Here is a 72,089-nt window from a genome sequence, read left to right as displayed (position 1 = left end):
TCCTACTCCAGAAAAGCCCAAGTGAACCACGACAGTTTGGTCTGACTATTTTGGTAACCCTTATTTCTTTGGGCCCTAACCCCACACTAACCTTCTGTTTCTAACTTTCTATATTTCAAAGCTTGTTCTGCACATTTTTGTGTATATGACACTGAAAACAGGAACCTGTTCCTATTTATCTGCACGATTCCAATAAGCTTCCACTTTGAGCAATGACTGCTGATTTCTTTCATTCTTATTTAACTGTTGCTTAGAGGCATTTCTGTGTCTTTCTGCCCTGTCATCATTCATGACCTGGATTTGAACAACACCTCCTTTTTTAGCCTTAGTAAACTACTGCCTCAACCTAAAGTATTATTATTATTATTATTATTGTTATTGTTATTATTATTATTATTATTATTATTATTATTATTATTATTATTATTATTATTATTATTATTATTATTATCATATGGTGTCATTTTGTTCCCTCCAGCAGTCAAACCATAAAGACTGGGTAAGGTCGCCATCTACTGGGCAGCAGGGGTTGACATGCATGATTATTCAGTAATGTTATGCAAAAGGTAACAGACTGAACACAAGAAACTACACAGAAGAACCCCCACACCCACAATGCACTGCGCGCTCTAATTCAGAAGACTGGACTGATTGAAAACAGTGGCAAATAACTGTCATGTAGTGCAGGCCCGCTGAGATGAATAAAGCAGTAGTTAATGGTGGAGGTGTTAGCAGTAATGCATTTAGATGTCAGGTCTTTCTGTTGATGATGTTGCTGCCATCAGCAGCAGTTTCTCGCACAGACAGCAGCAGAGGACTCTGCGCTCTGTAGCTGTTTAACGCACTCCGCCGTTGGCTTCCTCCCATTTTGTGTGCAGATGCGTCGGGGCGGCAGACGGTTCCAGCCCGCGGTGCGCTGCGAACGGACGGCTCCCGACGCCGCAGCCTGACGACAGACTGCCCGGGCTGACACAGCGGGTCACCACGTCAGAAGCTGACATAGAGCAAAGTTCAAACAGGAAGCCTCCTCTGCACAACTTTCTCTTCCATGGTCTCCAACGCACGCCATAATGCAGCGGTGTTGTGGCAAAGTCCCGGGTCGGCTGTGGCTCTCGCCGATTGGCATCTTGTATATTTTGGCATTATGCGTCGCACCTGTAACGTTGCACCCGCAGTGCCTGGACTTCAAGCCGCCCTTCCGACCGCTGAGGGAGCTGGAATTTTGCGTGATGTACAAAGAGTTTGGCTGCTGTGATTATGAGAAAGACCAGGAGCTGATGACAAAGTACTACCAGGTCATGGATAATTTTGATTATTATGGGTATGCCAGCTGCGCCGGGTTCGTCCTGGAGTTGCTCTGCCAGGTAGGCTTGCATGGACAAAGGTCGCTTGGCTTAGTCCAGTAGCCTGACCACACAGCAAAACACTGACGCTTAAAGCAGAAGGAGGTGATCTGTCATGTGTAAGAACACTGTTTGAATATTAAAACACTCCAAGTGAATAATGTGATCTTATAGCAAAGTGACAAAATATAAAGGCCCCCTCTTTTCATGAAGTACACTGATGAGCTGAATTAAGGTAAAGGTCATTTCTCTTCACCCAGTATCACCCACTCTGTGTATTTAAGCCATCATTTGATTTGGGCTCCCCCCACTTTCTGCACTGGGATGTGGATTTCTCTTGACTTTGTTTAGAAAGAGAAAGATAACTGGAAACTGATCGTCACATCTCTTAGACTTTCTGTCTTGTTGATGAAGCTTGTTGTGTACACTTGGTTCTCCAGGAAAAAGCAGACGAATCAGCTAAACAAGCAATGCTTTATTATGAGCCTACTAAATCTTCCTGTCTTTAAGCTGATCAATATCTTAATAACTGATCAGATGATTTTGACTAATGTGAAAGGGGTTTGTCATTGCGATGAACACACAGATATTTATCACCTGACTCTGCAGCTCTCCTCAACTCATTTCAGCGTCTTTCAGCTCATTATTTTGCTTTTGTGGTTTCAGTGTTTTAGTTCACCATCACCGCTATCATCAACCCTGGAGTGACTAGCTGGTGAACGTGGTGTTAGTTAGTTGATAGAGGGGGGAAAAAAAGGAGTCGATTGAGTCCAAAGTGGCTTAAACCTATTTGTCTGGCCTTAAATTTATTAGGTTGACAGAAACATGACTTCAAATAAATGGAAGTGTTGCTCTGTATTCGCTGGATGTGGTAAAAGGCAATTGTTTGCTACCAAGTTCACAATATAAAGATAGAAGGTGTGTCAGTGGTGATATTGTGTCAGCTGCGTTGACCAGTTTGTTCATGCTGCCATCAGCTGGCCCAAAAATCAGTTAATGAAGGTTTAAAGACATGTCTACCTACTACACCGCTCTAAGTCTTCCTCTGTATCGTCTCTGCTCCCCTCCTCACCGCTCTTCTTCATCTGTCCAGGAATGCTCTCCCTACGCAGCTCACCTCTTTGATGCTGAGGACCCGAGCACCCCAGTCAGGACCATCCCCGGCCTCTGCCCAGACTACTGCTCCCAGTTTTGGAAGAAGTGTAGTTCCACCATCCCTTTCTTGTCTGACGACCCACACATAGCCAAAGTCAAAGACGATCAGACACAGCTCTGCCAGTACCTGGAGCTAGAGGACATGGACTACTGCTATCCACATCTCCTCAGCAACCAGCAACTCACAAAGAACCTGGGCAGGGTTCAGTCAGACTCAGAAGGCTGTCTGCAGCTGTGCCTGGAAGAGGTTGCAAACGGGCTGCGGAACCCGTTAGCCATGGTACACGCCAACGACGGCACACATCGGTTCTTTGTGGCAGAACAGGTGGGCTTGGTGTGGACTTACCTTCCTGACCGGTCCAAACTGGAGAGACCATTTTTGAACATTACCAAGGCGGTGTTAACGTCATCGTGGGAAGGTGACGAGAGAGGCTTTCTGGGGCTCACCTTTCACCCCAGACACAAGTACAACAGGAAGCTTTATGTGTATTACTCAGTGGAGGTGGGTTTTGATGAGAGGATCAGGATCAGTGAGTTCCATGTGTCAGCCAGTGACATGAACATGGTGGATCATGCCTCTGAACGGTAAGTATGGGCTGTACATCAAGGTTAGCAAACGGCAATGGGTTTTTATGCAGAGAAGTTATACCTCTGACTTTTCTTGTCTTATGTGTCATGTACACGTGTCTTCCAGGGTTATTCTGGAGATCGATGAACCGGCATCAAACCACAATGGAGGGCAACTTCTATTTGCAGATGATGGCTACTTGTACATTTTCACAGGAGATGGTGGAATGGCAGGAGACCCATTTGGGAAATATGGGAATGCCCAGAACAAGTAACAACACATCCACTAAAGATTTCTGAAACAAGACACCCTCAGATGATCTGAAGTAACAAAGGATGTACCTTGAAAATGTAGCAAAGCACCTCATATAGGGCTACTGTTAGATTTATATTTTGGTTTTAATTTATAAAATTAGTTTTGATCAGTGAAGAGTAATTCCATGTTTCTGTGCATTTCAGATACAGTAAAACATTACTTTTTCCATATCGCCACATCTACTTTAGGTCAGCTCTATTGGGGAAAGTTCTCCGCATTGATGTGGATGACAATGAGAGAGGCCCGTTGTACAGAATTCCTCCAGACAACCCCTTCATACATGAGCTGGGGGCACGACCTGAGATTTATGCTTATGGTGTCCGCAATATGTGGAGGTGTTCTGTGGACCAGGGCGACCCTCGAACCAAGGAGGGCAAAGGACGCATCTTCTGCGGGGATGTGGGCCAGAACAAGTTCGAAGAGATAGACATCATCGAGAAGGGTCGGAACTACGGCTGGAGAGCCAAAGAGGGGTTCTCCTGCTATGATAAGAAGCTGTGCGCCAACAGCTCGCTAGGTAGGCGTGCTCTGATGATTACAGTCATCCATGAGTGCCCTCCATCAGCTGCAGACAGCAGTGGACTCTAACTGTGTTTGTGTGATGAAAGGCCAAGACTCTGGAGTTTTTCATGACACGCAACCAGCCTGCATCAACGACCATCACTTTTAATTAACTTCTGTAATGTTTTGTTGGAAAGAAAAGCTGCAGGCTCTTGGTGCTTGGTAGAAATGATGACCATCCTTATGGCTGCTACATGAACTCCTAATTTCATCTAATCTAATCTAATCTAATCTAATCAATCTAATCTAATCTGCCACAGGGAATTTACATCTTCTTTTTAGCACAATGTGGAACATCCTGTTGTCACACAGTAGACAGAAAATCAGTGACCATAACCTAGAAACTAATCTACTTGCCTAACTGCAAATCTGTTAATGCATTACACTGTTCACAGTCTTCATAAAGTTGGACCACCAGCCACTTCAAATGTGACGTGTTAGTTGGAAGTGCTTTGTTCTCCCAAGGGCACTAAAGTTTAGTGTGATTGTTACATTACTTTCCAACAATATAGAAATATATACTGTATATAGATTAGATATACATCAGTGTGATTCAGGTTTCATTTGGGCATATAATCAATAGTCATAATCACATGGACTTTAAAAATTTCACTTATTCTTCAAAGTTCTATGTATATTAAGCTTTTAAATCTGTTTTCACTCATAAAAGCATTTAAACAAGTGGCCTAATTTTAAAGAAATGACTAACAAAGCTGAAGGAGAAACTCATTAATACCAACAATGATTTTTTTCACAGATGATGTCTTACCTATTTATGCATACCCTCACGAGATGGGCAAGTCAGTGACGGGTGGCTATGTGTACCGAGGCTGTGAATACCCCAACCTGAACGGCATGTACATATTTGGAGACTTCATGAGCGGGTAAGGTTTTATCTGGGAAATAGCAAATTTCTTAAATATAACACCAACCTCTGAAGCTCGTGTTTTGAAACTTTTTTGAGGAATGGCAACAATGTGATGCTGGAGGCTGCCTGTAATACCTGCATTTGACAATTTCAGAAATGACATGAAGTCTGTGAACTTGCACATGCAACCACAGTAGCACTGTGTGTGTGTGTGTGTGTGTGTGTTTATTTGTGTGTATGTGTGTGTGTAATTTCTGTTAGCCCAAGGTGAAATCTTCAATCCAAAGATTTAAATTCACAGTGACATACAACACCAAATCAACAGGTCCTCACTCTGGAGAAGCTGGAATCAGCATATTTGTTCCATAAATGATAATATGAATTCAAATGATTGTTTTCTGTTGAATGACTAATCAGGCCACTAATTGTTGCACTCCATTTTTTGTCATTTGAATAAGTAAGAATAATTAAGTACTGGACTTTACTTATTACCATTTTCGGCTACTTTATACTATTACATTTCAAAGAAATGTACATTTAGTGCACTATATTCATCTGTTTCTCTGTAAATGTACATTTTACATACCGCACACAGCAAAAAACTTCATCTTACCAAGCAATGGCTGTCCATTGATTAGTAAAATGGTGATATTTTGCAGTATTAAATATATGATCATCATATAAAGTAGTTAAAATCAGCTCCACCATGACTAGCTTAGATTAAAATGCTACTTAAACATGGGTAATAACTAGGTGATAGTGATCCATTATGTTATAATTATAATAATATATTTTAATATTAATCCAGGATGTTATTAAAACACTGAAAGGGGCCATTCTATAAATTCAGTACTAAATAAAAATACTTTTTGTTGATGATACGTCTGTACTTTTCCTTAAGTGATGTTTGAATGCAGGACTGTTATTTGTAATGAAGTATTACACCCTGTGCTCTGATACTTTTACCTAAGTAAGCTTAAGAGCTGAATACGTCTTCCACCACAGCTATGCAATACAACAACTTCAAGCATGCCAAGGCTGTGTAAAAGTACTTTTGTAAATGTAGGAAAATCATGAACCAGCACAGAAGTAGACAATACTGATTGGTACAGCGTAAAGGTTCACACAAGGCTCTGACATAAAATAACGGTGCACTGCACATAAGAGATTGTAGATTTGATTTCTTTTCCAGGCGTTTGATGAGTCTACAGGAGGACAAAAACACAGGCCAATGGAAATACAATGAGATCTGTATGGGGATGGGCCTGACCTGCGCCTTTCCTGGACTCATCAACAACTACCACCAGTACATCATCTCCTTCGCAGAGGATGAAGCTGGTAATGCATGGACACAAGTACAACACAGACTCAGATGTCATGTGGAAATATGTTTCCTGCTGTGTATGTTTGATGTCCTCTTGATGTAGTGTTTTGTTTTTCCTTCTATCAGGCGAGGTGTACTTCATGTCGACTGGAATACCGAGCGCTACGTCACCTTCCGGAGTTGTTTATAAAGTGGTGGATCCCTCAAGGTGAGTAATTTAAGCATTACTCTTTCTTACTTCATAACAAAGAAAACTTGTGTCATTTAACTGCTCACTGTGCAGAGAGTATGCACGGTTCTATTTCTGTGTCTTGGAAGACACATCTGTTTATAATAAAAAAAAAACACAGGCATGTCATTCTTCTCTGTGGGCCCAAGGGATGTGCAGTATCGTGATCATACTTGGCTTGGATGTGAGCTTAGGTCTGTGTTTTCTCAGCTGAATGTGGAGGTTATGCTGCCTGTCTCTGTTTTAGTAAAGCAGGGAAATGAAGCAGTGTTGGCAGTAGTGTGAAAGGCCTGCCATCCTAAATCTCCCTCCTCTGACATTGCTTCAGACAGCTCTTGGCTCTCTCAGCATTTCTCCCAGCAGTAGATGGTTGTGTCACCTAATTTGTTTCCCAGCCATTGAACTGTTCCTCACCACTATTGTGTCTCAAGCTACAAGTTCAATACATTTCAAAGGACTGAACATTTTATAAAAATGTGTTTTTGTGTCCATGTCTGTTGTGCTTATTGCTGTTTTCAGACGCGCTCCACCGAGGCAGTGTCACTACGATCCTCTTCCTGTCAGAGTGAAAAGTAACCTGATAAAGTTTGTTCCCCAGGAAAGTGAGTCCGCCTCCAAAACACCATCACCTCACTGCTGACTGGTGACAAGATTAATTAAATCTGTAGCATTAATTTGTTTGTATTCATATTTGGTCTCATGTGTTTTCATCATTCTGTCGTTAGCATTAATCACCTTGGAGACACCAAGTAAAACCAAGCCTCAGCCACAACCCACAGAGTCCTACGACTGGCTTCAAGAGCTCATTGAACGTCTAGGTGAAGTAGGACCGGACCCGATCCTGCCTTTGCCAACCACAACTACCACCAAACCACCCAGACATTCAAGACGGAAAGGCCGACGCAAGAAGGGCAAGTCCAGAACACAGAGTGCGCCCGAGCTCCGGAATGGAGCGGTGAGGCTGGTTGGGGACGAACAAGGCCGCAGTGACCATGGACGGGTAGAGATCTATGTTAATGGGGAGTGGGGCACCGTGTGTGACGACCTGTGGACCACCAAGAACGCTGCGGTGGTTTGCCAGCAGCTAGGCTTCCGGTACGCTCTGAAGGCAGCCAAGAACTCGGAGTTCGGGGAAGGGAAGGATCTACGAATACTTCTGGATGATGTTCAGTGTGAAGGGACCGAGGCCAGCCTGCTGGACTGCAAGCATGCTGGTGTGGGAACGCATAACTGTGCCCACTACGAAGACGCCGGGGTGATCTGTGGCAACTCGGACTACGTCGTAGAAGTCTAAATGTTTGACTACTATGAAGTCAGAGCTAATTATCATGAACTAAATCCACCCTAAATTTAACAGTTAAAAATTGGCCTTTCAGTATAGTCTTGGTTAAGTCTCTTATTCCCATAAGTGAGCACACCAAACGTAGACCACATGTATCTTGATGCCAGTCCATCACAATGAAAAGGAAAGAGAGAGATCTGTTGAAGAAAGTGTGACCATGTAAACAAAGTGAGGGAGCACCAGCAAAGACAGTCCTTTCATCAAAGCATTCCAGAGGTTATTTATGAGCTAATCTAACAGCTGGAATACACTGGTGATATGTAACACTGTAACCATATCCAGGGTTAGACTTTCCCTTCACTAATGTCTCCTGCTTTTTACTAGTGGTGATTTTTCTCAAAGGGAAATGTTTATCTAAGAGTTTGTCTTTAATTTTTCATTGCAGACTTGAATGTTTAATTTGAATGTATGTTTGGCACTGTTGCATTAAGCCTTCTTATCAGTGATTTGTTCCAGTAACAGATTTGAGTGTCTGATTGACACATTTCCCACCGTGTTGAATGAATGTTTGTCTGTCATGTTTTCATTGGTAAATGATTCTCAGCTGTCTCTCCACCACATTCACAGGTAAGTTAGACACAAGTCCACTGTTCTTTTGAAAGGTGTGTCCCATTTGTTGAAAAGAAGACAAGGTTTGTGAACGCTATACACATTTTTCACATTTGAAATATATTCCCAGTATTGCGTTGCCGAAATTGAACCCATGCGCGTGTTGGAGAGACTTGAGTTATCGCGTTTTTCTAATGCTAGCTAACGTTTATGTGGCATGTTTCTGCATGACAGCAAGCACCATTTCACTTAACTTAGCTTTGTGATCTTTTGTAACGTTACTGTCACATGTTTTGTAACGTTGATGTGTACAATACAATATAGCGGATATTCGCAAAGACCCAAACTTTGACTGCCTTCTTTTACGAATGTTGCTAGCCATTTTTCAATACTTCACGAGCGGGCCCTGAACATGTATATCAGAATGTTAACATATTGTCACCAATTATACAACGGCAAATCGCCGGCTCCATAGCTCAGTGGTTAGAGCACTGGTCTTGTAAACCAGGGGTCGCGAGTTCGATCCTCGCTGGGGCCTCATTTTTTTTTGTTCCTCCTTATGACACACTTAAAGCAGTTATTCATTGACACAGCGGGAGTTAGATATTCTGCAAAAGCTAAAAAGTCAACCTACAACATCCACATTTAATGTTAGTTCTGACTAAACAAAAACAGCTCCAGACTGGCACCATGTGGGCTTCAGCGGAACTGTTGAACACATATAGCGGCTACATTTAGAAAAGATAGTGATATAGAACGTGTTTCTGTTTCTTGACGTTGTTTAGATTTTGCATGATAAGTGAAGTCTCAATACATAAACAAAATATAAAATAAGACCAGCCCCAAATCCTCCATGACTGCAGTGTGTGGATTAAATACCAAAGTCTAAATGACTGCTCTTTTATTCTAACCAGTCAGCACTTGTTGAAGGGATCTTTCCTCTGTGTTTTGAAGGTCATTAATATGCTGAATGGTAGATCTCAGGACCTGGTGCCAGGATTGACCACCCTACAGCCTGCCAATGTGTGGCCCTTGGCTCTACTTCTCACCCTGGTTCTCAGGATCCAGTCTGATAGAAGCTCTGCATCTCATCAGTCTTTGTTGCACACATATATTAGACTTAAACTAAAGGTCATAATTAAACTACTTTAGTTGCTTGTCTAATTGTGGAATGATGAGTTGTGTACATTTCCTGCCACTTAGCTTCCGTTTAGTTTAGTTTATTTGACTTTACAAAACAGGAAAGAAGAAACACACACAGGGCAACAAAAACTTCAAGGATAGCACAGTAAAGACTTATTGCAGCTGTGGTCCTCGATGTAAAGACAACAAAGATGCAAGAGTCCAGGTGACTGGTGACATCATGCTTCCAACAAAACCAGTACAATTAAAGCCCATATCATCAGCAGTAAAATCACTCCAACTCATACATCCCTAAAATGACTAACGAGGATAGTAAGCATAACTTGCTGGCTTTACAGTGTTATCCCCACTGGCCACCACATGATTTTGGTCAAATGAAATCATAGAATGAGCTCTTTCTTAAGAAAAGGTGAAATCTCTGCAATTCCACAAAAACGACAGACCAGGCTTATAGAAAGTGAGCGACAGTCATAGGAAAGCACGTCCTTTACTACAGTGCTACACGCCACCAGGTGGCAGTGTTGTTTCATCCTAAACTTCAGCTAAACTTCATCCTAACTGCTTCAGCCCTGAGACTTCAGCCCACTCTGTCATCTGGGTAGCTCAGTTGACTGAAGGCAGGACAATTATATGTGTGTTTGTCTTCACTCCAACCAGAGGACAAAAAAAATAGTAGCAGATGCTTTTAGAGATTTTTTATGAATAATTTAAGCGTAGTCTGTGTGTCTGTCACCCAGATGGTCCACTATTCCTCACAAAAGGGAAAAGGGCATGAAAGCTTAATGAAATTGAATTAATTGTATGCTTAGTGTGAATTCAGTTCTGAAACACACGTCTGTTCATTGTTGCTTTCAAGTACGACCCTGGTATCTGCAGAATGTCAGCTCTCCGGGAGCTGAGAAAAACAGCCTTGTTTTCAGCAGGACTACCAGGCATTTCTCACTTCAGCCTGTACTGTTTGAAAGGGTTTAAGATTCTTTCAACCCACTGAAGACCCTCTAATCCTTTAATTGAAGTCAAAACACGAAGATCACCAAAAGTGGATTTAAGAGGTTTTCACTTCACAACATGTAATAAATCAAGTGGGGTCTGTGGCTTGTGGTTGAGAACCTCAGCACCACCGCTCGCTCGTGTTTCTGAGGCCCTCCTGTCAGCAGAACATGATCCTGATTCACTCCTGATATCAGTCAGGAGCTCGGGAGCAGATGACGGCCTCACGCTCTCTGGTTTTTCTTTTTGTCTTGTCACTTCTGATTGAAATCCATACACTTTTCATTATTAAATAATGAGTAGAACAAAACTAATTTCCACCACTCTTCCACTGTCTGGGCCTGAGCATTGAACTCGTTCAGCTGACTTTATGCTTCAGCTTAAATTAAAAGATGAATAAACTGAATTTGTCTGACTCTACAAATGTCTTGTATATTGCACATTGATTAAGAAGTCTTTTGAAAAGTAAGACAAATGAGCACAGATGCTGCTCTCAGTAATGTGAAGTTCACTCTGTGGGGGATCTCCATCCAAGCGTCCAAACCTCCTGCATGTCTGTCCTTCCCTCTCCTCCCAAATATTAGCTTTCACGCCCCACCCCACCGACTCGGCTGGAGTGGCTTCCCAGCTTCACAGGGAACGCCGTTAATTTTCACCTCCTCCTGTCAGGGATGATTTTCAGTTGAGCCTTTAGAATGTGTGTGTGTGTGTGTGTGTGTGTGTGTGTGTGTGCATGTCCGTGTGAGTGAGTGTGTGTGTGAGAGAGAGAGGGGGACTGTGTTTCAGCCTAACATATGCTCATTACAACACATACTGGAACATTTGTTGTTCTTAACATAGCCTCCTAAATGAAAATAATTGACCAGAATGATTTGTTGTTGAATGTATAGTGTGTATACTCTGTACTTGATATGAACATACCGTGTCTGTGTGTTTTTGCCTGATTATGCCACCTTTCACACAGACTTCACACAATGTTACAACTGACCTACAGAACGTGTTTTCTTTCTGCCCTATAGATGCCATTGACATCATATGTCACATATATGACATACAGTGTATGAACGTGCTAATAAACTATATAATGTATGACTGCATGAAAGTGTCCATTATTTGATGCATGACAAAATACAACAACATTTTTTGTTCACCTCACTGATGTGGCTAACGTGTTAGCAAACAGTTGCTTATTTCCACATCCAGCAGTTTTGGAGCAACGTGATCATACATTTGCAGTGCTGTTTGTGTCCACCTCGTGAATCCAGTCCTCTCTCTCTCTTTAGTGGCAGCTGTAGGTCAGGAGCTAGAGCAGTTTAAAGATACAAAGTTACTTCACAAAAGAATTTATTAATATACACACACACACGTATGTGTATTTGTGGCAGCAGGACGGTGCATGTGGGATTGAGTCACAATAAACTACAGTGTGTGTGTGTGTGTGTGTGTGTGCGTGTGCGTGTGCGTGTGTTCATGGTATGGAGCATGTCACCCAGTGCAACAGTGTGGCTAACTGATGTGTTGTTAATAGTGTTTGGACAACAGTGACGCTCTATGGCACAGAGGAATGAAATATGTCAGGCTCTGATACATACCCTGGCTGTCCCATCAGTGTGTGAATGGGTGAATATGGCATGTATTGTAAAGTGCTTTGAGTGGCCAGTAGACTAGAAAACGGCTGTATAAATGTGGTCCATTTACCATTACATTACTTCTGAAAATTTAATGACTATTTAATGAACCAGATTGCCACACCTGATAACACATTCAATAATTATTTACAACAAAAAATGCTAAGTGGGTATGAAAAAAATGGAGTCGAGACACTGGCTGAATGCAGCGAGAGCAGCCAATCAGACGGAGTTCAGGATAGCTGCAGTCTGCCTCCAATGCTGTATTAGCTTACCATTGGTCTCACAACCACACATTTTCACCGTGGTCTTTTCCATTCACAGGTCTGTATATAGACAGAAGCATCTATTACTGGGCGGAGAGGTGACATGGTGACACCGTCGGGCCATTGAGCAGAGATGGAGGCTCCGGCCGGGAGACACTTCATCTCCTGCATCTCGTCTTCCTTTCTATATGAACATCTCTGACTAAAGGTCTAATGTCTTTAACTTGATATCTTCAGTGCCATTTTGGCAACCCTTCAGACATGACCCCCTCCTTCAGAAGGGCTATCCTAAAATCCTAAAAATTTCCTGTGTGAAGGCCTCCAAGTGCAAAGGGAAACCACATAATGCTCAACACCAGCTATGGTTTCTCAAACCAGAATTATCCACCCCTGACTGGTGCAAACAGTACGGCATCATTTTAAACATCGATACGTAGGAAGGAAAAGCACATCACCACAGCCTGAAATCACCCTCCTCTCTCTTCAGAATGGAATCGCTAACCTTTGGCAGGATGTGGAAAAGTATTATGTAAAGTGAACCTTTCAATTGGTTTTCCAGTGCCATGATCAACAATGTGTAACTGTCAGTCCAAGTTTTTGCCCTCACATTCACTCCATGCATTTATTTTGGCGGGCCAGTGGTGCATGTTGTCATGCAAGTAACAAAATAAAGATGAAAGCCCCGTAGAGGACTCTGCTGATAGCTCCATTCTTCAGTCGTCTTTGATCAGCTTCCTTTACAAGCCTGGGTAAACTCAATCAACAGAGGCAACGACTGACCCCTCTCTGCACAAACTAACTCTTCTCCCTCGACGCATGTCCACCCTATGACACCTTAATAGACCACAGACACCAAGTGTTCGTTTCCCATTTCGATGGAACAACGTTTTTTCACTTACTATCCTTCAGCCTTATTTCTCAGTTCATATTTTCCAGGAAAACTAAAAAAAAAAACAAAGTTCTCAGCACTGCAAAGCCCCTATCCATCCAGGCATGTGGTACTCCACTGACCCTTGACTGCAGTAAAAGCTGGAAAAACACAGGAACTCAAAGCAAAGATAATGAGGACAAACAGCACATCGAGTGTGTGTGTGTGTGGGTGTGTGTGCGTGTGTGTGTGTGTGTGTGTGTGCGTGTGTGTGTGTGTGTGCTTATCTCTGAGACAAAGCGGTCAACATTTCAGCTGTTTTGGCTCATAGCTCCAAGACAAAAGACAGAGCCCCGAAGTAAAGGAAAAACCCCTGCAGTGTCACTTCGGCTGTCTCTCCACAGCCAGGTGAGTCTGTGGGCAGACACACTGAGCGACTGTGTGGCCTCACTGATAACCTCCTGGGAAAACAAGGTTTTATGAAGCAAATAGTCCTCTAGGCTAATAAGTTAACCTTCAGTGGACAAGGTCCAGCTGGAGCCTTCAGTTCTCAGCATGGGGAACACAGTGAAGGGTAAATACAAGTTGTCTGAGTGTGAAGGGAAGATTAGCATGTGTATATGTAGCAGACTCCATTGCCATAGATTTCCTTGGATTTTCTTGAGGACTGGAACTATGATGGCGGAAAGCAGATCAGAACCGGCTTCATCTGGCTGAAAAGGTGGTACAGACTCATGAGTGTAAGCCTCTCTGAATCCTGGGAGAAGTTTCCTCAGTGGAAGTGGAGAGCAGCAACATGATCAGCGAGTGTATTTTTACACTTTATTCAAACTTAGAGAACTACATGTGAGTTGCTTCCAACAAATATGTTTTGTGGATATCACAACATTTGCCCATTTGCCACAAGTGCATACATTTATTATGACCAAAATGGGTTTCTCTGGCAAACACTGTTTGTCATTTAGAGGGAACTTGGACTTACATTTATTCCCCGGAGATTTACCACGAACTGAATGATGTTCTTTACATGTCTAACTAACCCAAACCCTAATCCTAACCTTCACCAAAAAAGCTGAAAATGTCATGAGACCAGCTTTTTGTTGTGAGTCCCTATTACCGGACTGCTTGAACAGACTTTTGCACACATACGTAGCGTAATTAGGACAAACAATTTGTCTTTTGTATGACAGACAGCCTTCAAAAAAACATACATAACATACATTGAATGTCATTTCCTAGCATCCTAGCAGGTTTTAGTGTACAGTTTGTCTGTTGCTAGTGTTTGGTTAAGCGACTGTGATGTTTAATGCATTAATGAAAATTTGTATGACCCATATTCCAAAAAAGTTGGGACAATGTACACAACACAAATAGAACAGAATATGATGTTTTGCTGATTTGACATAAACTCAGCTGAAAACAGAACAAATACAACATATTTAAGGTTTGACCGCATCATCTTCATTGATTTTTGTAAATGATGGAGTGAGGTTCAACACTTTGTGAACACATGATTGGATGAAGGATGTTTCTACACGGGCTCTGGAACACTTTATAAATCCGTCGCTGGCAAACAGTTTGTTTGCAAGTGATTGTATTCTGATTTTATCTGTTTCCCATCAGCGTCCCATCAGAAATTGTCAAAGTCAAAGTCAAAGTCAAAGTCAGCTTTATTGTCAATTCTGCAGTATGTACAGGACAAACAGAGAATCGAAATTGCTTTACTCTTCAACCCTTTTGTGACAGGACATATATTAAAAAAAGAGATAAATAAAAACCGTACAATCTAAATAAAAACTGTACAAACTAAGTAAGTAAAAACTGTACAATCTAAATAAAAAAAACTGTACAAACTAAGTAAAAAAACTGTGCAATCTAAACAATGAAACATTGAGAATGTAATAGTGCAAATGTAAACGGTAGTGCAAAAAGAATTAGCTTAACGACTGGTGGTGAATAAAGTGACAGTGTGTTGTTTTCCTGAGGGGAGGAGTTCACATCAGTGTGAGTTTGTAGAGTCCAGGGTGTATACGTGTGTGTGTGTGTGTGTGTGGTGGGGGCATTTCAGAAGAGGATTGGGGTTGTATATGAACACTGTGTCTAATGCGAGGGCGTGGGTTTGGTCTGAACATAAATGAGGTAATCAGGTAAAGACAAAACAATTACAGATAATATCTGCAAAGTACAAAACATATTGATATAGACAAAATTCCAATATGTGTGCTATGTAGTGCAGACAATACCCTGCAAACATTTCATGGACCGAAATCCTCTCACATGAAACGGGTTGAACTGCCTTGCAGGACAAGCAGACTTTCAAATTTAGTATTACTGAGAATAACTTCATACCCTAACAGTGTTCAAGAGTACTTTCATATGCAACCTCGAAGTTATGTTGCATTATTTACACTCAAATGTTAATCTGAATAGATTCTTGAATACTGAGCAGTTGAGCTTAGCCCTGATGGTGAAATTCTTGCAAGTTGTTCACATAACATATCAGGATATAGAAATAAAACCATTTCTGAAAGTCGAGATGCTGAAGACGACATAGGTGATGAGCCTGACGTTGGCTCAGTTTTCATTTTTGGCAAAACATCTCAACCTGCAGTGGTCAGACACAATGAATGCTAATGTTGCTCTGTATCTGCTGGATGTGTAAAAGGGTAAGCATTCGCCCATTTAGCCATATTAACTTTTCTGTGCCCTAACATATCAAACTTATGTGTAATGCTTGACTTGTTGAGGAATTCTACCACTAAGTGAGCAAAACCGGGATTGATGCCATTTCAGTGTTCCTGTTGGGTTGTCTTGTAACTCAGGTCAAGTCTTGTCACTTGCCAATACTGTCCTGACCCCATGTGTTTAAATGCATTAAAGGCGTCTCATCATCTAGCAAATAGTATTTGCTCATGATGCCACTATCACAGTGCCTTCAGTCTCTTACCTGCTGCCATCCCATCTGTTCACCTGCCCAGCCGGAACTTTTCCACTCTCACTCCCCTTGCCAGCCACGCCCACCTGTCCACTCACCTGACCCTCGTTTCCAATCAGCCCAGTATTTAAGCTGCTGTCCCACACTCATTCAGTGTCAGCTTGTTCTTTGCCTTCACGTAAGACTCTCCAGCACTCTGCTGGACTGATCTCTCATTTCTGCACCTGTCTGCCTTTGACCACATTTCTTCTTCTTCAGTCTGTCTCTGCATTTCCTGCTTCATTAGTTTGCCTGTGATTGTTTGGTCTTTGATTCACCAAACATACATTTCAAGAGACTTTGAATCTGCCTAAAAAGACTGAATTGAGTGGTATTAGTTTGCTCATTGGAGTCTAATACACTGAGAGACTTTACAGTCAAACTAGACTTTGGACTAAGTTGTTGCTTGTCTTTATCTGCCAACCTTAAGATTAAAATCTGTAAAAGCAGTCTCCATGTGCTGGTGGTCCTGCATTTGGGTCCTTAAAACACACCCGTTACAGACACATTTATCTTTCAACTAAACTTTTGGGGCCGTATTCACAAACACTCAGTCCTATCACAGAGCTCCTAACGTAGCCTAAACATTTCTAGCAAGGAGTCTGAGTTTAGGAGTGATTCAGAAAACTCTCAGAGCAACTCTGAGCAAGGACGGGACTGAAACCTTTATCTTAGAGAGGAGGTGTGGTTGACCGCATTGCTACGAATGACACATAAGTGGTTGATAAAAAGACATGGTATTCTTAATGGACAGTGAAAATCAGCAGGCCTAATCAGAGAGTTTAGTTTCCATTAAGATATGGTGTAATTATGAATACTATGTGATGAACATCTCTGAACAAACTGTAAGCCAAACCACTACTACTAGCCTGCAGAATGTTTGAAAACACAGGCCTACTCACACAGTCACCTGTTCATATGCTGAAAGTTGTTGAATTTATTGACATACACTTCTTACCCTGCAGGTAATTGTAAGACATCACCGATTTGATAATCCTGTTAACGAGGAAAAATGGCTCAGCCTTCATCATCTGTTGGCCAGCCTGTATAAGTAGGTGCATAAATTGACATAGCTACCATCACCTGAGACAGACCCAAGTCATCACTGCTGCATTTTCCCAGTCAAATATCTTTGTTGGTGTTATAGTGTTGGGTGGGAGACGTGAGTGCATCTCAGATGAGCTCCACCACAAACATTATCTAATTTGTAGCGTTTCATTAACTCGCTGTCATTTAGAGAAAATATTTCTCCTTCCTCTGTCTCTTTCCACCTTTTTTCCTCTGCTTAAGAAACTCTTAAAAGTCATAAAGAGCAGCTCTTTGCTTGAGGAATCTTTATGAATACGAGCCCTGACATATTTTCTTAAGCATCTAAATTTGTTGTTCTAAGTACTGACATACAAACATATATGTACACCGTCACTGAAAGGGTTACGCTGTCTGCTAGGCATCCTGAAACACACACACACACATTCAAAGCCAAACACCTGAGATTCTGTGTGCTGGAGGCGATTAGCAGCGAGCAGGGGGTGGCTATGACATCAGCAGCATGGCCTCTCTTTTGCTGTGTTCTCTGTCCCTATCATCCCTTCTCTCACACTGGCTAATGCGAGGACAGGATTAGCTCTCAAAAACTTCTTCCCAGCAATCATCTGAAACAAATTTCCACAGCTGGGAATGAGGTTGAACTTGTAACCTGGTGACTTGGCTGAGATCTCATTCCTCAGTACTGGAGGCGACTGTGTTCCAAACAGCGTCAAAATCGCTTGATTGCTCATGTCTTTATTGATCAGATGTTAGTGATCATGTTCTTTTACACTGTGTTGTATAGATAAACCTCTTCTATAACAATTTGTGTTAAGACAACAACATACATCATTGATTACAGTCAAAGTGACATTTGAGTTCTCACTTTTTGTCACATGAGACTGGATCTATTGTCTGATGAGGATAAATGCAGTTTTAGATATATTTATGGATGCAGCATGTCAGCTTGAAGCCTCTGGGTAGCCTTGCCTGTGGTGGTGGCTGACATTGCTAATGCAGCAGATAAACTTGAGGTGTAAACTGGGAATACTTTGCTGATTCGAGTGACCCTTTCACTTTTAGTGTCAGGATTTGTTGTCACTGGATGCACTTAGTGTAGTTACATACCTAAACTAAGCAGTCGCATCTCAGTAAAGTTAATACATCAGCAACATTCAGCACTGATTCTGCCTCCAGTCTGTTGCCAGTTCAAGCTGTTACCTCAGTCCAGTACAAAACCAGCCTACATGAGCACTGCAAGGTTAATGGCTCAGGAGCCACATATTTGCGACAGAGTAAACACAACGGCTATTTCATAGCCTTTTATAAGCTTTTATTGAGGAAGTAACCAAATGTGTGGCACAGCATGACTGGCAACAGTGCTCGCTGTCACCAGTGAGAGCGCCAGTGCTAAAAGCTAATGATGCAGTCAGTGCTAACAGTGGTGTAGTCAGAGATTCAATTTTCATCTGAACACCTCTAATGTCATCAGCTTCCACGGTGCCACAATCTTTTTTTTTACCCACAGCCTATGTTTTGTGTTCTTGTTCATTTAAGACATAAACACTTGGGAGCTCCCATCATGCTGTGAGGTTTGTATTCCTCTCAGAAAATGCAGTTGGCACTGCTGGCGGTGACAGTAAAAGACCTGATTGTCAAAGAACTCACAGCAACAGTCAGTCCTGCAACCTCAGCCGTCCATACATCAGCACTCTGCACATCAGGGGCGTTTCCCGGAGCTGACATCTGCGGCTGAGGTTAGGGTGTGTATGCACATAGAACATGCATCAAAGCTTTTTGGGGTGGTCCTTCTGTTCTGCCTGGAACACTACTGCCTAAACTGTGTTTGATTATACTGCATTATACGACTGCTGCACACGTAATATCTCATTTCGAATGCAATTTTTAATTGTAATGTTAAGACAATTGCTTTGGACAAAACTGTAATGTGGATGGAGAATTCTCAGACCTATGCACTGCTGCAATGTTTGAATGAAGTCTCCGGTCATCCACCACAGTTGTTTTCCGTGGTCTTACAGGTCTTTTGGTGTTGCTGAGCTCACCACTTCATTCTTTTTAAGAATGTTCCAAACAGTTGATTTGGCCCCACCTAATGTTTTTGCTGTCTCTCTGATGGGTTTGTTTAGATTTTTCAGCCTAATGATGGCTTGCTTCGCTGATAGTGACAGCTCTTTGGATCTCATATTAAGAGTTGACAGCAACAGATTCCAAAAAAAACACACTTCAAATGAACTCTAGACCTTTTATCTGCTCCTTGTAAATGGGATAATGAGGGAATACCACACACCTGGCCATGGAACAGCTGAGCAGCCAGTTGTCCCTTTACTGTTGGACCCTTAAAAAGTGGCAGGCACATATACAAACTGTTCCTACACCGTTCACCTGATGTAATGTAATGTAAATACCCTCAAATTAAAGCTGAAAGAGTTCAGTTAAAGCACATCTTGTTCGTTTCATTTCAAATCCACAGTCACTCTCCTGTGAATCTATTATTGCTAAAATCTTATTTGTGTGTCAGCAAATTCCTGTATTATCCTGTATTGTATATACACTGCTCACAAAAATTAAAGGAGCACCTTAAAGAAACACATAAGATACATCAGATCAAAATATGAAGTTGGATATCTATACCAATAATGACAGGGCACTGTTTTAGGAACAAAAGGATGCCAAGTCTTTTAATGGAAATAAAAGTTTTCAGCTTACAGAGGGCGCAATTGTGTAGACACCGTAAAATCATAGTGAAATGAAGATGTTAAGGGCTAGTCCATTTTTTCCAAAACTTAATTTTTGCCACTCAAAATGCTTTTCAGTATCTTGTGTGGCCCCCACGAGCTTGTATGCATGCTAGACAACGTCGCGGCATGCTCCTAATGAGACGACGGATGGCGTCTTGTGGCATTTCCTCCCAGATCTGTGTGAGGGCATCCCTGAGCTGTTGTACAGTCTGAGGAGCAACCTGGCGGCGCCTAATGGACCGAAACATAATGTCCCAGAGATGTTCTATTGGGTTTAAGTCAGGGGATCGTGAAGGCCATTCAATTGTTTCAATTCCTTCATCCTCCAGGTACTGCCTGCATACTCTTGCCACGTGAGGCCGGGCATTGTCGTGCATTAGGAGGAAACCAGGACCTACTGCACCAGCGTAGGGTCTGACAATGGGTTCAAGGATTTCATCTCGATACCTTATGGCAGTCAGAGCACCATTTCCTAGGCAGTAGAGGTCTGTGCGTCCCTCCATGGATATGCCTCCCCAGACCATCACTGACCCACCACCAAACCTGTCATGTTGAACGACGTTGCAGTCAGCATAGCGTTCTCCTTGTCTTCTCCAGACTCTTTCACGTCTATCACAGGTGCTCAGGGTGAACCTGCTCTCGTCTGTGAAAAGTACAGGGCGCCAGTGGCGGACTTGCCAATTCTGGTGTTCTTGAGCAAATGCCAGTCGAGCTCCACGGTGCTGGGCAGTGAGCACAGGGCCCACTACAGGACGTCGGGCCCTCAGGCCACCTTCATGAAGTCTGCTCCTGATTGTTTGGGTAGAGACATTCACACCAGTGGCCCTCTGGAGGTCATTCTGTAGGGCACGAGCAGTGCTCAGCCTGTTCCGCCTTGCACAAAGGAGCAGGTATCGGTCCTGCTGAGGGGTTGAGGACCTTCTACGGCCCTGTCCAGCTCTCCGAGAATAACCACCAGTCTCCTGAAATCTCCTCCATGTTCTGGAGATTGTGCTGGGAGACACATTAAACCTTCTTGCTGCAGCACGGGTGGATGTGCCATCCTGGAGAAGTTGGACAACCTGTGCAACTTCTGTAGGGTTAAGGAATCGCCTCATACTGCCAGTAGGGATATTTACGCAAGCCAAAATCAGCACGAGTGGAAGACCAGCCGAAAAAGATGAAGAGGGAGAAACTTGAAATGACCTCCACATGTAAAACCAGTCCTGTTTTGAGGGTTTTCTAATTGTTGCCACTGAAGTGCACCTGTTGTTTATTCCATGAACACCAATACAGCTGAAATTGATTAACGAGGCCCTCAGCTGCTTAACCAACCAGAAAATTATCAGACAGGTTTAATTCAATTCATGCCAGGGCCAATGAAAAAGGTGTTCCTTTAATTTTTGTGAGTAGTGTATTTTCGACTGTTCAGAAACTTCCTGCGTCATCCTTGGTACAGTCTCATTTAAATGATGTATCTTCTGCTTGATACAGTGTACAGATAAACTGCTGGTGATGCAAAATAATATTATTTGGTATTAATTAAATGCATCCCCTCAAACTCAAGTTGGTAGTGCTTTATTGTGTTTCTAGCTGCCCTCTTACAAAATGTTCATGCCTCCAAGTGGCCAAAAAACAAATCAGCTTTAAAAATGAAAATCATAATGCAGAATATTTCTTGTATGTCAGGAAGTGGGGACTTAGGGAAACTATGGGTTTGAACCCAGATGCAGACACAGTGGGGACGTAGATTCCAAAATAAACGAATTTATTAAACACAAAGATAGTACAACCAAAACCAAAAACTCAGGGAACTAAGATCTTTGACACACTAGGGCAATGGGGTTCATACACAAAGAACAAAGACAACACCGGGGAACATAGACTAACATTAACACGCAACACAACTAAGTTAGAGACAAGACTATGACAACACCAGAAACTCACTAACACACTACACGGCAAGACTATAGACAAAGATAAGACTATGAGTGAAATATCAATGACTTAAAGTAAACAGAAAACGTAGGAGGAACAAACAAATGACTGAAGGACCTTGAACTTAACTGACAAAACTACAGAAACAAAATCACGCCTGAAAACTCAGGGGAAAATAAGCACTATGAAGAGTCACAAAAGAAACAGATTACTACAATAATAAACAGAAAATCGGCTATCAAGCGAAAACCTACGAAACAAAACTAGGCTATAGAAAATACAATAAACGGAAACTCACTCAGGACATGACACAGCCATGAACTCAGACAAACAAAGGGATAACACAGACTTGAACGGAGACACGAAAATGAACAGAGAAAACTCTACGATGAACACACACACGAAACACAACTCTGACATAACAAAGGAATCGCTACAACAAACACTCAACTAGGCTAGGACTATAACTGAAGCTGAAATCTTGGCAGTGGCTGTGGCTATAATTATGATTAAAACTAAATACGACAAGGTAACATAAAGGCAAGGTAACGCAGACAACACTAGAGAAACAAGCTTACTTAAACTGGTAACGACAAGAGACGATGACAAAACTAGAAACAAACTTACATGGAACACAACGTGGACATGACAAAGAAATCACACGACAAACACTTACTATGGCAATAACAATTACTGTGGCTGTGGCTGAGGCAGGCGGTAAGGGGACAAGACAATATGGTAGTACTGACAACGACCCGACAAGGACAAAGGGGAAGACACCGACTTAAATACACTAGGAAGGAACACTAATGACGCACAGGTGAAAACAATCAGACAATCACACATAACAACAACATAAAACATGGCATGACTGAGACAACACTAACTAACTGAGGCAATGATGAGGATCAAACAAGGAAAACTAAACAAAACCGGCGTGCATGGCACGGGTCATGACATTGTATATTTCTTCCAATCCAAGCTTAAACCCATATCCAGACTCTCGGGACTACTGTAGTGTGTGCTCATACATGAACACGTTCTTGTTTGCTTCACAGCAGACCTACATACAGCCCAGTTTGGACTGATACAATGGAAGCTCCCTGAGTCACAGATCTCCCCGTCTGGCAGCTGATATCCATGATCTGCACTCCGTGGACATCTGTCCTGTGCAGCCCTTCCTCCCCGCAAACATCATGTGGATCAAATGTGGTCTACATGTGTTTGGCCATATTTCCTCCTCCTTACTCCCATTCGGGCTGAGTCACTTATAAATTATTAATTGCTTCACCATGCCTGGCCATTAGGGTCTCGAGCTTTATATATCAAGAGCTGTCACGCAGAAAGCCAGATGGCCAGCGTCATGCTCAGTTATTTGTCAGACATTTAGATGACCCTCCAGGCTACATCAGCCATGATTTTGTGATGAAGTCATCTTGAGACGGGCTTAGGGTATATTTTACACCTCAAAATTAAGTAAGTAAAGCTTTATTTATACAGCGCATTGTAAAACACTCACAAAGTGCTTCACACACAAAAACAGATCAAAATGATAAAAGGTAAAATTACATTATATTTGTGAAATCCATAAAACAGCACAATGTAAGATAGACCAGACAAAAAAATTAAAAGCCATTTTGGTGTTTTGGTTTCAGTCCTTTGTTCACAACATGATATCTGGCTTCTGAAACACTTTTGAAAGTTTGCTGTTTAATGAAGTTTGTGGGTATTTGTTTTCAAAACAACCAGACAGACCATTCAGGCAGTGGATTGTTTGTGTGCAGCAAATACAAAGACTCACAAAATACTGAATCTTGTTGTGAAATTTATTTTCCATTTGTAATTTTAAAATTAATCAAGATGCAGAAACTCCATAGGGGAAATCATGCTTTAAGTATTTAAGGAAAACAAATTAGATTTGGTTGCAGAGTCAGATTCAACCCTTCTGCCAAACTTGCCTTTTTCCTTTTGAGGGTTGTGACATGTTTTACTGCTCTCTGCTCTTCATAGGCTCTAACCCTAACCCTAAAAATAACTAATTGCCACCTGAATTATCTTTTTTATCAACATAATGAGGAAATGTTTTTAATTCATGAACATCTGCAAAATCACAAAATGTTCATATTGAATGAATCTGCAATCAGTGACATCATATTTTATTTGTTTTCCCAACACTCTCTGCTTGTGGCAACTAAAGCATGATTAGCATTTTTAAGCACTTTGAGCACTTGGTTAAGTTCAGAGAAAGATCATGTTTTTGGTTAAATATTGAAAGAGTGACTTGAAGCGCAAGACAAGCCAGGCCATGATCTTTCCTTATCCTTACTTTGACCAAAGAGCTTTTTTTTATGCTCCAACCTAACAGTGGACTGTGGTACCACAGGTCAATGAGCCAATCATCAACAAGGAGCTGTGAGCTGTCAGAATAGTATCCAAGTATCCATGCACATACAGTTGTGTAATTGTTGGGTTTTGAAACAAAAACAAGAAAGAGCTATGCAGTGAATCTCACCCTTTGTTCATTCTGCAGCACTGATTTACATCAAATACTAAAGTTCAGTGGCAGTACAGGAAATGTGTTTTTGGCTTCAACAGTGGAGGTCAGATTTACGTCTCCCTCCAGGAGCCAGTGCCGCTTCTCTTCAACATCTGACCACAATGATGGCCTTACCTTAACTGAATGACTTGAGTTGCCCAAATATAAATGAATAACCCACATTTCGCATTACTGCACTCCTATAACCTCATCAATAATTATCAGGGAGTTTCTAAAGTTTTGAGTAAGCCTAAGCAGCATGGATTTAGTTTAAGTAATTTTTTCACACAAGATGAGCAAACCAATATTATGGAGTAAGATCAGGCCAAATAGCTGTCTAAGGAAGGGTGCTGAAGTTGTTAGGAATATTCATTCCTTCCTGAAAATGTAAGGAAAAGCTGATTTGAAGTTTGTGCAAAAAGCTGGCCTAGGGAAAAGTCATGAGAGGACATTCCCAAAGCTGAGATATGCAACCGAAATACTGAAAACATCTGTAAATTGACCTCAGGCTGGCCCTCTACTATTTCTACGACTATTAATGCACAGTTAATCCTCGGCTTCTTCTGTATCTCCAACAAAGATGGCAGATAGCTCGCTCTGTTCACATTACATTTGGCAGTCTCAGATTCCATTTAATCCCGGAATGAACCCAGCCTTGAATGGGTTTCTACAGGTCCTCTGACAGCTATCAGCTGACATTTATTAGCAACACGCAGCTATCGTACTGTGCCAGGATACCACTGGTACTGGAAACGGCAGCTGAAGTGACTGAGAGACGCTTCACTGCTTGAGCCGTGCAAACTCTCTCCCTCAGCCACCACACCTCTATTAAGACCCCTCGACTGCTTGAAATACTTTTAAAATATTTGCTTACAGAAGTCTTGACATCTGTCAAGGCGTTCAGGTTGGATCCAAAGACACAGACGCAGGTCTGTTCAAAGCTCTGGTTTCACACCCTGCCTTCATTCGCTTGAGTTTACTCTGGCCAAAACGTTTGGCAAGACGGATATTAAATTAGATAAGTTCTGGGAAGTGGCTCAGGAGTAAACACATCGCAGCGGCACTAATGGCATAGTTCACACACCGATCTGCACTTGAATGAGAGGGAGCTGTGTTATTGGCAGCTAACACATACATGCAAACACCCACCCACACACACACGCACACACATGCACACACACACACACAGTGGCTCGATCAAGAAGAGAAGATTAACTATCAAACCGATTCCTAAAAAACTGTTTGATGAAACCTGTGTGTGTGTGTGTGTGTGTGTGTGTGCTGTGAGATCAGACATCTGGTCTTATGGTCTCTATGCTCTCCATCCACACAGCACAACAAGCCACTATTTACTGCCCCTCCAACGGCCATAAAACACGCATGCCTGAGTGTATGTCTGTGTATGTGTGTGAGGATTTCTGCCTTCCTTTCTCTTTTTTTTCCGTCTCTACTTGCTTTTTTTTTTCTCCAGAGCCAAATTTCTAAAGTTTTTAGCCCTGGGGAAAATTAGAGAACTCCTGCTCTTTCTCTCTTTAATCTCTTCTCTTCGTCTTTCTCCGTCCTCTTGTTGGCTCTCTCAACATCAGTCTCCTGAGAATTCCATGGCAAAGATATGTCCAAGTGCCTTTCAAGTCCTGTGAAGACGACAACAGCGTTCAGAAACAGAGGTTTCAAAGGGAACCCAGCACGAATAAATCAATGAGGAATGGACTGGATAAGTGGTCTCTCAGTCCACTCACATGTGTTATCTTCCATGTACTGCAGCTGGTCTTCATGAGCTTGCAAAGGCAAAATGCTGGATGGGAAACAAGTCCAAGAGATGGAGCTGAGCGCTTCCTGATCCTGATGAAAATCTCCAACTGGCTGCGCAAAAGTCACTACTCACAATTAAATGTTGACCCTTTCATTATCATTTTTCATCATTAGTCCACAGTGTTTATCCACATGAACTAAAGTAGTAACAGATGCAACACGGACAGCTGCCACCTCCAGACGTTCTTAGATGAGCCATTGTTAGACGTGTATCACAGGGGAATGAACTGGAATACAGGGAAGTCATCACCAGCTATGTCGACTGGTGTGGACTGAACCACCTGCACATCAACACCAGCAAGACCGAGGAGATGGTGATTGATTTCTGCAGGAAGGTGTCACAGACCACACCGGTGAGCATCCAGGGTTTGGACATTGAGATCATGGAAGAGTACAAATAACTGGTGTCAGGCCGGGACTCGAATCAGGACTCAGATGCAGAGATTTCAAAGAACACAGGTTTATTTTCACAAAATCCAGACCTCTTTACTGAGTGACAAAGAAATGGGTACGGAATTATTCTGAGATTCTTCTATGATGGACAATGTAGCAGAATACACTTTCAATATAAGGCAATGAGCTAAGCAATATAACAAAAAACGCTCCTAATGGAGGCTACAAAATTAAACAAAAACCGCAGTCTTTAAAACGCAGTCTTGGCTTCTGATGACCAGGAAAACTGCATCTTAGAGGAGGTGAGTGCATGCAGGGGAGCCGCTATAGCGCTAGGGCCTCTGAAACCTTAGCAGATCCGAAGAACTGCTGAACCTTTTTGCCATTCGGCCACAGCGCGAAACTTTAGCCGTGTCCATCTGCACTCTTCCAGGGGCTAAGATTAAGCCCAGAAAAGAGATGGTTTTGGCATGAAACTCACTCTTTTCTGCTTTAACAAAAAGCTTGTGCCACTGTAGTAGAGCTGATACATGTCTTTTGTTTCTAGGTCTGGAGAGTAAATAAGGATGCCATCTAAATAGATGTAAACAAACTGGTCTAAAATTCTCTTAATACGTTGTTAATCATGGAATTAAGTCTATGGCGCAGTCATAAAGTCGATGTGGTGGTAGTGACATGGCCTTTGATTTGCTAAATACCTCTCGGAGGTGGTGGTAACAGGAAGGCACGGCGTTCAGGTTGGTCTCAGTGTCTGTGGTAACATGATTAATAGTTGGCATGTTATCCCCTGGAACAGAGTTGCACTCACAGTGATCATTACACTCATTTCCCCATCCCAAATTAGCCCCAGTTTTCCAGTCTATGTGGGGGTTATGTCTGCACAACCAGGGATAACCAAGAACCAGAGTCTGTGAAGGTGAATGAAACAAGAAAAAGTTTGTTACCGTAATTTCCGGACTATAAGCCGCGACTTTTGTCACAAGCTTTCAACCCTGCGGCTTATGCAATGATGCGGCTCTTACTGCTCGGCCGCCAGGGGCGCCCGAGCAGTAAGAGTAAGAGTGAGACAGGTGGAATATATGTGTCGAGGAAAACGCAAGTTTAATGTAACTTCGCGCTTTGTGCATGAATAAAATTAGCATGAACAGACCCTCATCATGGAAAATGCAAGAAGAAATGCATATGACGCAGCTTTCAAGTTAAAAGCAATCGAGCTGGCCGATAAAGAAGGAAACAGAGCTGCTGCACGTAAACTTGGCATAATAATTTAATGCATTTGTGCATTCTCCACAAATGCAAACTGACTGAAAATGATGGAAAAGTATCAGTGTTTGTACTTTTCACATGCAGTATACAACCCCCTGTATTGATTTGTTTTCCAATGGACACTTTATTCAAGCTTTTGACTTATTAGAAAAAAAAAACTTAATTGTTTCAAATGGAGTCAAATGTTTCTTGCAAGTGATGACTAAGTGAAGTAATCAGTCAGGAAATGGAAAGTGTATCATACTTGAACATTTATTCTGATACTGTCAGTAATTACTTCCACAGACGATGTTCGGCATGTCCATCTCCATATAATAACAGTGGGATTTCTGTTGCATCCACTCGATCAGCAGTCAAGCAGGCTCTGAGCTGTTACACTTCAGGTTTGATACCTTCCCTGACTGCAATCGGATTATCTCACCTAGTTTCAAGGCAAGCTGCAACTCCTCTCAAACAAGCTCAGTGTCTGTAGCTCAGGTAGCCAGATTAATTCGCAGATCATTCTGTGCACTGTAAACAGCAACACAGCAGTAATTCATCCATCTCAGAACACACGAACACAAAGCTGCTCCCTCATGTCTTTGTTTTACTGTTTTTATGAGTTGACCTCTTGTTACTTAACCCTGCTGACCGACTCACACCACTTTGTTTTTATTTTATCTCCCGGCAGGAAGTTAAGTAAATGCCTCCGGCCCAACCCCTGCTTGTGTTCCCACAATGCCTTGTTTTCAGTCCAAACAGATGCCCGTCAAGGTATCATTATCTTAAACCCACGTCCTCCCCTCTGCAGACTTCTAAGTCAACATCAGAGGTGTAAAACATTGACGCTGTGGTTATCCTCTTTTTGAACCCAGTTGTCACCTCTGTTGTGTGTGTGTGTGTGTGTTTGTGTGTGTGTGTGGGGGGGGGGGGTTGGGGGGGGGGGGGGGGGGGGGGGGGGGGGGGGGGGGTGCTCATGTTGCAATGGAGCAATGTTGTGCTTCACATAAAACTGACACAACACAGAAGAAGCTTTGCAAAGGATGCTTTCCTCACCCATAGAACTGCATGTGAGATATACAATTATTTAAAACTAATAATCAAGAGCATGGACCATTTACCACCCAAAACAAAATCTATAAAGTATCTATCTATCCATCTAATTACCAGACAAATACTGAACATTAAATAAAGCTACACAAAAAAGTGGAATGAAATCACCAGATTTATATCTATTCTATGTTCAAAGGGGTCTGACAAAACCAAAACAAAAGACAACTCATGGGGTCGGCTGAGAGAAAAGTAAAAACTGGCCCAACTTCTGCTCTCAACTCGCTGCAACACTAACGGACGATGCACAGCACTGGCCAGTCAAATATGCACAGGCTCACATACGGTACGTGATTGGACAGTAACTAACTGATGTATTACTAAAACGACTCCTTCTGTTTCTTCATGCCCACACCACCTCAGCCCCACGGAGTTAGAATTTTGCTCAATCAACAGCAACCTCTCAGGCTGGAGGTGCTTGATGTAACACATTCATAGTCTGGTCACTGGTAATGCGCTGAACTCAACTTCAAAAGGCCGAAACACATTTCACTCACAGTGGTGCTCAACACCACAGTGATGAAACACTGGGAAAGGGACTTAGGGACAGTCAGACCCGATCCTAAATAGATCCTAGAATATTAAGCTCTGACCCAAAATGCAGTGGACCTGAACAGACCCAAACAGAGAGAGTACATCAGCGTTGGTTGTGGTAGCACCATGTCATGAGCAGCTAAGAGAGAAGCAGCAGCTGTCAGACTCTCCACCATTCCACAAACATCTTTTTCTCTTGCTATGATTATGATGCATCATGTAATCCAGAGCTGATAGAGATCCACTCAGATCCACTCTGACCTGTGTCAAGGAGTAAATATTGGACAATCTCTCACATGTTACAGTTTTAATAGTGCATCTTTTGTCTTAAGCACCTTAAATCAAAATCTACTTCACATATTATGCCACAAATCAAGGCATTTGCTGTTTGGCAGCATTTTGTAATAAGGATACAAAATACATGCAAAGTAATGCATGCATGTGATGCAGGATGCATCATGAATTCCTGTTGCTCACCATTTGACAAATCCAAATATTCACTGACAATGGCTGGAACATATTCATCAACATATCATATTTTCTGTTTGTTTTTTTGTTTAATGTTTAGTGTTAAATTCACAAAAAACAACAAACATTTCTCAGAAAACGAAATCCTGTGATCCTGGGCTGTAAAGCTCGGAAGGTAAACATTCACATAGCTTGTTACTGAGAAACAGCACTGAGTTAACCCCAAGTCTAAATTGGCAGTGAATTACGGTGCCAGCAGTGTAATGGAGAACGCATTCTTGTGCAAACAAGTGAACTCTAAAACAGATGTTTTTTTAATGCACCTCGGTTATTAGAGAAACATTAACTTTTGTTTGTCTCATTTATATGCTATGCTCTTTTTTTATATGCTTTGCTCTGGTTTTATATCCCTCTCTGTGCACAGATTGGATTACTCACACTCACTGCTGGGCAAGTGAAAAGACACATTCCTAGCTGTAGCCCCTGAGCCCTCGCCTGCACCACCTCCCTCCACCACACAGGTGCTTTATCTTTTAGCAGCTCTGAATGAGGGGAGCCACATCCAACCGCTGCGTGACACACATTTCCTTATTTGGACATCATCCCTGAGGACAAACCTGAGCTACAGACATGCATGAATCACACTGAAGGGACTCTCCATAACCTTTTGTTCGCATTCCGCTTTCCCCAAAGTTAGGTTGTCAATAAAAAGGCAATAAATGAAAAGTGCAAAGAAATAATCGCCTCTGAAGTTCTTTTCTGCACCTAACAACAGGGCCAGAGAGCCGAGGCTGCCCGTGTGTCTGCATGCACAGTGCTAACTTCTGTCATTCTGTTGCATCTTGACTCGGTGCAAATTAACATTAATGTAGTTATTATTAATAAGTAACTAGCAAAGCGAAAAATTCAAACTATTAAAGCTAATGTGTAGAGCTGCAGGCTGAAGGTGGCTTGTGATCCCAGCTTTCTCTTTACAACACCACAGTATTATTCTATTTGTGAAACGAGGAAATGATAATTGTGCAGACCATATGACAAATGTGCGATTACAATAGTAAAACCTGGACTAGATTAGCAACAAGGGCTCAAGACTGTTTTAAACCACCGTTTGAGACTTGTGGAGCATTTAATTACCTCAAACGTTTTCACAAATCTCAAACAGGGTTTAAAAAAGTCTCTAGGCTGTGACGGTGGGTGCAGAGAGAGACCCAGGAGCGAAAACGGAGAAGGTGAACAAAGGGTTTATTTACAAAACACAATTCAAACAGTCGCTGGCAGCGTGAGGTCCAAACAAACACAAAGTCAGAGAAGTCCTGGCTTGTCCGGGTGAGCAGCATAAAAGCCCCGAAGGAGAGACTCATCCAAAATGAGCCCCCTGGAGACCCAGGAACGTTCCTCCGGACCGTAACCCTCCCAATCCACCAAGAACTGGAAACCATGGCCGCGCGGGTGGACATCCAAGATCCGCAACACCGTGTAGGCGGGATGACCGTCAATGAGGCGGGGGGGTGGCGGGGCGACGGCCGGAGGGCTGAGTTCGCTGGAAAGTACCGGCTTCAACAGGTAGATGTGGAAGGTGGGGTGGACCTTCATAGAGTCTGGTAGTTTGAGCTTGACAGCAGATGGGTTAACAACCTTCAAAACCTCGAATGGACCCACAAAACGGGGGGAGAGCTTACGTGACTCGACATCCAACGGAAGATCCCGTGAAGACAGCCACACCTGCTGACCAGGACGGTAATCGGGAGCGGAGACACGGTGAGCATCCGCCAGCCGTCTGTTCCTCTCAGTGGAGCGAGTGAGAGCAGCGCTGGCAGACTGCCATACCCCCTTAATCCTCCGGAGGTGCTCTTTAACAGAGGGAACAGCCACCGCAGTCTCCTGCTCAGGAAACAAAGGAGGTTGATAACCCAGACAGCACTGAAACGGTGACATACCTGTGGCCGAACAGGAGAGGGAGTTGTGGGCATATTCGATCCAAGGCAGATGAGAGCTCCAGGAGACGGTGTGATGAGCAGCCACGCAGCGAAGAGCGGACTCCAGATGTTGGTTTGCTCGCTCTGTCTGGCCGTTACTCTGAGGATGATAACCAGAGGACAGACTCGCCGTGGCCCCCACCGCCTTACAAAACTCCCTCCATACCTGGGATGCAAACTGTGGACCCCGGTCAGAGACAACGTCGAGGGGAATCCCATGAAGCTTGAACACATGAGTCACGAGTAGGCTGGCAGTCTCGAGGGCAGAAGGCAGTTTAGACAGGGGAACATAATGAACAGACTTAGAAAAACGATCGACAATAGTCAAAATAACAGTGTTACCTTCAGATGGGGGAAGACCAGTAACAAAGTCCACGGCGATGTGCGACCACGGGCGGCTCGGGATGGGCAAGGGGTGTAGCAACCCCGCAGGGGGTTGATGAGAAGCTTTACCCCGGGCACAGACAGAGCAAGCAGCTATGAACGCACGGGTGTCCCAGTACATCCCGGGCCACCAGAAACTCTGGCGGAGGAACTGGAGCGTGCGGTTGAAACCAGGATGACAGGTTAGTTTGGAGGAGTGGGCCCACTTGGGAACTTGTGAACGGATTGAATCCTTTGCACTTTTCATTTATTGCCTTTTTATTGACAACCTAACTTTGGGGAAAGCCGAATGCGAACAAAAGGTTAAGGAGAGTCCCTTCAGTGTGATTCATGCATGTCTGTAGCTCAGGTTTGTCCTCAGGGATGATGTCCAAATAAGGAAATGTGCGTCACGCAGCGGTTGGACGTGGCTCCCCTCATTCAGAGCTGCTAAAAGATAAAGCACCTGTGTGGTGGAGGGAGGTGGTGCAGGCGAGGGCTCAGGGGCTACAGCTAGGAATATGTCTTTTCACTTGCACCGGATCCCGGGTCCGGTTGTAGCTCCTGCGCCTTGAGCACAATGGACTCGATCTCCCACGTAGCCATCCCCACGATGCACGCCGGAGGGAGGATGAAATCCTGATGATCCAAGTCCGAGGGAGGGGCATACAGGCGGGACAGGGCGTCGGGCTTAGTGTTACGGGAACCAGGGCGATAGGAGAGGGTGAAATTGAACCGACTCAAAAACAGAGCCCATCTGGCCTGGCGGGGTTCAGCCTCTTAGCAGTGCGTAAGTAGGCGAGATTTTTATGATCAGTCCAAATTAAAAAAGGAACCGTCACACCCTCCAGCCAGTGCCTCCATTCTTGCAGAGCCCAAACCACAGCCAGCAGCTCTCTATTCCCGACATCGTAGTTCCGCTCAGCCTGGGATAACCGACGGGAGAAGAAGGCACAGGGATGCAATTTGTGCGTCTGAGGGTCTCTCTGGGACAAGATGGCACCAGCACCAGAGTCGGAAGCGTCCACTTCAACCACGAACTGAAGAGCGGGATCGGGGTGTTTGAGCACAGGGGCAGAAGTGAACAGAGCTTTTAACCGGAGGAAAGCCTGTTGGGACTCTGGGGACCACAGGAAAGGGGTTTTAACTGACGTGAGCCGGGTGAGGGGGAGAGCTACCTTACTGTAGTCACGGATGAATCTGCGGTAGAAGTTAGCGAAGCCGAGGAATCTCTGCAGCTCCTTCCGGGTGGTGAGAACGGGCCAATCCGTGACCGCTTGGATCTTAGCAGGGTCGGGTCTCAGCTGACCCTTGGCGATGATGTACCCCAGGAAACTGACGGAGTCAGAGTGAAACTCGCACTTCTCTGCCTTAACATACAGCTTGTTCTCTAGCAGTCTCTGAAGCACCAGTCTGACATGCTGCCTATGTTCTTCTAAATCCCGAGAGAAAATTAATATGTCATCTAAATACACGAATACAAATCTGTTTAACATGTCTCTGAGGACATCGTTAATGAGAGCCTGGAATACTGCGGGGGCGTTGGTAAGACCAAATGGCATAACTAGATATTCGAAGTGGCCTAGAGGTGTGTTGAAAGCTGTCTTCCACTCATCACCCTCCTTTATCCGGATGAGGTGATAAGCATTACGCAGATCCAGCTTAGAGAAGATGGTGGCGGAGCAGAGTGGCTCGAAGGAGGGATCGATGAGAGGGAGAGAGAGAGAGTATGTCGTTTAGGCCACGGAAGTCGATGCGGGGGCGAAGGGGGGCATCTTTCTTTTTCACGAAAAAGAAGCCTGCCCCTACCGGAGAGGATGAGGGACGGATGAGTCCAGAGGCTAGAGAATCCTGAATGTACGTCTCCATGGCTTCCTTCTCGGGGCGTGAAAGGTTATACAGACGACTAGAAGGGAGAGGGGCACCAGGGAGGAGGTCTATGGAACAATCGTAAGGGCGATGTGGAGGCAGAGTCAGGGCCAACTCCTTACTAAACACAGGAGCAAGGTCATGATACTCAGGGGGCACGGAGGTAAGGACAGGAGCCGTGGGAGGTGGTGGAGAAACACGTGAAGAAAAGGGGTTGGCCGAACGAAGACAGTGGGCATGACAGAAAGGGCTCCAGGTGGTGATACTGGCTGTTGTCCAGTCTATCTGGGGGTTGTGTTTAAGCAGCCAGGGAAGTCCCAAAACCAGGGGAATCAGAGGGGAAGGAATGACGACGAATTGGATATCTTCTCTATGATTACCCGAAATTATGAGTGTGACAGGGACAGTTCATTGAGTAACCTGAGCTATACGCTGGCCATCTAAGGCGGTGACATTTCTGGGAACAGGGAGGGATTCGAGGGGCAGGTTAAGCTGGGCAGCTAGTTCGTCGTGAATGAAACTCTCGTCTGCCCCAGAGTCGATCAGAATCCTCAGTGGTAGGGACTCACGACCCCAAAGCAGACAGGAGGGAACAGTAATGCGGGAGGGAGAGCTAGTAGTAGGGGATGTCTGACTCACCAGTGCGCTCTCCGTCACGGGTGAGCCTGCCCTTTTGGCGTCTGTGGGCAGTTAGCCAGATAATGACCTCCCTGGCCGCAGTAGATACAGAGCCTCTGGTTGAAACGTCGCTGCCACTTGCTGGGGTGGAGACGGGTCCGACCCAACTGCATGGATTCAGCAGGGGGAGAAGAGGACGTGAGGGGCGCAGCAGCGTGGCCAGAGGATCCGCCGCTGGGTGAAGGGAGTGTGAGGGAAACTGGCTCGTGAACACGAGAAGGGCAAATCTGAGATCTCTCTCTCTGTCTCTCCCTCAGGAGGTTATCTATGCGAATGGCGAGAGAAATTAGTGACTCTAAAGAATCAGGCTCATCTCTGGAAGCTAATTCATCCTTTAACTCACTCAAAAGACTCCGTAGAAATACTCCTCGTAACTCCAACTCCCCCCACCCACTCTCTGAGGCTGCGATACGGAAGTCGATAGAGTAATCTGCTACTGATCTCGCTCCTTGAGCTAGGGAAAATAGGCGTTTAGCTACTTCCTGCCCCTGTTGTGAATGGTCAAAGATACGACTAAGTTCTCTAGTGAAACTGTCAAAAGACGAGAGGATGGGGGAGTGCTGTTCCCACAAAGCTGTAGCCCACTGTGCTGCCCGACCCCGTAACAAATTAACAGTGTAGGCTATCTTAGCTCTATCTGAAGGGTAACTAAGGGGCTGTTGATCAAATACTAGTGAACAGCGTAAAATAAACCCCCCCGCATTTCCAATCTAACCTGAAAAGGGTTCGGGGGCCGGCACATGGGGTTCTCGCTGAGAGACAGACAGAGAGGCAGATTGGGCTGAAGCGGTAGCTGGTGGGGGTGGCGCTGGTGTGGGACTCGAGACAGAAGGCGAGCCGCGGGTGTCTGAGCGGCTGAGGTGAGTGGTGAGGTCGCGTACTTGGACGCTGAGATTTTGAACTGCTTCCATGACTCCTCGAAGCATATCCTCGTGCTGACCGAGACGAAGTCCTTGATGGGCGAGAGCAGCCCGAATGGGGTCCGTATCCGCTGGGTCCATGTCTTGGCCAGAGTATTCTGTGACGGTGGGTGCAGAGAGAGACCCAGGAGCGGAAACGGAGAAGGTGAACAAAGGGTTTATTTACAAAACACAATTCAAACAGTCGCTGGCAGCGTGAGGTCCAAACAAACACAAAGTCAAAGAAGTCCTGAGAGAGCGGGGCTGTGTGGGCATGGGAGGCACTGCAACAAAAAGAGAGGAGACAAACAATTACTCCAAAAACGATTTACTCGAGATCAAAAGTACTATACCACAAGAGACACGAGACCAACTGATACCACGGTACGAGGAAGTATACTCTGGCGTCGAGGAGCGTCTCCGCAGAGATTAAATGGGCGTCTTGATTTCAGGAAGTGAATTCAGGTGTGTCCAATCACTCCTCGACGCATCAGGGGGGAAGGGAGCCTCAGGAAAACAAACGTAAAGTTAACGCCAACACAAAAGAACACAGGAAGTGGACCTTCAAAATAAACGCACAGACAATACCAACCGCCACATAGGCTTTCATTATACCTGTTGAACAATTGAGTGTGGGCTAATAATAGAGGAAAATATTTTCATGCAAGTTTCCTTTGAACTCCTGTATCAGAAGCTCTGATTCTGACGCCAGTATGGGCATAGCTACGTAGCAAGTCAAGAAACTAATTTACACTGGGAGCTATCTCGGCTGTAGCAAATTGTAGAATTTGATAGCATACCAAGTTCGTACAAAAGACACTGGACGTGAATTGACACAAATTGACCTGGATTGGTGCAAACTGTTTCAAAGAGCCATCCACCCAAGTTGAGGATTTTGATTGTAGGGAAACAACAAGTTAGGTGAATAACATCAGGCCAGTTTTAACACATCTTCCTCCTTCCTTCTTCCTGTATTTCAATGAGGAACCGATGCAGCCAGGATGTTGCTGCAGAGGGCTCCAGTAAAAAAAAAATCTTGTCCTGGCTGAGCTTCTGCCACACTGCAGCCCAACGTCACCCATTAAATGTAAGCGTGCACGCATCCCTGGTACAATACTTTAGTCCATCCTGTGCAGCTTTGTGCTAATTTACTTTACCATGCAAGTGTCGAGGTGGATGAACAAATTGCACACAAACTGTTGTTCTGGCTTCTGATAATCTTTCAAACTGGACATCATCTTTCGTCTTCATATGCATTTGTGATTGGACCGTAACAGTTTGTTTTTTGTTTTTTTTTTGCATCGTAAATGGCACTATTGTAGCAACAAACAACTGACAACAGTAGAAGGAGACATATTGATCATTGTAATAAATTAAGTAATTCAAGACAGCTAAAATGAATGGAAACCAATGGCTGCCTGGAAGGACAAACCTGCACATTTATAATGAGGTAAGTTACTAGGAACTCCAGCTTATTCCTGGATTCACCTCAGCAGTCCACTTATGAACAAACATTTAGGTCATTCATTAGACTCCTTGTCCCACCCACTGTGTCAGCTCAGATCGGAGATGCTGCATGAAATCTGAGACTAAGTGGATTATCTGATGGGTCCTGGACTTGTTAATTCACAGAAATCCCAGGGTTTATTCAGCTGGACCAGCTGGAGGATGACCTGTACCAACACATGGATCCATTACTCCAATCCAACCTAATAACGTACAGACTGTTACCAGTCAGCTGGTCATTGCCGCTGGGGGCTCTCCTCTCGTCAAGGTGAAAAGGCTGAGTATTAATTAAAAGCTGTATATTTTGATGCTAGGCACAACACGATGGATTCCAGCAATTAGCTGGCCCCTGGCGACGTGCAGCTCTTCTATCCGTGGTACTTACACTGCCAAACAGCAAGGCACTGAACCAGAAACTGTTTGGTTTCATTTCTAATGAGTTTCATCCCTTTACTCTGGGTTACATTTCCCAATGTACATGCAGGGAGGTGAACACTTGTTTTCTGTCGTCCGGAAAATACAAATGTGAAAATGATAAACTTAGTTTGACCTGAAGTGGCGCCCTGGGCAGTAAACATAAATAAGAAGACATGGATATGATAAAGCAGTTTGTATGGCAGTGTGATTTTAAGAGGTTGATTTGTCCTGGAGATTTCCATTTGTTCCTGCTGGTGTCAGGTGATTGACAGGAGGCTCAGCACAGATTGCAGCACTAACATCACAACACTCAACTTGGTACACTGAAAAATGGATCAAACAGACACTATGACAAACACAAGTGAGCTTCATATATACTGCAACAGACTATTCAATCTCATTAAGTATGTTTTTCATGCTGTGCAAGAACAAATGGCCTCTTCTGAACGAAGGAAAACAATATTGTATAGAACTGTGTAGACAACGGATATAATGGAGAACAGAGGGACATCTAAGATTATAACATGAGTTTAACAATTACACGGTTATCTTAAAGTGCCAGTTCAATGTTTGGTATGACTGATGTCTTTGTTCCACTATGTTCGGAGCAAGCTAGCTGCTCAGAGCCATGAAACAACCTGAGAAGGCATCAGTTAAATAAAGAGAGTGGGTTGCACTGCTAACTATGTGACAAATCATGCTGGTACAAAAAGATCATAAATCTGTGTTGATTCCTATAGGCATCGCAGGAGCAATTTTAAGCCAAAACCTCAGGTAGACAGGCTGATAGGTAACAGGTGATAGTATCATGATTGGGTATGAAGGGGCGTCCTCCAAAGGCTCAGTCGTTCACAAGCGAGAATGGAGCGAGGTTCACCCCTTTGTGAACACATGATTGGATAAAGGATGTTACTTCATGGACTCAGGAACATTTTGTAGAACTGTTGTCAGTAAACACAGTTCATTCTGTTTTATTAATGTTTTACACTGCTGCTGAAACAATATGTTTGCAAGCACTGAGGTAGGTGTAAACCTGCAGATGGTCAGTGATCACAGTGCTCCTCTACCACTGACCTTGCTTTGGAAGCCTGGTTTATCGATATCAAGCATATTAGTGACAATATATATATATATATATATTTTTGTCTAACTGTAACCCAGTCCCTTAAATGCAAATTTCATTGACATGTCATGCTCAATGATAAAGAAATCTTGAATCTTGAATCTTAAATGCATCTAAATGCACTGAATGTCCAATCTAGCATTACAATTGTCTAAAGAAGGTGGGCTAAGGGGACAATAGCTGGTGTTATAAACGAAATAATCTAACAATATAGTAAGTTAATAGTTAATTCAATATTTCCAGGTCCCTCAGTGCCAAAACACAGCTGCTAGTCTGCATCTAATACTCTGGGTGCTGCTTGCTAACTGAGCACAGAAGCTAACAACCTGTAACTTTACTTCCTTCCATCATAGTAAATTGGCACCGATTTTAGAGAATGACCCACTAATTTGTGTGGACAAGTTCATGTCATCATGAAAGCAGTTCCCATATTTCTATCATGATCTGACATGTAAGCCCAGGCTCAACTGAGTCTCTGTGGATGTTATCAGGCTCATACGTCTTAAACTTAAACCTTAAAGGCTTAAATTTCGCAAACTTGAAAACCTCAAACCAAGCTCTTTTAACCTTCTTGCATTCAACATAACTAGAGCGTTGTCTTTGTTCTGTTTAAACAGGAATGTGCAGTTGTTTTCCAGCGTTGCTGAACCTTAAAGTGGTCGGCACCCTGATGAGCTGGATTCTCTGAAGTCACACTGTAAGCAGGTATGCCTGTGTGTATGTGTGTGCGTGTGTGTGTGTATGTGCCTCAGTGGACTTTATATGTGCATGTGAGAGATAGACATTATATATGTGTAAGTCAGTCAAGTCATTTAGTGTTTTTAGCTTTCAGAGTAATGTGTGATAATCAAAGACAAGCTACTGACAGCCAAGAGGGAATTCTTGTGTCCTCTTGTATACATGATGAGACAGCCTGACAGAGAGGAGTTGGGAGAAAACCAACACGAGAACAGGAAACAGCACCGTGTTCATTTGTCTTTAACACACCTCAATATCAATCAAATCCCATATCCCAATAACCTACAATGTTTGAGGTGTTTAAAACAACAACTGTCAGTGTCTTAACCCAGCATAGCTGAGAACAGGCCTCAGCTAGCAGGAGGGAAGGAGTGAGGAGGAAGACCTTTCAAAGGAGTCCCCCTGGGGGGGACCGTCAAGTAAAACAGTGAAAATAAGAGGAAAATGCTTTGATTTTTGTCAACTAAACATCATCTGTTATTCCAGTCTGAGACACACTATCTCTCTCTCTCTCTCTCTCTCTCTCTCTCTCTCACACACACACACACACACACACACACACACATCTCATTTTCCTCCATCAACAGTCTCACTTTTCACCCTTCCTTTCAAACCCATCTTTCAGAGCTTCTCTCCGAGCGCCAAAGAACACTCCAGGTGACAGAGTGTAAAGACCAAGGGGAAAGGAAAATATTTCAATACCAGTCAGTACAAATGTCTGTTAGGATTCTCAGTCATCCAGGTCATGGTTATCCAAGGAGGGCTGAATCAAGAGCAACTGGACTTGGTTGGAGAAACTTGAAAACATTTTGCCTCTCATCCAAGTGACCTCTTCAGTTCCAACTGGCTGGTGCAGGTACTTCAGGTGTTGAGCCATGCGTTTCTTCTTTTTTTTTTTTTTGTTTGGTGATTTTGTATGGTGTTTTTCTTCCTTTAATTACAATAAGCAGCAATATCTTTATTTATTCAGTATTTAAAATCTACAATCTATATAATTTGGTTTAAATTTTGTGTTGTGTGCCCATATGAAGTGTTTTTCTCAGACATCTGCAATACAGATATATAGCAGAATATCATCTGCGTACAACACTATTTTGTGTTTCCTGTTATTGATCGTGTCTCCTCTTATTGCTTATGCCAAAGGTTCTATGTCAAGTGAAAAAAGGGATGGTGATTTTTTTTCCGTTACCATTTTCTTTTCTCTTGTCCTAGTTTTTTTTTTTTTAATTAAACTGACAGTTTTAAATCTTTGCCACCATTGTGAAATGTTCGCGAAAAGACAGAAACCTTAGTAGAATATCTTGAGCCGAGTGCACACTACACATCGAGATGGTTGCGTGTAGGTAATAGTTTGGGGGATGTGTTTTTTAGAGTGGCTAATTCAGAGAAAGAAAAATCAACAAATGAACAAAATGTCCTATTCAGAGAGTACATGCAGTCATTGTTTACACTGGAAAGGATGTTTCCCAGTATTCCAGACATGGATGTCTTCCTGATTTTTCATCCCACCAAAATGCACCATAACTAATTTGAGGTGCTTGAATCGCCAAAGTACAGCAAAGGCAAATTAAAGTCACAATGGGACCAGTGATGGGTTTGGGTTTGATCTCAGGCCACAGTCTGCCCTAATGGTAGACGGACTGCATTTATACAGCGTTTTCATAGTCTACTGACCAGTCAGAGCACTTTTCAACACATGCTGCATTCACTCACAAACACACTGATGGGACAGTCATCTGGAGCAATCTGGGGTTCATTTTGGGCTTTCACGGCTCCTCCAGTCTACGATCGAACCACTGAACATCTGATTAGTGGACAACCTGCTCTACCTGAGCCACTGCTCAGGCTCCAGTGTTGATAATAACTTGCTGAGTTTACCGTAGACATAGCTTTTATTAAACACGGTCATTTTGATTGATTTAACACTTGATTGTCACTGGAGGGGGTCCTTAAGTCTTTTGCCAAAGGAAATGATGTATGATGTAAGACACGCATGTCATGTTAAGATGGGACTACTCATACCTGACAATTTTACAACTTTCATTTTATGTGAATAGTGACAAGACATCAAAATTAATCTGGATTTATTGCTTAAATTGATAACATTAGACCTCTAGACCAGACTGTGGACTCCAAATGAGGGACACAGACTCAGATGGTTTGAATAAAGAAAATGATTTGTTGTCACAAAAGGTAAATTGTTCACTGGAAGATGATCCGTGCAGATCCAGGAAGGTGAGGTGAGTCAGCAGGATTTCAGGTGGGGGAATGGAGCTGGGCGGACTTGGCAGGTAGATTCAGGGAGATGATCCTGAGACACAGAAAACACAGTTCGAGTCACTCGGAAAAGACACTAGGAGAGCAAAATGATTGAGACGTGTTATCAGGCTAGACAAGGAAAGACACAAGAAGAGGCCTTACTTCGTCAGCAGTCATACAAGTCCTGTCAGCATTTGACATGAATCATCATGTAGTTTGGCAGGCTAACATTGGCTAACACTATCCATCACTCTGCAGAACTGATTGGACATAGTCAACGGATAAAACATGAGAAAAAAAAAAAACTTACCGGTTGACCACTTTTGGCTTATGCTTGCTGTGTCCCCAGGATAAATGGATGGAGCAGGATTGGCTTCAGTAACTTTCATATATCCGTTTCGTGGCAAAGCGGTGGTCTGGAAAAATGGCTGCTGCAGGCTACAGCTCGGCTCTCAGATTTTCAGATCCTTGGCCATTGTATGAAGTCTCACCATTTCTCCTTTTGGAACTTTGCAACCAAAAACAAATAATTTTGAAAAAAGTCAAACGTCTGCTAACCACTGATCTGCATTTGGCTTCTCCAGTGATATACCTTGTTTCGCCATAGCCCCACCCAACAGGTTGACAGAATTGGTTGCTTATGTATATTAGCAATGAATCCCTGGCTGTCTGAATCTGTGTTTCCCATTGGTCCACTGCAGTTCCAAGGTGGAAGGACTCAGGCATGGCATTGACTGCTTATTGTGCACATGATTTCTGATGCCATGTACAACATATATGTCATGTTAAGATGGGGCTACTCGCATCTCAAATGCTTACTCTGCATTTTATGGAACAGAACAGAAGCTGTATGTTTTCCTGCTTGTCTAGCAAACCCTGACGGAAGAAAATTCCAGACATGCTCTGGCAATAATTCTGTCTGATTCTTTTGTAAATATGAACAACTTGACAATTTATATTCCAAAGGTCCATTTAATTGTATTTCCTCTTTAGCAGCTTGACAGGAATTCCTTTTTTGGGACACTATATTTGATTAAAATAGTTAAGGGGCCAATAAATAAGCTCATCCTCCGTACACAAACACACACTCGGACACCCATACAGTACACACACTCCACTGCCACCAGAGACATTCACCTCAGCTCAGCACATCCCAACAGAGTAGCAGCAACATACAGGTACAGGGATTAGTTGACAAGAAGAGAATACTTTCCAACACTTCAGCATTGACTTTCATTGTCCTTGCAATGGTTCTAACACCAGTGTTATTTCAGTTTTGTTGCTGTGAACAGTCCACATTTGAGTATAAAAACATTCCACCGGTATTAATTGTCCTTGTCCTCCATTCATATTCATTTAATTTGAAAAAAGTTTCCCTTTACTGAGTTGCTGAAATGTCAACTGATGGAGGAGGCCATAAGGTTACAATGACAAAACTTGGAACTGCACCAAAGCTGGCAGGAGTTCATGCACAGCGAGTGGACTACAGAAGCACTGCATTAATACTGTAGCTCAGTTTTCAGTCTTTGTGCGGGATGGAGCAATGGACAAGAGAAATGGTGATTTGAGCTACCAGCCACCGTGTACGTCTCCCTGTTGTCATCACTTCTTATGACTCTACAACTCCACAGTGTCAGTACTCCCTGGCCTCTTTAAGTTCCATCTGAAACACTTGTTCAGGGGGGTTATCTGCACAGTCCAGTCCATTATTGGGTGGCCTTACTGAGTGAAACTGACTCCAGTCCCCTTTGCACAAGATCCAAGGTAGTACGTCCACCTTGTAATGCAGCTCCGGTGAGAACTCTGTACTGATCAAATTTGGCGCTCCGGCTCCTTTCCCTCGTGTTATCAGTCTCATCTGATTATCGTAGCAGCAGTGCTGCGCTGCCAGAGTTGTGCTATCATATGACAGCATTGAGCGGATGCAGAATCTTGCTGAAGGTTTATAGATGTCCAGGCGTTCTTTGGGTCCGCTCGCATCTCTCCAGCGGTAGGTCTTGCGAAGTTTGGCGTCCTGGATGTTGACGACACTGTAAACGGCCTCAGACGGGTAGGAGCAGGGGCAGCTGGGGAGCCCTGTGAGCACTTGGTGCAGGTACTTCTGGAGGAAGTCATTTTTGCAGTTTAGCCACTTCTCACAGCTGTCTACATCTGGGGAGAAAAATTGGAAAAGTTAGAACTGATTACAGAAAGTACCATTACAAGTAATATTACCATTGTTCAGCTAGTTTTCTTGAGTCAACATATTCCCAACAGTTTCAGCTAGATGTGAAAGTACTGTAATTACTTCCTTTGTGAATTGTGATGATATGTGATGCCTGGCTTTGCAAACCAATGAATACTCGTATATTTTACCAGTAAGCCTGTTTTTGCTGTTGTTGTAAAATGAAAAATGTTGAATCATTGAAGTTGTGCACTCAGGCCTGGGAATAGATTAAATGCACTACAGGGACACCAGAAACTAAGACACAGAGACATTTATTTTGAAGAGTAGAAATATACTGTACATGTATGTGGTATCAGCATATCATTATCTTGGTCTTCATCCTGCACCTGAATATACTCAATCTTAAATTACAGACTTGGTATTTTGAGCTGCTTTCAATTTACTGATTTGAAGAAGAGAGAGGGGGAGAGCAAGCAAAATAGGCTGAAAACAATTGTCTTAATTTGTCAATGGTCACTCTCCTCAATGAGGCTGTAAAGACAGGGAAGGACCTGACTTACTAGCAAGGTTGTACTTGCATTAGCCGATTGGTAGCATCCAATCACATTCATGCAGGTACATTATGGCCACTATACACTTCTCACTATCTCATGCTGAGAGGTAATGGTTACAGTACAAAACGTGCAAGAGAAAGCCTATATTTTTGGCGTTTGTTTTTTTTTTTTTTTTAGCTTATTTGATTACCAAAATGAAGAGTACCTATCGTGTTCTCCTCTCCCGCTGTATCCTTTGTTATGTTTGCAGAGTGAGACAAACTATCATGTTCTCTGGCTGGTGCATCGCAGCAGGAGAGCAATAAAATGGAAACTAAAAAGCAATTCAAACATTTCTGGGAGGCGTGGTCGGTGCTTCATCAACACACTCAGCGGAGCAGCTCTCAGCACGCCAGGAAGGGAGATTTATAAATATCAAAACCAGGCACGCACAGTGTGACTGAGTTTGTAACCCACCACTGAACGGACCATAATGTTTCATGTACACGCCAACACCGGCTGAAAACATGGAGTGCAACCTGTTGCCTCTAGACTCTGGATGCATGAAACAACACATGCACTTGACCCACACACTCCATACATACTTGTGTCCAGGGAGTCTGTGCTGTTGGCCGTCTGGATGGGTGTCAGTTCAGTCACTGAAATCGCAGAATCTACAGGACAGAGGGGGAAAGAATGGAGCCATTTGTCTAAAAGTGGCTTTTTTACAATACATATTGATGAACATGAATACAAACACATACTGGCATTGTACATACACATTAATGAAAAAAATAGGAATAGTAAGCATGAACAGTGTTGGGCAGTGGCAGTGCTAAAAGTAGCGGCGTTACTACTACATTTCTCAGAATAGTGGTGGTAGCATCGCTGTTTTCAGAAACAAACAGCATTTTAGTAGCTTAGCTATTTTATAATAGCATTGTAGTAGTGAGGTAGCATCCACACAAGCTACATTTTTAGCTCTGCACAAAAAGATGCAGGCCCCTCAGCTCAGCTTTTGTTGCAACGCAGTCCGACACCATCCATCAAGGTGCTGCATTAGCCAACACTGTTTACCTCGCTATCATCAAAAAGTGCTCTTCGCCATCAACCAAATTTTCACCGTATTAAAATTTGAGAGTTGTCAAATCCTGTCTGTGAGTTTTAGAAACCTCTAAACAGTGTTTCAGCACCTGACGAACTTTCTCAATCTATTACTCAAGCTGAACTTCTTGGATTGAATTCCATCGAGACCTGAAGAAACGCGTCCCCACCCCACCAGGTGCTGCTTTAATGCAGGTCATTTTTTCAGTCTGAATGGCCACTTCACTGGCAGAGAGTGAGAGGATGCAACTGCACCTCAGCACGAAACCTTGGGGTGCTGGGGTGGGCCTCCATTAGCACAAAAATAAATATACAACAATGTAATGAAGTCAAGAATGACAATTCTCCTGTAAACAAAGCATAGTTGTGTTTACATTCAATATTTCTCACCAAATCCCACTGTATGTATCCTTGAGGTTGAACAAATGTTTTAAGTTTCTTTTTAAAACATTTGCAAAGCTGATGTTTGAATATTTTAAACCTACATTAGCACCGCTAGGCCTGGCTCTCACCTGACTCACCTAACTAAAGGTTTGTTCTGATGTGAAATATGGAGTACCCCAGGGCTCTGTTCATGGTCCTCTGCTTTTCTCTCTTTAATTTCCACCTCTTGGACAAATTATATGGACTTAATTTCCACTGCTACGCGGATGATACTCAGCTGTATATACCTGTAAAGGTGGATGATTATTCACAGTTCAAGTTTAGAATTATAGGCCTGCTTACATTTTGTTTTTGGTACCTTAAATTGAGCTCTTTATATCAACAGAGAGAGGAGGTATTCTTTCACAGAGGCCGCTGTGTTGCACTGCCATGTTTCTACAGCAGCACAGAATGGACAAATCAAACACTGCCTCTTGACAGAGCGTGTGCGTTTTCGAAGCCACCAAAGGGGAGGGTGAAGTTAGGGGTGATCAGTTGGTTGCAATTTGCATCCTCACCACTAGATGTCACAAAGTCCCCCACACTACACCTTTAAGGTATCCCTCTTCTTGTCAGATCGGATGGCTGATTTTCAGGTGATTGATGTCTGATGAGGAAAGTAATGATTTATGTTACATCTTTTATTAAAATCCCTTCATTTAAAATTGTTAAGAAGTAGACAAATTATTTTATCAATTCCCATGCCTTGCTCAAGGGCACCTCGGCAGTGGCCAGGAGGTGAACTGACACCTCTCCAGCTACATGTTCACAGTCTGCACTGTGGTCCATGCTGGACTTCAACACACATGTGAAACTTTACAATCTTGCCACATCAAAGTTTGTGCTTCTTACCGGCACAGCTCTCCAGGTCACATGTACGTGACTCGGTTGCGGTGCATGCGTAGCCGCAGGAACGGGTGCGTTTCTGGGTGCCATGTCCACAGGTGACGCTGCAGGGAGCCCAGTCGCTCCACTCCTCCTCATACTCTGACAAACACAGAGAGAAAGGATGGATGAAGGGGAGACAGCACAGCGGGGAGAAAAGAAAAACTATGGAGTAATATATGAAGAGCGGGCTTTGAAGTTAACCTTGTGAATTCCTTGCCCAGCTGGTGTATGTGTGTTATGCAATTAAAGAGCGGCTGAAAAGAGCCGGGTAACGACAGTGTGGGACCTCTGAGACATGCTCCTCTGTATTTAAACAACGCTTGCAGGAGGGAGGGGGAGAACTTCAAAAGACCGAGGAGGGTGGGGGGTGGGGGGGGGGGGGGGGGGGGGGGGGGGCAGGAGCCAGCAGGACTAAAAGTCTTCATGCAGTGAGAGTGATGACGGCTGTATGATAGCAAAACTCTTCACTCATCTTTAGGAACAGTACGAACTCAGTCAACTTCCAACATTTTATCAACAACTGCAGCTTAGTGCTGGAGTTAAATGCATACTTCTCTATAGGTTGAAGTATTTTAAAGGTGTTTCTGCAGTGTTAAGATAGCATTGATAGACTATGTGCCAATTTGAAAATGCAAGGTAGCAAAGCCCTGTAAAATGGTGTGATGAGTAAAACGAAACCTTCTGAAACTGGTCAGTGATACCAAGTTTTCCTACCTGCTCTGATCTTTGGGCTGCTGGCAAACATACCAGTAAGTTCAGGCCTGCCTCAAAGATCTGGAACTATTCCCCTCAGACCAGTTTCCACACAGAAGTTAATGATACACTGCAGCTAAATGAACATTGCATACTTTTGGGGAAAGTCATAATGGCTCTAATGATCAGGCAGGAAGTATGGCCAGCTGGCGTTTGTGTATGGGGGTGAAGAGTCAGTCGGAGTGTGTGCACATGAAAGTGTGTGTGTGTGTGTGTGTGTGTGTGTGTGTGTGTGTGTGTGTGTGTGTGCGTGTGTGTGTGTACAGTTGTAAGGTCAGACACTAGGAGTGCGGCAGTGTGCACCAGCACAAATAGTCTGAAGGACAGTGAAATGTCTGGCTGAACATCAGTGACTTTCTCCTAACTCCCCCCGTTGAACATATACAGTATTAGTCGGTAACTTTTTCGTTAACAAACAGCTTTCTTATTAGCTTAAACATCATAGGACAATTCTTACAACAGCTTGGTAAATATGAAAATGATCACGACTGATTTGTGGACAATAATTCCTCATTGCACTACACCACTATACACTATGTAGTGCAAGCCGAGGGTCGGTAAAGCTAGCACTGCAGCGAGCAAGCTTATCTGCTGGTCGGTTTTCTGCCAGCTGGCCACTATTTGATGAGCGAGCTATTCTACCAGAGTTATTTTATTGACAATACTGGCTGGAGGGTTGACAGTGTTGTTTTATGAGTTATGTTACCCTGAATGCATTTCAACAGTATCTAATAGTTGTTTTACTGCAGTGGCAGAGGTGCGTCAGCTGCCCTTCAGGTGGTGGTGACACGCTCATGTTTCCAATCCTTTCCAAGATGGACATGCAGATCCTTCAAAAAGGATTAAACTATGCAAGACACCTAACTGGACTTGATCCCGGGCCAAGGCGTGTGCACATCAGTTTATTCACTGACGCTTTCAACCTGTTACTGCTCCAGTGTGTTCTCAGCTCAACTCAACTTTATGTTTATAGCACCTTTTAAACAAGTCCTTCACAGAGCAAGATTAAAGCAGTGCAGAGAAAAAGGTTGAAACAAAAATAGAAAACCATAAATAGTATTTTTCAAGACTTAAAAATCACAACAAAACAGTCAAATAAGCAAATATATAAACACATGGGATAAAAAAGTATGAAAACCAATAATTGTGCATTCATAACGTTCCACTATGTCCAGATCCAGCTAGTCTCCGATCATGTGTGCTGTCTGCGGCTGAGCAGGTAGACGGCGGTTTGACAACAGAGAGCAGTAAGAGCCAATCAGAGGAGCTGCGGGCCCCAAAACCAAAACAATGAGCTGAAAGGTGCTAAAACGATCCAGAGAGCTGAAGGGAAACTGCAGACGTAGTGAGTTATCAGTGGGTTTGCCACGACAAGGGACCCCTTTCACATCACATGCACTCATTTGATTCATTCTTTGTATAACAAATAATTATTAGTGCAGCTTTAAAATCTTGGTTCATGTGTGTGTTCATGGCAGAAAAATCTGCAGCATGCGTGATGCGTGCATGTCATCTAATGCAAGTCGTGGATATTAATGTTCAGCTTTCTTGCCTGTTGTCATTTCTGTACAGCATTAGCAAGAGCAGCTTTAAACATGAACAGACCGACAACAGCAAACTGTTGCTGTTGTCGGTCTGTTCATGTTTAAAGCTGCTCTTGCTAATGCACGAGGAAGAATTTGATAGGAGCACAGGCGAGTTCACTAGCTTGGCTGCACTGCTGCAGAGTTAGCCATACAGGGCTGGTTGCTGGCATCAGAGGCTGAGGCCTGCAGAGGGGAGAGCAGAGGGAGAAGGAAAACATATAGAAGGAGAGCAGGTTCTACAGAGAAGAAAGACCACAAAAAAAGCTAGCAAAGGTGTTAATGACATGCAACACACGCTGGGGTTTGATACAGCAGGCCAATCCAGGCCCTCATTAATGCAAAGATCCTGGTAGATCCTGGCAAAGGTGGTATCCTGCATCAATACCAGTAACACCAGTCAATACCACCACACACCAAGTTATTCCCCACTGTTTGTCATCATGCCACTCATCAATACGAGCAGCATGGCATTGAACATGATTAGCCTGAAGCTGTGTGTGGGGCTTGTTCACACACGTGTTTTGTGCTATACGCTGTTGTTGTCATGGTTTTGGATTTGAGTTTAGTTATTTCCTGTTTCATGTTTAAAGAGCTCTCCTCATGTGTCATCTTTTTGCTTTACTTCCTGTCTTTGTGTGTTTTCCTGCTGTTGGGACTGTTGATTACTTTCACCTGTCCCTTATTAGCCTTCCTGTGTTTTCCCTCACTCAGTGCCAGTTTGTCTCAGCACCATGTATATCAAGCATTCCAGCCCCTCCCAGTGTTTCTGGATCTTTGCTTTGTTTTCCTGGACTTCTGCTATTATTGGATTTTTTGGATTCTCCTGTTTGGATCTGTCCACCTTCCAAATTTTCCCAGGATTCTCCTGTATTTTACTCCTCTCTCCAGCCTTTTAAATATTTTCCCATAAATCTACTGGATTTTTAACTTTTTTTAACTATTCACTTTCAAAGTCACCCTCTCTGACCAATAGTCTCTCTTGCCAGCAGCTTCTCTCAAAATCACAACTGAAGCCTAATGAGTTAGTGATGTGTTCATGTTCTTCAAGAAATACATAAATAAACTAAGTGCTGAATTTATATGTGCTTTAGTGTTTTCATTGATGTAATGCAGAGATGATCACAGCATTTCACTTTCAGTCAGGTATTTGATTCTGACCACCTGACTGTGGTCACTTAATGTAGGAACTAGTTAACTCAATCCTTGTTGCTCTGGTATTTTAAAGCAAGTGGTTCCCTGCTGGTGATTTCAGGATTCTCTGTGTGTTGCCTTGTCTAAATATAAGTGTGTGGACAGTGGTCAGTGTGGTGGGACGACCCAGGTCACTGTGACCACATACAACTCATTTTGGACATAACTCAAGAGTTCATACACTAATGATGACAAAATTTCACACAGATGTCTCAGTGGATAAAATGATGAATTGATGACATTTTAATGTCCAAAAAGTCAAAGGTCAACTTCACTGTGACTGCACTCATAACATCACTCTTTTCTGGCCATTATTCAGCACCATCACTCAGGAACAGAAGGCAGATTGTGACCATATTTCACATTTGCTCAGATACTGAATTGGTGACACTAATCTTGGGCGTCCACCTTGAATCTATGCTGACTGTGGAGATCTGTGCTGTCGAGCTGAAGATGTGTGTAAAGCGTCCACGTTTTAGAGTTTGTAGCTTCTTTGCAGCAGCATCCATATTTGTCGTCCACTACAAGCTCATTGGTTCTGCTGATACTGAGCTTCAGGTGATCGTTGTTGCTCCATGTGATGAAGCTCTGTATCAGTCCTCCGTGCTCCTCTGGAAAAATAGTCTCTAAGTGAAGACAACATGTTTCTCACTGGAAATTTTTCACTGGAATCATACATGTCGATATTGTGATGACTTCCATTTCACAAAAAAATAGCTTTAATTAAATTACTTTAAAGTCTATATCAGTATATGAGTTTATATCATATGAGTCCAGATACACATGGAAAGAAATAAAACTTGACTGGTTGATAGGCAGGAATTCACGTCATTGGCTCTGAATTGAACTGGATCCTTTGTGACTATGTGTGTGAGTGTGTGCTTGACGTTTTTTACGGAGTGGGCCTTGAAGGAGCAGACCCTATCATAAATCATGTCATGCTGGACAGACACTGTGTGTGTGTGTGTGTGTGTGTGTTAGGATGTTAGGAACTGGGTTCGTAGCCTCTCATCTGACAGTGAACTGAACAAAAACATGAGCCCGCAGCCAACATGCACCAGGCCTATTTGACCCCCACCCTTATGGCACACACACACACACACACACACACACACACACAGGAACACAACAGAGGTTGACTTATTAATCCAGACGGGTGCTTCTTCTAATCCTCCTTTTTTACACAAGCAGAAAGTTCTATAGTGCAGAAAACCATCACTCAGAAACCTTCTCTCTCTATTGTCTTAGGGTGGTGGGCGAGTGAGGGTGTGTCCATTCTCTTCTTCTGCTATAGAGGTTGTCAAGCAAACCTTCAATCATGTGAACTTCCTCCCAATCTACATGTTTTGAAATAAACAACATGTATTTATGTGTTTTGTAGTTTCTATGGTAGCTTTATCTAATTGTGGTGATGTGTAACAGGACACCACTGACACAAACCTCTTATGATCTGAAAAAACAGGTGACTGAATTAAAAACAGTACATAATGTTAGCACTTGTGAAGAAGTCTATGGGTATCTGGAGGATCAGAGGAACTACAAACTGCACTAACATGGAAACAATCCAAGGGAGGTGAAATAGACAGGTGCTTCCTGAAGCACGCCACGCCAGCTTGGGACGCCCTGAGAATAGGCCAAAGGTGCTGCAAGTTTTTTCACATGATCGTTAAATTATTGCACGTTTTTTACATTTCACAACATGAAAAAACATCAGCAACATTTACATGAACTATCTTTCGTGTCATATTTTCAAACATAAAGAAATAAGAAAAAAACTATAAATATGAAAATCATGAAAATAAAAATTCAATCTAAAATGCTGTTTAGTGTGATGTCTGGTGTATTTACTCGGTCAGAATATTTATGCTCCCTTCTGGCTGTCAAAGACTAAAACATCTGCATAGCTTTGATGATGGTTTGTTGTTGTAGCTTGCAGCTCATCTTCAGCTTGGTCCCAAGCCTAACCCGAAGCTGAGCCAACAAACTGCCAAGTCCAGAATCTTAACCGCTCATACTGTGATGAATGTTCTGATATGTTTTACAGTTTTTTGCATGCTGCTAACCTCAGTGTTTGCACTCACAGTCCCTTTTTTTTTTCACATTATCACACTCTGATTGTCACTGATGTTTGCAGCCTGGCTGTAAATAAGGAGAGCAGTGCTGCAGCACTAGCACACAGAGTTGGACAAAACAATAGAGCACAGTAAAGAGAGGGTTGGATTTTGATCAGCCTCAATCAATACCTTTATCAAGGTAATGTCACAATTATTGATGATATACTGTAGATTTAGGTTGGCTTTGAGAGAGCATTCTTACCGTAGTTATCCTTTGCATCCCAGTCTTTATTCCACTGACCGCCCCAGTCGCCGCCAACCCCACTCAGGACGGGCTCCTCTGGGTCGTAGTTGTAGTCCTCAGACTGTTCCTCCAAACTGGCTCTTCCCAGCTCGTTCTCCGCCTGCTCCGGGTACTCCCAGAACAGTGGCCAGAACAGTTTCTTGTGGCTGTTGGCCCACTCTGAGGACGACACCGACCAGTCATTACGCTGACCCTCCTTGGCCAGGTCCATCTCCACCTCCGTCTCAGTCTGTGTGTCGTCCACCACCTCGATGGTCACCTGAAGGAACACAAAGTACTTACTGTGGTGTTTATCCTGCAGAATGCAGTGACTGACAATAATGCAAAGGGATGATGAATTATCAAGTTATTCATTATTAATACAGTGTCATAAGGCCTATCATGCAGCTACACTCACACCCAGTCGTTCCATTTCCTTTGTGCTCTTGGTGTGTGCTGCTGGTGTTGTCCTGGTACGGCACAGGCAGCAATCAGGACTCGGTGAGTGTATGTGTCTGTTATATGCTGGAGTGCACGCGTGTGTGGGTGTGTGTGCGTGCACACACGTTGGCATGTGTCAGTTATATGCGAGGGGATGCCGACGTGAAACTGTAGTGGGGCAAACTGTGCGGCAAATGCTAATGTTTCAGCTCGATTGCAAGTATATTTAAAGCATCAGTAGGAGCTTCAGTCTAAAACTAGTGAGCTAACTGGTTAAAAGGTGTCACAACCAACAACCTAACATGCACCTAAGCGTTGGCCTACCTACTAACTAAGTGATGTATTTTGACATGTATTTAATGAACCAAACAAGGGACATTTGACCTGATAGTCAGTTAATTCCAAACACATATCTATACCATGAACTTCTGTTCAATACCTGTCTGCACACACCAAGCTGGGACAGGGGCAAAAACACTGGGTCGAACTGCTTGTGAACTTTGGTTCTGCTTTACATGCATCAGTCTACATTTCTTCTAGTTTATATGATAGACCGTGACCATTTATAACTAACAGTTGCACACTTGAACGCTGTAGACTGGCATGGGACCTGGTAAGAGCAGGTTAACATAAAAATGTATGGTGCATGCAGAACCATGAAGCGTTGCAAGAAATGTGACCTGCACTTAAACGGAAGAGCAAGGCCGCACTCAGTGTTATCAGAAATGGGAATATGGAAAGTCACAATGAAGAATTAGTTTAATTCTGTAGTGCTGTAAGGCCTGCAATCTGCTTGAAATCCAGCAGCACCAGAGGAAAATGAAACAGATCATGGAATACAAATGCTGTGTGATTGCCATTACATTGTAGTTGCCTTTGATAGCTCAACAGAGTGTACACTACAGCATTAGTGTGAACAGTGGTCAGAGCTCTGTGCAGACAGAGATGACTTCACTGAATGTCTGACAGGAGGATTAGCAGCAAAACGACCAAACAGAAGAACTTCTCAAACGTCTGTGTAATCCATCACAGTCTGCGTTAAATCCACAGTGGCAACAGTAAACGGCTCTACCCCGATCGACATGTAATGATATCATCTGACTGCTCGCTCTGATTATGACCCACAGGATTCCTGAGGATACTCTGCAGTGGTGGTGAGGGTTCCTGTTTGTCTTCAGCACTTATGGCTGTTTACCCACAGACATGAGGAAAGGACAGCAGAAAGAATGGAGATGCAATATGGATGACGTAACAAGAAAGAAGTCCTGTTTGTTCATAGATGCAGTAAAAGCTGCATTAAATAATGTTTCACTGATAGGGGACCACTCAAAAACACAGCTCTGACATACAGCTTATCAACCTGTTGCAGATCCTTCCATTCATCAGCTCATCATAGAATGAATCTGAAATATATATATGACAGTGCTGCAACAAAGGTGGCAAACTGATTTATGTTCATTAAAAATTGAAATTTCAAATAGATCAATAAAATGGTGTATTTTAAAAAACTCTTCATGCAATACATGACAGCTACACACGTTGATGCCAGCTCTCAGACATGATGAGGGGAGCGATGTCCCTGCTGTTTAGCTGAAGATCAGATTAAACGCGTACTCTTCATTTATGAAAGAAGGTTATTGTGCAGCGGGGGAAGGGACAGAGAAACAGATGAAAAATCTAGCGGGATGGAAAGATGAGCTGATAGCTGGTTCTGACTATCTTCCTGTTTCTCATACACATGCATGCACACATAAACACACACAGGTCTGGACAAACCCCAGGTTACTCATGTTTCCAGCAGCAAGTCTTTCTGAAGACGAAACAGCAGCTAAGAGCAGAGATTCCACCGTGATGCTGAGTGTCAGAGAACAGAGAGGATAAACTACTGTGCTCTGAAACTAATCCAGTTCAGTGATTAGGTGGAGGTTTTCCCTGTAGTCTGTGCATTCTTTTCTATCATATTAACACACTGAAGCAGCGGCAGTGGAAGCAGCATAGCTGAGGGCGTGTTGATCCTTTATGTATAGAATATCATTCAGGGTCTGTTCAGTATGAGGTTTGTGACTGAGGTCTGTGACTGTGGCAACGTCTGCATCATCTGCAGCAAGGTCATGGCATCAACAACACTCCACAGCATTGGGACCTAACCACGCATTTCTTGATGAATTAGTATTGATAGGACAATGTCGAATACATTTAGAACTATTTGCTTATCAGAATATGGCAACTGTCAAAATGCAGGAACACGCTGACTGAGTTGGACCCTGTGCATGTTCCTGCTCTTTACAAACACTGTAAGGAAGGTCGAGTCATAGAGCGACCTCGAGGCTTGACAGCAGCAGCAGCAGCAGATCTGACAAGACTCAAAACTGCATCGAGCTCCAGTGAAGTTTGGTGTGTGAAGTTGCGTTTAATGATGCCTTGCTCAAAGGTTTGGAACCATCTGTTATATGGAACATGGAAATGTTTGCTCTGATTAGGAATCGATGTACATTCTTATTGTCTTATGATTCCATACATTGTCTGTTGTGATGCTGACTTTTGGCTCACTGCGCTTCATGACATGTCGTTCTCTTTGTTTCTCATGTGGAACTGTTGAACTAGTTCTCAGCAGGAGTTAAATGTACAAGCCAGACCTGAAGATTTGGCCTGCAGGCTTCGGCCATCAGCAGAAAACAACTGAGAAAAACACTCCTTTAAGACACACAGACAGGAGATATGAGGGACGAAGACAAACTGTGTATTAATTAAAGGTCAAGTGTTCGTCTCTGAGGGCGATGGAATGTTCTGTGATGCATGAGACTACAAATATGATTGCTAAACCTCTTTTCTTCATCTCTCAGCCTGACAAGCTAGGTGCTGAATATTGCCAGAAACTCTGTCTTTGTGAAATTCATTTCTATTATGGAACATTTCCACAACAGCTCTAAAAGAAGAATGACTGAATCTTTCATTTGTTCGACATCCACACAGTGTTACAGCTGCGAATACTGTTGTAACCATATTTCCCCCCCAACGGCCTCCCCTCCTGAATTTGTTTTCCAGTCCAGAAAAGAATAAGTGACCCGAGATCAAGACTGAACCACAACAGTGCTTGCATTTCGGCTCTGAATATCCTGGGAACCTGTTTTTCTTTGGGCCCTCTTCAGTCTGCTCATTTGAAAAGGTTTTAACTGTGATTTGTCGGTCCATAGCATGCTCAGCTGATATCCTGTATCCAGTTCCAACAGTGCTAACCCGAGACTAGCCTTCTGTTTCAAGTTTCAAGAGTAGCCTTGCTGAAGTGACGCAGCTGTCAATCCCAGCTTGTTACAGACATTATTGTGCACACATCACTGAAACAGGAACCTGCTCCTATTTAAATCTGAACAGATTTAGATGCCAGGCTTCTAATTTCTTTGACCAGTGAAGCTCAGTCTGGCACTTTTCAGCAGAGGGAATACATTGTCTCTCCTGTAATTCACGTGATCACCTGTACACTTTGAAGCTGACTGTCCGGAGAAAAATCAGGTGAGGTGATGTATCACATGTTTCAGTTGTCCTACAGTTGAAGCGGACATTAAAGTGGACGAAGCTGCAAGATGAATCCGTCCCCATGCCCTGGCTTTACCCACAGCCCGAGAGTAGTTTTCATTCAGTGACAATCTAGTTCATAGTTAACTAAGAGGAAGCAGCGTTAAACTTTCTGCTCTCTTTGAGGATTTTCATACGGCTTCATGTTGGGGTGCTGCTTGTGAACTTGTCTGTGTGGTAACGTTGTTCACGTTACTCTGGATACTAAGACCTCAAAGTGGACTTCAAGACTTTAAAAATGTGGTCGCTGTAATAATTGAGTTAATGCTAAGCGTAGCCAGCATTACACTAACACTACACAAACACAGAGAGCAGAATTTCTGCAGAGCAGCAGTTATCCTCAACATAATGCATTAATGATACCATACCATAACTAACAACCTTATCATCTTTTTTTGAACATAAATAAGTGTGAGGTCATGCAAAAGCACTAATATTGATTCAAGATGTAGTAGACTGAGACAGGTTTCATCTTCTACATAAGTTGAGGATGCATTGAATTTTCTTTTGAGTGATTTTATTGAAGTTGTTGATGAACATGCCCCTTGGAAAACAATTCAATTAAAAGGTAAACATTTACCATGGATTAATTCCAATATGATAAATCTCTTCAAACTTGGAGATGAGGCCTGGGTGAAATATCAGACAACAAGGGGCCCAGCTGACTGACTAAATGTCCAGCTGTCTTTCTGCAGACATTCAGAACTCTAAACAGTTTTGGAACAGGGTGAAAAGGATCCGTAGTCCCAGTAAAGGCTCTGTTGTGCAGATGCGTGGTCCTGATTAAGTTGTCCATGACCCTGCCATTATCGTGAAAGGTTTCAGTCATCATCCCGCTCTCATCAGAGAAATGGCAACGGTGGTGGAGAGAAAACGCGGCAACAAACAGCCACAGATGTGCATTGGAGCGCTGCCTCACATGGAGGCATACGTTTTGCAGATGGGAATCTTGCACCTGGCATGGAGGATCTGGAATACTTCCAGGCTGTAGCTGACCCTCTAGATGCAGTTTGTTGCTTGGCAGTGTGGCACTCTGGGTCCAGGTCACGGAGAGGTCTCTGCTGGAGGCTTGAAAGCCAGGTGGCCCACACTTTTTCATACCGATGAGGTAGGTACATGCTTGTTTTTTTATCCACAGTGCTTCCTCTCATTATGCAATCTTGGTTTGTAAATGCTGAATTGGAAGTAGTGACAAGGTGACAACAAATTCAAAACAAGACAGAAATTGATCCCTTACTGCAGTGATACATTTTGCCCACTTGAGGGCAGAAGAAATCCACAGCTAATTGAGAACACAACATCCGACATAGAGCATAAAAATTCTGAAGTTGATATGGTGAATGGTTAGCAGCCACTTGCCTATTTAATGTCCGCTTCCTGCTGTTACAGAGAAACATGATCACTCATTGATGTCTGTATCCACCTAATGAATGTTTGTCCACTATTCACTCCTCTTTTATATCTGATTTGGTCTCCACCAACTCCTCAGAAGGATATGTGGCTCTGTTAGATGTTCTGCTTTCTTAACCAGCCAGTCTCTCACTGTGTCTGTCAGCTTTTTGGTGCTAGTCAGCTCATGTACAGTGACTTCATATGATGAAAACAGCTGCCTGCTGCAGCTTGAACTGGAACCTTAAAACAAAGTTTAACCAAGCCTGGAGGTCTAGTTTTGATGTCTTGCCATTGCCCTTAATTAATAGCCATACATTTGGATTGAACACATTATACACCAATACACATTATATCAGAGACAGTCTCAATTTTTAAAAACTTGCAGGAACTCATGAATGCACTGAGACATTAACGTGGGATATGTCAGCAAGTAGTGGACACCACAAATGCAACACTTTAAGTTTACATCTCGTAATCATCTGCATGCATACATTCAGCATTTGGTTTACACAATCCAGGGTCATGACTCAGTCGATGCTTAAAATTTGGTAATGACTGATGAAAGTTGATGTGGTTGATTACAACAAATCTACACGGCTAGACATTTCAAAATGTCAAAATTTTGACATTTTATCAACTTAACATGATAACAATCATGGTGTGCGTCTTCAGCTATTTATCTGTAAATGTGTAATTTGGGTGTATATTTTACTCTAAGATGCATTAATTGCCACAGACCTCTGTTGTATTAAACCTTGAGCTTGTGAAAACAAAAGACAGCATGCTCACCAGCAGAGCTGATAGTCCAGAGGTTGAGGTGCTGACTGTGAACCCCACAGTCCTGGTTTCTGTACTGGGGGTTCCCTCTACTGTACACTTGGAGTCAAAGACATAAGAGGCTGCTATAGTAACTCACCATTTTACAAAATCACTACGTCGTACTGATCAGCAGTAAGATGTTTCATCATGGTTCAGTGTTACAGCTCATTAAGTTATTCACTCTCACTGACTTCAGTGCAGTACATCACTAACTGTGTGCAGAACTAAGTGAATGTTTAGTGTCAGCTGCTGTCAGTGACAGCTGTGTGGTCCTGATAGTCTGGTGGTCTAAACACATCCCCTGGAACAAGTAGGTCATGGACAAGTAGGGCACCAAGATGTGTGCATCTTCCCGTCTCTGCCCATCTGTTGTCAACTCCTGTGGTTTTCAAGTCGACATGCCATGTCCTCTGCTACTTGTGCAGTTTCCAAACTCAAATTTCCAATTTGCTGTGACAAATATATTTTATTAACATTAGTTTTGTGCAGATGACACTTAGAGACAGATGTGTGTCTGTGAGTGTGAGTGTGTGTTTGTTGGTGTTATTATGTTATTTTTTTATTTTACTGTATTTTATTATATTTCATTTTATTGTCATTACTATTACCTATGTATTTATTTTTATTTAATTTCTTATTATTTCCATGTTTGTGCAGGGGGACCTTGGAAACGAGGTGGTGCATCTGAAAGGATTTACCCTCAAATCAAAATTTCAAAAAACGTGGAACCATAGTGCTACATCGACAGCATCAGCATAGCAGCATCAGCCAGCCCATGGTAAATGACTTGGACATGTTCAGATATGTTCTGTCTCTGTTGAACTCATAATGCTATGTGCATCTCTGCTGACCAGGCCGTGAATTTCAGACATTTCTGCTTGAATCCAGCCCACAAGTCAAAACACTCTTGACTCTTACATTCAGCTATCATATGTTTTAGATTTTCCCTTTTTTTCCTTTTTTTTCTTTTATTTCTCAAAACTCTGTAACTTAAGACACTGTCCTGACTCAAACCAGCTGTACAGCAAGACGGGATGTATGGAGCAAGAGAGAGATACATGGTGTAGAGGACAGAAAGTGAGGAGAGAGTGATGGAAGAGGAGTCTGACAAACTCCCCACCTAACTGGTTTAATCCAGAACACCTGCACTTCTCAAATGATATGAACCCTTCGCGATTTGAGAGGAGTGATCTAAACCTACTCCCTGTGATTTTATGAGTCAAATAGATATTGACTTCTCCCTACATGCATATTGCCTACCTGGATGTTGGGGTTCTGTGAGGTCATGTCTGCATTGGCCAGCTCTGGAAAGTTCCTCAGGTCGAGGATGAAAAGCTCATGGTCCTCCTCAGGTTCCGGCAGGGGCAGGACACCCGGGTGACGGTGCTGGGACCAGCGGTGTCTGGACCTGGGGGTAGACGGACCAGAGGGCAGAGTCTGCAGCAGGTTCTCCTGCTGGAGGTCCTGGAGAGTCTGATGGTCGTCGCCATGACTGTGCTCTGCTATCACCTGCAAGATAAGACAGTGAAAAGACAGTGATTCTGTTGACTACCACACAATGCATTGGGTGAAATATACCGTAAAATATGAAGAAATTGAGTAATTTCCAAATAGGGAAATGCGTTAATGTTTTTGACCACTGGTGATGCTGGTCAGGTCTACCAGCACACGTAAATAAGGCCACACATACAGGAGCATGAGGCACAAGGGAATATATATTGGGAATATACCAATAAAAGAGAACAAGGCACAAGACTGGAATGAACGATACAAGTATAGGTGTGTTAACTTACTGTCCCGTAAGCCATCACTACGTCACCCAGCTTCCAGCACCACCTGCTACCACCTAGGACTCATATATGAAGTTTACTGTGTCACCTTCTGCTGGAATCAGGTGTTTCCTCCACAAAATGGATCTATAGCTTCAGTACTGACAAAATGGCATGCAGTAAACCCAAGTCCAGACTTCAAAAATATATATCATGGAAATACCTTCATGATCTTATACAGCTTTAGTGGGTAAAACAGGAAAAATGGAAGAAAAAAATGGAAAAATAGGCTGAAGAATTATCAGAGGGAAGAGGATGTGGGATAAGAATAAAAGGAGGATATAGACCCAATTTAGACATCTCTATATTGATTGAGTGTATCCTACCTGCCTGTCCTGACTGTATTATACACATGCACAGAGTTGTGTTTCTGTCCTCACTGGTTACGTTTCAGCAGAGTAACAGTGTGAACAGGCTTTCAGACATACAATGATCACTGTGCATTGTGTTAGCTTTGGTTTAGAGTGGATCGCTGGTTGGGACAGCCATGATTCAATTAAATGGATATATTTGGTGATTTTGAGGACAGGGAGACGTCTGTCTGCCATCCGTCTGCCTGAGAGTTCATAACTCTGCCTATTCACTCTGTCGTTGGCCAGAATGTGAAATGCTTTGCCATGACTGATTTACCTGAAACCTAAGGAGTGAACATCAAGCTGGATATCATCACATTTGTCAGCAGGGTCACACTTTGTATGGAAACATGTAATAAGTCTTTTAAAGGGACCCTACAAAGCATATCAACTCAACAGTTCTGCATCAGGATTTACAGTATCTTGAGCAAATGGCTTATAATAAAATAAAGTATAATAGTTAGCAGCTTACATATGTTATTTATCATGATACATTTAATCAACTTTTTTCTTCTTATTTTTTTTCATTATATCTTTCAGGTTGTGAACAATAATTAGACTACCACTAAAAACTGCTTCTCAGCTTCCGAATCGTTTCTGTAGCTCTTTAGTTTTATTTGCATACAATTGTAGTGACCTGATCTAATCAGATTCAGTAAGAGATTCAAAAAGATTCCTATTCAATGAGCGGACATGAAAGTATATTTGGATTTGATCACTGTTGGAAATGCTATCAAACCCCAAGTGCCTGGTGCATGTGTTTTATTTGCTGATGTCTTTGTTGCTCCGGTCCCAACCTTTTGAGAAATGTTGCTGATATTTACAAAAATCAATAACGATGATGAGGTAACACATTAAATATGTTGTCTTTGAGCTGTTTTCAGTTGAATATACGACTAAAACAGATCAAGTTTGGAATATTCTGTTTTATTTACATTTTACTCAGTGTCCCAACTTAATTGGAATCAAGGTTGTATTATTGTGTGTATTAGCTCTTCCAGTGTGGTCAGACGTCAAGTTACTCACACAAGTTTGACCAAAGTATTATTTGTGTTTATTCATGTTACTCGCGGGAGTAATGCAAATAAACACAAATGATCATCCCTCATGTTTTATTACCCCAATCAGCCAACAATACCTGGAAGACAGCAACCATCAGGAGGTACGAACGTGCATGTGCATACGTATGTGTGTTTGTGATCAGTTCAGCCTCTGACTGAACTCAGCTCTCACCAGAAACACTGGTTCTTTCTGTTTCCCTCCAGTCCCTCCTCTTTTCCCCTCTCCTCGCTGTATGTTCACGAAGTGAAGTACATTCCCCCTCTGGTCAGCAGTCAACACTGACAGAGACTACAGCGGAGGTCAGCACCCTCACTGCTGCAGACAGGTTGAGAAACGAGACTGATAAATGGACTTTTTAATCCAAAATGTTAAAAGAAACAAAAGCTGAGATCTTCTCACAGTAGCAAACAGCTCCAGATCAGAGCAGAATCCGGTGTTTATTCTCCCAAAAGCTCCAACTCTCTCTCTTTATATCTACAGAGAGCCCGGGTTCGTTCACAGAGTCTGCCATGATGCACCGCCATGTTTCTACAGTAGCCCAGAATGGACAAACCGAACACTTACACCTGAAAGTCTGTTTTTTTTTTTGCATTTTTAGCAGCCACCGCAGAAGGGTGAGGCGATGGCTATTCAGTTTGTTGCAATCTGCAACTTCACCTCTAAATTCCGCTAATTCCTGCACACCAGACCTTTAAGCTGTGCACAAGCTTGTGCAGTGAAAGCACTGTCTCATGTTCCTTCATTAAAGAGGCAAAGAATCCAGTGCTTACACACAATCATCAAGTAAAGCATACGTTCTGATACATAGATTATAATACACAGTTTCATCTGTATCTCATCGAGGGTGCAGGACATTTGAGAGCCGTCTATCCCACACAGCCTATTCCACAAAAAAGCACACCACTTAAATTTGAACTGGCTCAAGAATTTGACACCCTGTGCAAAATGTGGCATCAGCTTCAGCATACCTCTTGGGAGGGAGTGGAGAGGGATGACTGTCTATCCGAGATTATTGGGTTAAAGTAGCTACTACTTCAGGTCCCCAGTGACTTTTCAGTGAATGTGCTCCCCTCTGCACCACACTCAATATTTCCCTGTTCACATTCCTTTTCCAGGTTGGATAAGTGAAGTGGCTGTTGTGTGTAAAATGCTGAGTACATATTGCAACCCTGGACTGAGAGAGGCTTCAAGGCTCCCTTGAAGCAACATGAATCCAACCTCTTTAATAAAAACACAGAGTGGGGCTGTGAGACCATACATTTATTTCCATAGATATATAGTGAGTGTGTACTGATGCACAGAGTTCATGGTTTACTTTGCTGCACAACATTACGGTATATACAGTAAGTGTGTGAGAGTAGGGGGAGGCTCTGGTTACGTCCTGTGTTATTACTTTGTCAATACTTTGTTAGTTATCCTGGTGAATGTCAAGTCGGCAGCTGAGGCAGCCTGCACCTATAAAGCCTCTGATTTTGGTATCAAATCAAATGAACTTTATTATCACAAACACAATCATACACAGTATAACGTGTAGTTTAATTCTTAGCTGCCCAGACTAGTATTTATTTCACACCATCAAACATGATAGGGTGTTGAATTTCAGCCTTTAAATTTATGCTAGAATTAAATATTAACTGTAACACAACCCTGGGCTTGTTGCAGCTTTTGATTAACATGACAAACAACTCACACCAGTGCCCAAACCACAACCTGTGCATGATTACAGACTTGAAATGTAAAGATATGCTTGGGTCATATTTATGCACATATAGCAGAAGGTTACAAGGCCTGTTGAGACTGCTGGATTGAATAAAACAGAAGTCCATCTGTTCTGTCTGACGATCATCAGATGGATGCCTGAAGAATGCTGCTGAAAGGCCTCGTGTGTAGACGTGCTGTTAACCCACTAATTTGATTTACACCAGCGTGCAGCTTTCACACCAATTAAACATGTCAATCATCCAATATTTTTTGTAACTTATCCAAAGTGATTGGACTGAACTTGAATTCAGTGTCTGCTTCAAACTGTGATTTTTCATTCTTTATGCAACTGCTCCCATCACTTTTTGTCTGTGCAACTACATGCAACACGAAGACCGCCTTTGAGAGGAGACTGTGCATAAGTCTGTGCAGTTATTCCCATTTGTACAATTTATCACCTTGAGACTAAGACAAGAAATGTTCTTCGAGTGATTGGAGAGGCCTTGTAATGAAGCCACAGAGAAAGCTCTGATGATGGGCTTTCCTTTTTGCAGTGTAGCCATTCAGAGCAGTTGTAAGCACCTTTACCTTAGACATGGTCAGATAGCATTTAGATCCTTCACCTACCAGGGCAAAAAGCAGCCCTACTGTTCATTAAGATGTGATTGCACTGCTTTGACATCATCACCTTAACAGATGCAACATAACTAGCTAACTATTAGCCATAATCAAATCACAGACCATAACACAACAAAAACGATTAACAAATCCACATACCTCAGCAATGGCTTCCAAAACGGCCCATCTCTGTGGTTAAGGTTTGGTTCACAAAAATCAACTATAAAACTTCATGAACGGTATTGAACATTATGAAAAAATTAACTTCATAATTCACAAACACTGATAATCAGTGAAAGACAGGTCACAGCTTGTTGTCATTTATGTTGAAGTCACACAGCTCGCATGCCCAGCATCCACACTCATTGTGTACATCATTGTATGCCAATTCCGTAGACAACACCCAAATCACTTGTTACGAAAATCTAACTTATGCTAATCAAAATAAAAATATTGTCAGGCAAAAGCTGGAACATACACGCAGGGTCACAGATGCAGTTTAGAGGTATGTTATATCCGATTCATATATTTATTGTTTATATTGCCAAAAGTTCCATCATTTAGCTTTGATAAAAAGGAACAAAAGGAAAAAACAAGCAAAGAGTCTGGAAATAAATTTAATTTCTTTACAAACTGTGTAAAGCTCTCTGCCAAGAATCTCACACCCAGCCATCTGTCCAGAGTTAAATGCTAACTTTTTACACCGCCTCGAAAAACACTTTTAGTCGTCTTGAAGTGAATGTTAACTGTGTAACCAAAATCCAAATGGTTTTTCTTTACTTCATGGTATTATCATCTATATTCGCTAGCTAAAACTATCAGTGTGCAAAGTTCTTTTACCTCCAAACTATGCTCAGCTGAGGTACACCAGTACATTTATTCACTGTCAACTTGTGTTGTCACACTAAACTGCAGCTCATTGTTTAACACTTCATGTTAACCTGAACAGAAACTCTCGATCCTGCTGTGTTTAGCTCTGTTAGATGTTAGCCGCATTAGCTCTGGCTCCATATGCATTTAATTCTCCTCTTTTAGGAGGATGTTGACATCCAGATTTAGTTGAAACATGACATTGAGTGATGTTGTTCAGTCTGGCCCAATTCTTGAAGTCTACAGACAACCATAACTAGTTGAAGATAGATGTTAACACAGGCCACAATCTGAACGTCTATGAGATGGCCAGACTTAGTTGGAAAGTGACACTGATTGATGACGTTCAGTCTGGCCCAATTCTGAACGTCTACAGAAGACCAGAACTAGTTGAAGATTGATGTTGAGACAGGCCACAATCTGAATGTCTATAAGACGGCCAGATTTAGTCGAAACATGACACTGAGTGTCATTCATCTTGCCCAATTCTGGACCCACAGACAGACCAGAACTAGTTAAGAAATAGGCCTTCCAGCAGGCTGCAGTCTGGATGTCCAGTGTCAAACAAAGTCGGTATAGAATTCTGAGAAGCTATTTGGGCATATTGACAACCAGAATCAGTTGGTGAATAATTCAATATCATGGAGAAAAATCGGGGCGGTTGCTGCAGTGATGCTGACGCTCAACCAGTCGGTTGTGGTAAAGAGGGAGCTGAGTCGGAAGGTGCAGCTCTTGATTTATCAGTCGCGGGTCATGAGCTCTGGGTCATGACCAAAAGAACAAGATCGCGAACACAAGCGGCTGAAGTGAGTTTCCTCCGTAGGGTGGCAAGGCTCAGCCTTAGAGCTCCTCCTGGATGTCTGAGCTCCTCACCCTATCTCTGAGTACAGATGCTGCATCCCCACGTCGAGAGGAGCCAGGTGAGGTGGCTCAGGCATCTGGTCAGGATGCTTCCCGGATGCCTCCCTGGGGAGGTGTTTCAGGCATGTCCATCTGGGAGGAGACCTCAGGGCAGACCCAGGACACGCTGGAGAGATTATATCTCTCGGCTAGCCTGGGAACACCTTGGGATTCCCCGGGAAGAGCTGGCAGAGGTGGCTGGGGAGAGGGCTGTCTGGGTTTCCTTGCTGAGGCTGCCAGATAAGTGGAAGACGGATGGACGGACGGAGAAAAAGACATCCAGCAGACCAGCTTAACAGACAGATCAGGCCACTATCTGACCAGACACTTGAAAAAGATCAAAGAACATGCCAGACAGTGTATTCTCTACCAGAGGCACAGAGACAGGCTGGCTGGTTAAATGGCCTGTTAGCTATTGGCAGCATAGTGTTATATAGGCCAATACCCTTTGTCCATGTGTACATTTGAAGGTCATACACAAAGAGGAAAACACAGTGGCTACTATTAAAAAAAAACAACTTTAAATCTGGATCAGGGTTAATTCTCAAAATCGGGTATTCAAAACCAAAAATTTGATCCTGATCTTACAAAAACAGGACATGTTTTCAATCAACTAATCCGAATCATAATTTAGATCAGCAGATATTTCATAACTCCAAGGTGCAGGTTAGGTCAATTTTGATGCTAAAAGTTAGAACAATTCCAATCTTGCTGGAACTGATTCGACAGATCTGATCCAGATGAAAAGTTCTGGGCCCTAGGGATTACCCTTATTTTCCCTCAGGATAAATACGGACTTGTTCTAGTCTTTGAACAGTTGCCAAGTCTAAATCAAGTCAAGGCAACAAGACCCAATATCTCAAAGATAAAAAAAATATTTCAAAGAAATATATGACGTCCAACTTTCATTCTGGCCCCTCTGAAAACGTCTTCTGGAGGTACAGAAAAATCGTCTTTTTAACATTTTCTGGGCCTGTTTTTGCTCAGTGGGATTGCTCAAACACATGTTTGCACCTATTAATTTGGCACTTCAGATTTTGGTTTATAATCTTCCCCTGAGTGGGGGAGCCACAAAGCTCACCTGGTACAGCGTGCGCCCTCTTTACAAAGGCCTTACCCAGCAGCCCGACTCGATTCCAACCAGTGGTAAACAGCCTCCCTCACTCCTCTTTCAGACCATCTGTCCTCCCCATCCAGAAGATGTATGCTGTGTCCAGGTGGAGGTCCTCTTCTGTGACCTTGACATTACTGACCACTGAGTTCATGTGTTCTGTGAAGTCTTACACCTCCAGGGTTTTGATCTTGACACATGTATCATCCACTTATCTGAGCCAGTGGCTGGGTGCTGTTCCTCTGAAGGAGTTCAGGACTCTGTCTTCATGTTAAGGTTGACCACAATGTGAGTATCTGTCTGCTCTGTAATGTCTGTAAATACTCCCATTGTACTGAAAGCAAGTGGTGTTCAGACAGAGGTCCAGCAGTCCATAAGTATGGTCTGGCCTGGAGACTGAGCCCAGGACAACACTGTGTATAAAACGAATATTCTGGACGAGACGGACAGACGGTTTGAAAGAGGAGTTGAGGAAGCTATTTACATAAAAGCAGAGAAGCCACAGAGAAGGAGGTCTACAACACCACTTATCCCCCACCTACAATGCTGCCCTTTCATCCCTTCCCAGCAGATTAAACAACTTTTTCAAAGTTGGCCTCACGTGACAACCTTAACGACTGTCGTTCACACACCTGGGACTCCCTACGAGCCAGTTAGTACTGAAGAAGTCCCTTGGATGAGAGGTGAAACGTTTTCAAGTTTCAAGCCCTTGATTCAGTCCTCCTGGGATAACCATGACCTGCATGACTGAGAATCTTCACAGGAACAGCCTGAAGCTACGTACCAAGATTTATGATGACTGGACAAATCACTGAGTTATGGGCACTTTACTCTGAGGCCCTGCCCCTTCTAAAACCTTATGGTTGATGGCAGCCGTGGTTTCCACCAATCTTGCTCATTTCTAATAGAAATATGTATCTCAGTACCCTGGTGCTCTAAACCAATTTAGATTTTAATACAGTAAAAAAATGTATTCAGTTCTATTCATTTTACTCTTTTTCAAAGAATTCAAAAGGCATAAAATCCATCAGTGCATACTTACTACATGATCAAGAGGTTTTTTTGTAGAGCACATTAAGCTTCATTATTCAATATTTCCTAATTACATCGCCTCCATCTGGCCAATTGGACCTATGTTTCTTGGGAAGCACTTGTGCATCATTTCCAGTTATTGGGCCACATTTCGTGTTTCTAGTCCATTCCAGCTCATGGCAATTTGAGTAAATATGGCAGAAAACAATTGAAATAAAATAATGAACAGCACAAAAACAGTTGGGTACTTTAACAATAATAATTGTTATTATTATTATTATTGATGTTGATGATTATGTTGTTATTATTATTGTTATTATTATGTGAACCAGAGGATGCCATCATTCAACATTACACAGCTCATGGTGGCACACTGTGATCACTGCCAGGTAACAGTCTGTCTTTAGTCCAGAGGGTTAAGGCCACATCCACCAGTGTTAGCTGAGAACAGGCAAAACTCATACCACTCTCAACCAAATCAGCACTTTCAGGGCCCGGTGTTAAATTAAGTGTTTTACTGATCAAAGATTTATGAGCTGAAATCAATATTAGAAACACAACTCGTCAATATCCCATCTCAATATACTTTAACACATAACACAACTTTTGCATTAGCATGGCCATACATTCATTTCTGTTTGACTGTCTGTGGAACATGGGATGCTTTTCAGTGGCCTGCACCGTGCATACAGAAGAGTGGAGCGGTTTACCTTCACAGGCGCTGTCGAGTTCTGGTCTCGGACTGAAGTCTTCTTGAGGTTGGTGGGAAATCCGCCGACTGACACCGCCACCGCAGTGAGGAAGAGCAGCCACAGACGTGCCGCGTCCCGCCGCTGCATCTTCACCACAACTCTCTGCTGATCTTCCTCAGAGATGTCCGATCCTCCAGCCTGCGTCCGCACATGGAAGAGAGGAGAACAACAGAAGCGTCCGTGCGCTTCCTCCGCGCTGAGTGGCTCGCTGCTCTAATTCTAACAGACCTAATACCTGATACCCGCTCTCTAATGTCGGTACGCTCATTTCATGCACAAGCCCAAATCAAAACCGACCGTTTCTGTTAACCTCCCTCGTTAATGCACACAGGTGAACAACTGTTCATGCTCTAACATAACTTCCAAACCTCGGAACGGAGAGTAAACCACGTCCACATGGTTTCGAGACCTCCTCTCTTCGAACACATCGCTGCCTCTCAGCGCAATCCAGTTTGTAGTATTGGCTCTAAGGGAGCAGCCCCCTCTGCCCTGGATGACGCGGGGGTAGTTTCATCAGGCAACGAGAGAGGGGGGGCACACACAGCAAGAGAGAGAGGGGGGGGGGGGGGGGGGGGGGGGGGCACAGAGAGAGAGAGAGAGAGAGAGAGACAGAGAGGGAGAGAGAGAGGCACACACAGAGAGAGACAGAGGGGGGAGAGGGAGAGAGGGGGGGGGGTCATACAGAGGAGAGAGAGACACATAGTCAGGCAGGCAGACAGGCATAGAGAGGCACACGCACACACACAGAGAGAGAGAGTAGAAGTCTACAGTATAAGAACAACTGCTACAGGCTGCAGCAGCTCATCCTGGCTCAGAGTAGAGTCCAGACCTGCACTCTGTGTGGTGGGTCGGTGTGGCAGTGTAACAGTCCTTGTAGTGCTGACTGTATGCAGGACACAGGGGTTACATCAGCTTCATCTCAAATGTGTTGTTATGGCAACAGCGACGCACAGCTCAATAATTAAAAGTCATTCAATCAGCTATTGAAGAAGAAACTGATTATGCAGAACATTTGACTTCGGGTGTAATTTGTTTCACACCAAAAGCTCGAAAATACAGTCCATGACTGAATAAATCCATCACGTAGCTGAATGTTTTTTGAACGTTTAGTATTTCGTTTGGTTTAACGATTGGGCCGGCTGCGCTGCCAAACCTGAGTGAGTATGGCTGTTCTCACTGTTTGCTTGCTGGTGAATTAGCAGATCTTGCAACCAGCCAAGACTCAAGACTGCTCATGAGTCCAAAAACGAGATTATTTCCAGTGTTCAGGTGTATGAGTGGAGGTAGTGCATCAGGGTCTGCAATCCAGTCATGGGCTGCCAAGTCACATGGATCCCTGCTGTTTAATGTGTTCAGTTCATCCTGATATCTTTGTTTGGCATTGCGCTTCAGTTTCTCAGGGTAAGGTCCTTTTTCTTTCTTTTTCCCTTCTGCATCAGATTTTACCAACATAAACTGGCAATAGACAATTTTTTTTGGCTTTAGCATATAATTATGATTTTAATGTTGGTTGCACAATGTAATGGCTAAAGAATAAAGAGACACAATCAGTGCTTCCCTATAAGCCTCGCTTTCACTATGTAATTTTGTCTGCCACCGCCTCCGATCTTTTGGGAAAATGAAAGCTGACTGGCGATCCAGTCCGTCTGGCACCATTTCTATCTGCTTTCATGTCTCCATTATTCCCCCTCCAACCCGACGCCAACTCCTGCTGTAGTTTCTTGTTTGTGCCAAGAAATACTCAAGCTGTGTTATTACTCCATATAAAATTATGACAGTTTCACTTTACCTCTTCAGTAAACATGCTTCTCTCTTCTGTGCTATGGTTGTTAATGGATGCAGTGTATGCTGTACTGTGAGGAAAACTGAAAGTGATGCGGTTGTCTTTGTGACAGTGGTGCCTCTTGGAAATGCTAGCGGGGTTTAAAAAGTTTCTTTTTTTCCACTTTAATCAGCTTATGGTCAAATAAAACAAAAGGTAAACAGGTGACCATCATAGCAGGCACAGGTAACAGAGTGAGTTCCTCACAAGATGCAACACAGCATGGCATACCTTCACAGTCCCTGTAGTTATTATTTGCATGTATGGCAACACATTTAAAGGGATAGTTGAGTTTTTTGAAGTAAGGTTGTATGGGATACTTGTGCATTGTCAGTGTATTACCTACAGTAGCTGGCGGTTGGTATGCCCTCAGTGTGGAGTCGCAGAGAGCAGTGCTGGCATGGAAGCAAAGTGCTGCTTTGCACTGCTGTAGACACCATCAGCAGCAAAACTTAGCTTATCCACCGAAACAAAAGCCCACCAGAAATAATCAATATCAGGTTAAGCGTATGCTATGTTCTAAATGTTTTCACTGCTTTACCTTGACATCCGACAGCCCTTGAGTGACTATGACAGCCGCAACAGTGAAATGCTGTTCACTCTGGAGACAAGAGGAAACCTTCATGAGCAAATGAAAACCAGCCCCAAATACAGGCTGGTGGACTAACCTATTCTGTGCATGTCAACCAACATAATGTATATTTCCATCTCTGATACATTCAGCAATATAATCATGTTATTTTCAAAACTGTGTTCATCAGGATCAAAACTGTACATTGGATGATTGTCACATACAATCATCCAATGTAGTCAAATTTGTTCTCTGCATTCAAACCATCCCCGAGGGACAGTGGACAGCCACTGCACAGAGCCAGGGGGACCTACTCCATACCAATCATAATCAATGAGTTGATTGTTGATTGTTGAGGCAAAGACACACATCTCTGTCAGTCAGTGGAGCTGAGGTGGAGCAGGTGAACAGTTTTAGGTTCCGGGGAATCCACATCACAGAGAACCTTTTATGGACGTCACACATCTCCACTCTGGTGAAGAAAGCTCAGAAACAACTGCGTTTCTAAAG

The 72,089-nt window shown here is 43.1% G+C and overlaps 2 protein-coding genes and 1 non-coding gene across 3 annotated transcripts; 2 read left to right on the top strand and 1 right to left on the bottom strand.

The window, feature by feature from the left end:
* Positions 1–671: 671 nt before the first annotated feature.
* Positions 672–8,571, top strand: hhipl1 (HHIP-like 1). Its single transcript, XM_041953970.1, has 9 exons — positions 672–1,364; positions 2,437–3,083; positions 3,193–3,336; positions 3,570–3,898; positions 4,700–4,826; positions 6,003–6,148; positions 6,261–6,342; positions 6,883–6,965; positions 7,089–8,571. The coding sequence occupies exons 1-9, from the start codon at positions 1,071–1,073 to the stop codon at positions 7,655–7,657; spliced, it is 2,421 nt and encodes an 806-aa protein (XP_041809904.1). The 5' UTR covers positions 672–1,070; the 3' UTR covers positions 7,658–8,571.
* Positions 8,572–8,719: 148 nt separating this feature from the next.
* trnat-ugu lies at positions 8,720–8,792 on the top strand. The gene has a single exon. It is a non-coding gene; the product is annotated as a tRNA-Thr (tRNA).
* A 33,926-nt stretch (positions 8,793–42,718) lies between these two features.
* ism2a (isthmin 2a) lies at positions 42,719–69,614 on the bottom strand. Its single transcript, XM_041953913.1, has 6 exons — positions 69,145–69,614; positions 60,219–60,467; positions 52,713–53,013; positions 46,831–46,965; positions 45,057–45,125; positions 42,719–43,902 (listed from the first exon to the last, which is right to left on the bottom strand). The coding sequence occupies exons 1-6, from the start codon at positions 69,271–69,273 to the stop codon at positions 43,385–43,387; spliced, it is 1,401 nt and encodes a 466-aa protein (XP_041809847.1). The 5' UTR covers positions 69,274–69,614; the 3' UTR covers positions 42,719–43,384.
* Positions 69,615–72,089: the final 2,475 nt, after the last annotated feature.

This window comes from Chelmon rostratus, chromosome 15 (assembly GCF_017976325.1).
Source record: "Chelmon rostratus isolate fCheRos1 chromosome 15, fCheRos1.pri, whole genome shotgun sequence".
Taxonomy (NCBI): domain Eukaryota; kingdom Metazoa; phylum Chordata; class Actinopteri; order Chaetodontiformes; family Chaetodontidae; genus Chelmon; species Chelmon rostratus.
The sequence above is the reverse complement of the archived record's forward strand: the minus strand, read 5'-3'. Positions and strand labels throughout refer to the sequence as shown.

Excerpts from the sequence above, each read along its gene's own strand:
- hhipl1 (XM_041953970.1), top strand. The coding sequence starts at position 1,071 with ATGCAGCGGTGTTGTGGCAAAGTCCCGGGTCGGCTGTGGCTCTCGCCG. Across the intron at positions 3,337-3,569 it reads TATGGGAATGCCCAGAACAA|GTCAGCTCTATTGGGGAAAG; the intron begins GTAACAACACAT and ends CATCTACTTTAG. Across the intron at positions 3,899-4,699 it reads GTGCGCCAACAGCTCGCTAG|ATGATGTCTTACCTATTTAT; the intron begins GTAGGCGTGCTC and ends TTTTTTTCACAG.
- ism2a (XM_041953913.1), bottom strand. The coding sequence starts at position 69,273 with ATGCAGCGGCGGGACGCGGCACGTCTGTGGCTGCTCTTCCTCACTGCG. Across the intron at positions 45,126-46,830 it reads TGACCTGGAGAGCTGTGCCG|ATTCTGCGATTTCAGTGACT; the intron begins GTAAGAAGCACA and ends TCTGTCCTGTAG. Across the intron at positions 43,903-45,056 it reads CACAGACTCCCTGGACACAA|ATGTAGACAGCTGTGAGAAG; the intron begins GTATGTATGGAG and ends TTTTCTCCCCAG.